Below are 72,089 nucleotides of genomic sequence, written 5' to 3'. Positions count from 1 at the left end.
GTTTGAATTGTGAAATAACTCCTTGAATGATAATTAAATGTTGATACCAACGACCGGACCAAGCATTATCGTAAAAAAGGGGGTTTGGTGATACAGCTCTTTATGAAATCCCTGTTCTTCGACCTTTACATTTAAAACAAAATAATCTTAAATGAACAGCTGATCATTTCAAGCATTAATAGTATGAAATTTAGCCTCAGCATCAAAATAATCGGGGAGAGAGCTCAGCGGGGGTATTTTATCAGAGGGGGTGGACAGGGGGTCCCTGATTCCCACTTCCCTATCCCCCACTTCCTTCTTCAGACTCCCACTTCCCTCCCTTTACTCCAAAATGAAAATCTGTCTAGACTTTTCCCAGAATTATCCCGAATTTACTGCCCCTTTTGCCAGGGTCCCGTCTCTGACTCCTGCTTTCCTTACTCCCACTTCCCGTCCCTCCTTGCAAGCTGAATCTAAATATCATTTTACAATATTTAAGAACTTAACAAATGCATATAACACCGTCCCCTTTTCTACTCGGGATGTATTGATATATACATGTATAACCCAGTCATAGTGCCCAGTTGAAATTAGAGACATATATATATGTCCCAATGTTGCATTTTAAATCTTGGATAACAATATGCCAATGATAATGTTGAAATTCAAATGTCTAATCATCCAAAACAAACACTTCTATCTGAAAAATAAAAGTATCATCCTCCTCCTCATTGATAAATTAAATATCTACATGTATTATAAATAGTTTGACACACTAATTGACATATTATTTGAAATGTATACATGAGTATAGCAAGTTTTCTGATATTTCAAAAGCACTGTGCCTTTCAACTTCAGAGTAATTAAATCATTGATTTTGGACCAAACTTTTAATGAATAAAAGTAGATGTATATCATGTAGTGTACATATAAATGAGATATCAACTAAATGAGAAAAATAACCAACAGGGCAACCTCAAACTTCAACAACTGACAGATCTTTATACAAACAGATCTATATATACATGTATGTTGTAAATGAAATTATTGGCAATCATACCACATCATCTCATTTCTGTAAAGGTGTGTTTTAAACACAAAAAACTCAAAATAACAAGATTTGATATATTACTATGTGTAGCGAGGTTCCTACCTTTGGACAGGTACATTAACATGCGTCTTGGATTTAGAGTTATGTCATTGGCACTCATACCACATCTTCTTATATCTATCTATTTTGTAGATCTAAACCTTTTTAATCTAGTAAGTAGATTAACAAAACATGCATAACAGAAAATATAAAAAAGACCAATAAAGGAACAGCACTTTACTCTTGTCTGTTTAAGGTTTGGCTACAAAGCATTTTTTTTTTGCCAAAAATATCCTGTCCTACACCATTTTGTGCACACTTTACTGTTGTTAATCATAATTGCCCGCAAATAGACATCTATATTAAAATTACCATCCCAAAGGAGAATACAAAGAACAATTTTTAAATTCAGGGAAATTGCCTTTCTACCTAGTACCCTATATATAAACAAAATAACATTAAACATACTTGTTTTGGGTTTTAATTTTTGCCTAGAATTACATTTTATTTTTTTGTAAATGAAACTACTGTAACAACTTACAATTGCTGTGTTATCTTCAATGTTAGCCTATATAGCAAAACTATATATATATAATGCTTTGCATGACCTTGTGTACCTATTTTGCTGTTTAATCTTTATGAAATAGTTGTTGTCAATACACAGCTTTCTAGATTTGCGTGGGAAAACGACCCACAATGTTACAAAGAAGAAGAAAAGGCTATATAGTCTATTGAAGAATTATGGGTCCCGCCTAATTCCTTATATGTTCTTGAAATTTATGAATATCCTTTGTATTTTACATCATTCTATTGACTACACAGTAAATCATCTCTCATAATCTACATGTTTTCATCTGGGTCTTTTAAAGTATTCTGAACTTTATAGTAGGTTTTGTTATACTTTGTTGAAGGCTGTATGCATGGTGACCTTTAGTTACTGTCATCAAAGTCATTAAGCATGTTTAGTCTCTGCATATAAATTTATCGTCTCTGGAGGCTTAAGATAGTCTCATTGGAGATCATACCACACTCTTTATTTTTATATAGTGCACCCATGATCAATTAAATTATGATTCATTACATACATTAAGGTACATGTACAAAATGTATATGGATTGATGTCATTTTGGCATATTACATGTACCCATGTACTTTCTATTTGATATGGGACTATGTGAAGAATAAACATCATTCCCTAAATGAGTTATTAACACCAAAAAATGAACATGAAGTCTACAAATATTAAGAACTACTAATATACCATTACACCAACCTGTATGAGGGTGTGGATGAGTTTTACAAAATAGAGAATAACGGGCAAAAAAAAAATAAAGAAAAGAGAATAATGGGCAAAAAAAAATAAAGAATAGAGAATAATGGGCAAGAAAAAAAAGAAAGAATAGAGTAATGGGGTGCTAAACTATAAAGAATAAGAAAAATTACAGAATAGCCATTATTTGTTAAAGATAAAGAAAAATGAGCGAAAAAGATAAAGAATACAGAAATGAAGGACCCACATCAATACCCTCCTGCATTACACCCCAGTTTTTGGTGGGGTTCTTGTTGCTCAGTCTTTAGTTTCTATGTTGTGTTTTGTGTACTGTTGTTTGTCGGTTTCTCTTCTTCTTTTTTAACTATGGCGTTGTTAGTTTATTTTCGACTTATGAGTTTGAATGTCCCTCTGGTATCTTTCGCCTCTCTTTTAGTGAAAAAAATAAGAAACTGGAATTTATATTTTATATTTACCTTATTACAATTGCATTATGGTAGCCTTAGAACTGTCAAATTGACTCTCAGAAATTCTCATATTTTTCTCTCTCTCCCGAACCTTCATTTGAAGAAAACTGCAATTTTTAAGATTTGAAAAAACCCACAGTTCAACCAATTGTGATTTTATAATTTTTTTTAACAAGACAACCCCTGTATTTCAATAATGTGTGTTGTTTCATTGCTGTCATATTTGTTCTTCCTAAATTGTATTATTGATTTATAGGCCATTATTTTTCCCATTTACAAAATGTAGGTTGTTTTAAATTTTTCATATCAGGAATGTTTTAGTTGACTACAATGTATACATTTGATATGGTGTTTTTCATTGTTGAAGGTCAATAAAATATTTTTATACAATAATACAGGTACAAAATATATAATATATTTACTGAATATGAATTAATGACCATGAAACTTGAAATTAGAATATGTAATAATCAGGGTGTCAACATTGCATTTGTAATAATCAAAAATTAGAATGTACATACTAGAGGTAATAAACAGATGTCAACAGAACAGGGATGAATTTCTAACTGTCATGGGTATTGCAGATGACTTCAATGATTTTCACAAATGTATAACTGCTCCCTTGTTTTTAACATGTTCAAATGATTTTTGGGGGTATTTAAAACGATTTAAAAAGGAAGAAATATGAAGCAACATGATGTACTTTTATTCTGGTATTTGTAAAAAGAAATTTATTTTTATACAGATTTTTGGGGTATTTATTTGTACACCTAAACATTGGTAATAATTGCAAAGCATTATAATTAATACAATTGTAATGAGGAAGAAGATCAAACACAAATGTAAAAAGAAACTCAGGGTTTACTGCCAAATTTTACAAGGAAATGATAGCTATTTTAGTTGGTTGACTTGAGGCAAAGTTTTCCTATAACCAGAGGGGGATTTAGGGGGGTGGGTAGGGCATAGTGTGCACACACCCTTTATGGAGCTACATTTATGGTTGATAGCGACTTTTTACCGGTTCCTGTTATACATTAATCTGCATCTTATAATAAGTATGAGGACAGAGATATAACACAGTGTGGTATAGTAGTCTCAGATAAGGACAAATGATTATAAATTTAATTTAGAATATGTCCGCTGAGGGTAGTCCAAAGCAGAAGAACAAGGAATTTTCTGTAATTTATTTACTTAACCATTAGACAAAAGGTTAATTTAAAGATGTTAATTAAAAACGAAATATCTGATGGAAGATGGTCTAGATGTAGTTTACAGAAAGAGAATGGGTAAAATGCACAGAATAAAATGCAAAAAAAAAAGAATATGCAAAAAATGGGGTGCTGAAATATAAAAAAAAAATAGAATAAAGTAAAATCATTAATGATCTAAAAATTTAAGAACACAAAAATGAAAGACCCCTATCCAGACCCTCTCCAAATGAATCAATAAAAAAAGAAATGGTGTAAGCCTCAATTAGAGAGTAACATTAGAGTAATAGTACTCAGTCAGGGGTAAACATAAGCACTGGCCCGTTGGCTAGTAGAATTTCGATAGCGCCAACTTATATATGAAGACTACTGGCCCCATTGGCCATTACATTTGACTATATTTTCACTTAGATAGTTTTATTACGGCAAATTTTATTTGAGATAGGCCAGTAAAATTACGCTCTAACTGGCCCTTTTGGCCATACTTTTAAAGTTTATTAAGTCGACCTCTAACACACTTAAGAAAACATGAATGTACAGAGAAAGGCACAATCTTTTAAGGCAACTTTAAAAAGAAGGACATTTGATCACAGGGAGGGTATGAATTTTTATTATTTTCCTCGTCCAAATTTTATGAAACTCATACACATTGCTAAGAACCAACGCTCACAGACAGAATTCAAATTGGGGTAACGAGTCATTTATCGTTCAAGAGTTATGCCCCTTGTTGACTTGGAAAATTGCAAAACTTGAGCGGGGGCATCTGTGTCCTCAGATACATTCTTCTTTTATTTGGGTTTATATGTGCATTGCAAAACACTTTTTTCTCCTCAGTAGTGCTAAAGCAAAATAAAGCTAAAAATTAATGTTTTATTCTTGTTGCTACATGTATTGATCAAATTATGAATGCAAGTTTTCTCAATATATAATATACATACACAATAAACTAAAGTAACAAGTTCATTTGCAATATATATAGTTATTTTTTTGGGCAGTTAAGATTTGCCTTTGTCTCAAAGAATACTGAAATAGGTGCCATTGTTGTTTTCTAGCAGGCTAATAGGTAATTTATAACTAATTGGACACTTTTTTCATACTTTTAATTCTAAAATAAAATAAAACATATGACCAGACCTTGTAAAATAATGTTGCTGCTATTTATAATTGATTAGAACCGGAAATCGACGTTGATTGGTCGATATATTTCAAGACGGTCTGACTAATTAGCGACAAGAATAATTGTAGAGACAAGAAGCGACAATAAGAAAAACGTTAGCGACAAGAAGACACATTTAGCGACAAGAAAGTTTATATACTATTGAAACAATACATTCATAGAAGAGTCAATTAATTACAGCTGATTATTTTCTGTTTTATAAAGTTTAAAATAATATTATATTTAGTAGCACTACGTACATCCTGGTGCTTCTTGTCGCTTCATAACGCTTCTTGTCTCTAATTAGTGAGACCCTTTCAAGATTTCAAACTTGCCGAGAATGAAAGTATACAGTGATATGGATTTTAGATTCAGAAAGATCGTTCATCATAGTAAGGCACACGCAAATGTAGAAAAACTGTTTATATATTACTGTATATAGGTACGGATGTCTGACAATGTATAAAATAAGCGAAAATCAATAAAAAGCAAATGTGAATTTGGAAATATATGCGGACAGAAGAATTCGGTCTACATCATCATGATCATGACATGAAGCCAGTGTCCGACTCTCAGGCACTTGTTTCTATCCATCGGAAGATCCAGTATCAATGTATATTTAGGAGCTCAAAATATACGTTGATAGTGGATCTTCCCATGCATAGAAACAAGTGCCTGTGGTCGGTATCGGGTCCGTTCGCCCTAATGACATGTTCGCCCTTGGTCCGTTCGCCCTGAGTCCGTTCGCCCATAGAGTCTGTTCGACCTGGGTCCATTCGCTCTAATTTTTATAAAAAAAATAATATTAATGGTTTAATTTAAAGTTTTGTAATCTTATTCAGATATTTAAATTGTAAATATTAAAAATGTTTATCTCCAAATTCATGAATAAACATTGAAATTAAGAAATAAAAGGTTTTTGTTTTGGAGCATTAATCAGGCTAGTTGGCTTCATTGTTACATTTGTTTTTATTCAGAATTACTTTTAATGACTGTTGATTGTAAATAAACTCAACATAGATACCAAGATTGAAACTTTGTACGCCAGACACACGTTTCGTCTACAAAAGACTCATCAGTGACACTCGAATCAAAAAAGTTTTGCCAAATACAGCTAAGGTAATATATATCTGAGGTGGAAAAGCATTAGTAATTTTGTAATTTAGAATGCTGATTAGATATGAAAACGATGTCGTCTCTGTGGTCCGACTTTGACATTTCAATGTTTATGATATTCAATTTTCCTAAACCAGAACTTTTTTTGTTTCTGGGCCTTTAAATTAACTAAAGACAGGTCAATCAGACCTCACCCTTGATCCTTGTAATAGTAAAACTTTGTCTGATTTGTGTCTCATAACCTTTGTACTGTAGAACTTAAAGTGACCAAACTCAGTGTTCTCCCCCAGGAAAGCAAGTCAACTCATACTACTGCAAACTCATACTTTGTCAACTCGTACCACTAAAAGTCAACTCATACCAATATTGACTTCTAAATTTTGGAATCCACAATATAATTCTATCTGATAGACCTATCAGAGACCATGTGTCAACTTACAACAGGGGCAAACTAGAACATAATAAATTAAATGACATGTATGTTTTAAATTGAATAAAAGAAATAAAATTTAACATAATTTTATCTCTCAAACTGCACATCTTTTTGTCAAAAATCAAACTTTGATCTGACACTTAAAAAAAGTATATCCCATGACGTTTTCTTTTCAATTTCATGGACAAAACTTGTGTAAATATATTTTATCATGATTGTATGTCTAAATAAACAATATAAATATTATGAGTAAACTTATACTAAAAATCTGTACTACCCCTCCCTTCCCTATGGGTCTTCCCCAGAATTCAATTTTCCCGCTACCATGTGTACTTATACTGGTAACATTCCTAAGCTATTTCTCGGTGAGATAAAATATAGAGATCATATCTTGGAACCAGTACGTAAACAAGACAATGCATTTGTTTTTATTTTCAGCTAGATTCCAATTCTTGGCTTTAATATCCTAGAAGTGACAAGATTCTATCTAGTAGCTGCATTGACTAGTCATCAAAAAAATTCCATGACAGCTATGAAAGTTCAAATTCGAGACCATTATGATGTTTTGAATATATTTAATGTATATCTACAGATATGATCAAAGTACATGTGCTATGAAGTGTTTTACAAGGTCTTATCATATGACGACTAGTTAGACAAATGTAACAGTCCAGCTATTTTTAGAGGCTGTCTAATAATACTTTCAGAACTATGATATGTCTGTGTAACTGTTACTACAAAGAGGGAGATAATTTGTATTATTGAACACTATTAATATATATATAAGAAGTACACCCAGTTATCATTTATATAGCGATAGTTTGAATTCATAATGATGATACATTGTGCAGATACATGAATAGATATAAGAAGATGTGGTATGAGTGCCAATGAGACAACTTTCCATCCAAGTCAAAATTTATAAAAGTCAACCATTATAGGTCAAAGTACGGTCTTCAACACGGAGCTTTGGCTCACATCGAACAGCAAGCTATTAAGGGCCCCAAAAATTACTAGTGTAAAACCATTCAAACGGGAAAACCAACGGTCTAATCTATATAAAAAACGAGAAACGAGAAACACTTTGAACCACATCAACAAATGACAACTACTGAACATCAGATTCCTGAAATATGTTTATAAAGTATGTAAGAAATGAAGAATATAGAAATATTAAAAAAAGACAGACAAAATATTGTATAAAATTTGATGTAAATTTAATAGATTGTACACTTCGAAGTACAATAATGTAAAAGAAAATTAAAAGATAAATATGTTGCATCATTGCTAGGCCAACAACATAAGCATTTTGTGTAATATTATCCATGCATGATAAACAATTAAATTACACCACCTCAGATTGTTCCCAGTATTATTAAATCAGTTTGTGTACTGAGTGACACCTGCTGATCTAACTAAAAATGCTAATGTGGCATATGAAAACTCTTAGTACATAGTGGAATTAAACTATACACCACTGTGGAACACCGTAATTCCGATGACATTGTTCCTGCGTAAGTTAAATTCACTCACCAGTGTATTGAGAAGTTGAATAGAAGTAAGCGTCTCTATGTCACTGGACGGCCTGCAACAATGAGCAAAACCCATACCGCATAGTAAGCTTTAAAAGGCCTTGAAATGACAAATATAAAACAATTCCAACAAGAAAACCAGCGACCTCATTTATGTACAAATAAATAATGAAAAACAAATATGATATACAGCAACAAATGACAACCACTGAATGACTTTGGACAGGCACACACATAATCTGGCAGGGTTAAACATTTTTAATGGCGCCAAACCTTCCCCTAACCTGGGACAGTGTACATACTTCTTCTCACACATTCAATCATCGAAAAGATACATATTTTAAAGTAATTTAAAAATGAATGATAAACGTTTGAAAACAAATGGTATATTGTTAGAGAAAAGTGTGTAGGATATTGGAAATCAGTGCAGCACATTTACAAAAAAAAACTGATACATGAGATAACACAAGCTGTGATAAACTTTATAAGATGCGCAATTACTTCGTGATTAATATTGGCTACATTTATATCACAAGTGAACGATGCATTTAAAGTTTCATGTGGACCCTTTGGCTAAAATTGTTGCATTTTCACCTCAAAATTTACTCGGAGTACAGACAAACATGTGTATCTGGAAAAAATTTTAAGGCATAACATGCCCTAGATAAATAAAGTTCAAATATATTTTATGTTTTAGAAAATTAAAAATTTAACAGGATTTTGCAGTGCACTTTTTTTTTCATTCCCCAAGAAGGTGCCGAAATAATCTAGTTTGGAGAGTGGTTTGAGAACTTCCCCACATGTAATAATTGAAGTGAACTGTAGATAAACAATAGATACCTGACAATAATTGGCGATTTAAACTGTGTACCTGAGTAGACCATATCAAGTGAAACTCAACTGTTTGTTAATTATACGACCGCTTTAAAGAAGTGGGGTATACTGTTTTACTTCTGTCCGTCCGTCCGTCCGTCTGTCAGTCAGTCGGTTTCAGGGTTAATATATGTCAACTATACCGTGTGATGCGTTTTCAGATTCATCACTCAACAACTTCCTGTTTACCAAACACTTACACTATTCTACACATGACATCAGAGTTGAAAATTTTCATCACATTTTTCTCAGGAACTACATTACAAGGATTTCTGAAGTTTTGTTTCAGGATTTATACGAGTCAGCTATGCCGTTTGATGCGTTTTCAGATTCATCACACAACAACTTCCAACTGCCAGTTACCGAAACATTTTGGCGGGGGTATCATCAGTGAGCAATAGCTCGCAGTTTCACTTGTTTTATATATCTTTTGCAGTGACGAAAAAAAAAAGTTTAAAACAAATACAATGCATTTGAATTTTATTTATCTAGGACATGATATGCCTTACAACTTTTCCAGATTATACAAGTTTGTCTGTGCTCGGAGTAAATTGTAAGGTGAAAACGCATCAATTTTAGCCAAAGGGTCCACATGAACCTTAGGCCTCGGTAGTAAAAGCATGTACCCTAATACTACCCTTCCAGTCTGAGTAAATCGTAAAAGTTTAAGTAGCCTGACATTCTGGCCAAACCTCCTCTTCCCGTCAGTACGAAATAAATCGCTCTGTCGATGGATTTTATTCGAGATATTAAAAGTTTCCAAAAATAAGGTAAATAAAGGCAACAGTAGTATACCGCTGTTCGAAAACTCATAAATCGATAGAGATAAAAACAAATCCGGGTTACAAACTTAAACTGAGGGAAACGCATCAAATATAAAAGGAGAACAACGACACAACAAAAACAAAACATTCAAATGTAACACATACAGAAACGAACTATAATATAACAACGGCCATTTTCATGACTAAGTACAGGACATTTTAAGACAAAAATGATGGGTTGAACCTGATTTTGTGGCTCGCCAAACCTCCCGCTTTTATGGCAATGTTAAATATAACATTAAAATGACAACATTTCATGACAGGACTACAATACAAATAAATGGGAGAACATATAGGACAGAGAAACATACGAATAATAGCTAACAAAAGGTACCAGGTTTAAAATTTAATACGCAAGACGCGCGTTTCGTCCACCAGACTAACCAGTGACGCTCAGATCAAAAAAGTACGAAAGCCAAAACAAGAACAAAGTTGAAGAGCATTGAGGACCAAAAGTTCTAAAAAGTTGTGCCAAAAACGGCTAAGGTTATATGTCTTGGATAAGAAATCCTTAGTATTTAGAATAATTCATACTTTTGCAAACAGTAAATTTATAAAAATGACTATATAATAGATATACATGATAACACCGAAGTGGTGACTAACTACAGAATAAAAACGGATACATAACACAACATAAACCAGCACATAAACAATCAAAGCCGAGTTAGCCAAAGTGATCAACGCAAAAAAAAGGTGACGTCACATTTGAATTTCTGAAATTTCCCCAAAATAGGATAGAATTAGGATAGAATTCAAGATTTGGTATTTAATACTCATATAACATTTATTAATAACAATGAAAATTATAATACTAATTAATATAAAATGTGGTAGTAATTAGATAATTAATAGTATTATCTAGCTATATCGGTGTTTCTTCTAAATCAAACTGTAAACCAAATATATCGTATACATTTAGTTGACCCAAACTAAAATCTAATTAATGAACTGGATGATTAATTATCTTTACCATAACACACGAATACAACAGAAAAAAAATAAGATTTACAACTATAAATGATAAGACATTTGACAAAATCCGATGAGAATAACAAATTTAACATCAAAACTAAATACAAGAAGATTGCAAATGTTATAGCCTTATTTAAAAAGGGGGGTACTTCATTACCTTCCAATTATAGACCTATATCACTCATAAGTTGCATAGGCAAAGTCATGAAACGTGTTATATATAAACATGTTTACAACCACTTACAAAGAAATAAGTTAATTTATGAGTATCAATCGGGTTTTCTTCCTAAATGTTCAACGGTTCACCAACTGTTAGAAATATATAATTGCATATTGAACTCACTTGAAAAGAAAGAGATAAGTTGTTTTGTTTTTTGCGATTTCTCCAAAGCCTTTGATAAAGTTTGGCATGATGGTTTATTACATAAAATGAAGGCTTATGGTATAAATGGAAATCTGTTAAAATGGTTTAGAAGCTACCTAAGTGATAGAAAACAAAGAGTGGTTATCAAACAATCTGCTTCAAAACTTTGCAGTATTTCAGCTTGAGTCCCTCAAGGGTCGGTCCTTGGACCATTACTTTTTATAATATATATTAATGATATTGCAGAAAGACTTATTTCTCTGTGCAGACTCTTTGCAGATGACACGTCGTTCAGCTGTGCGGATCGTGATGCATTGCAGATAGAAACTGTGATAAACCATGATCTGGAAAAGCTGAACGAATGGTCCAAAAAATGGTTAATGTCTTTTAATCCAGATAAAACAGAAATAATATTATTTTCTAATGTTGAAATCCCAGAAATGAACTTTATATTCAATGATAAAAATATACGTATTACAAATATTCATAAACATTTAGGGGTTACATTTAGCAATGATGCTAAATGGAATGTCCACGTTGATAATATTATCTTAAGTACATCTAAACATATAAATATGCTAAGGAAGTTGAAATATAAACTGAGCAGAAATAATTTAGAAAAACTCTATAGAAAAAGCTGCTGGAATAGTTATGGGGTTACCTATTTTCACAAGCTCAAGGGTTATTTATGAAGAACTTGGATGGGAAACATTTGCTGAAAGAAGAGAGAGAAGAAAAATTCAAATGTTTTATAATATTCAAAAAAATAATATTCCAGAATATTTGACAAATTTAATTCCCCCAAAAATCCAAAGTATGAAGGTCTATCCTCTACGCAATGGAAATGACATCATTATTCAATTCTGCAGACTAGCATTGACTAATGATTCATTTATTCCATCAACCATACGTCTTTAGAATAATCTTGATGATTCAACTCGTGATGCGGAATCAATAAACAAATTTAAAACTGAAGTAAAAAATCTCTACCCTCAGAGTAACATATTTGTACCGAAGCAATATGAGTTTGGAATTCGAAAACTGAATATTATTCTAACCCAACTTCGATGTTTTGCATCATTCTTAAACTATGATCTATATAGGGTCAATATTATTTCTGACTCTTCTTGCGCTGTGGTGTTAATCGTGAAGATTCCTATCATTTCTTTTTTTAAATGTATATTATATTCAGACATACGAAATAAAATGTTTGAAAGTCTGCGCTGGCTTCCAAAAGATTGTAAAATTAACATAGAACTACTAACCTCGGGTAGTTATCTTCTTTCTCTAGAGCAAAACCAAACCATTTACAAAAATGTCTTGAAAATTATTAAAAGTTCGGAAAGATTTCTAATTGTCTAAATAGCAAACCATGATCGCACACACATCATCATCTAAGTAAAAGTCTTCTTTTATTTTTGTATTTTTGTTTATTTAATTTGTATTTTATTTTTTGTTTCTGTTTTCTAACTATTCATTTATTTATTTTTATATATTTATTTTTTCTGTATTATTGTTTTCTTTCTGTCTTCACTTTTTTGTCTTTTGACATAAATCCATATATAAATATATTAAATAGATATACCATTCTATACATGCATGCTCATACATATATTTTGTATTATATTGCTCTAAATGTTAAATGGAAAAGACTTCTTAAGTCTGTTTGACTTGTGTCTTATCCAATTTGTACTTGAATAAATAAAATATGTTTAAACTAAAAAACTAAATACATGGATTTTGGATAGAAAAATACCGTGACACGTCTTATAGCAATGGGAATTCACACTCAGTAAATCAGTCACAATCGGGAATAAGTCACGTTCGGTAATTAAAAGATAAGACGACCTAATGTCAAACCACAATCTAACACGTGGTAAAAATGTCCTTAGTTAGTTTGGACAAAGACACATCGTATGGATCGACCAATTTGTGATGGTGTCCGTAAATAAAGGCAACAGTAGTATACCGCTGTTCGAAAACTCATAAATCGATAGAGATAAAAACAAATCCGGGTTACAAACTTAAACTGAGGGAAACGCATCAAATATAAAAGGAGAACAACGACACAACAAAAACAAAACATTAAAATGTAACACACACAGAAACGAACTATAATATAACAACGGCCATTTTCATGACTAAGTACAGGACATTTTAAGAACAAAATGGTGGGTTGAACCTTGTTTTGTGGCATGCCAAACCTCCCTCTTTTATGGCAACGTCAAACACAACACCAAAACGACAACATCACATGACAGGACCACAATACAAATAAATGGAAGAAATATAGGACAAAGAAACACACGAGTAATAGCTAACAAAGGGTACTAGGCTTAAAATTCAATACGCCAGACGTGCGTCTCGTCCACACAAGACCAACCAGTGACGCTCAGATGAAAAAAGTTTGAAAGCCAAAACAAGTACAAAGCTGAAGAGCACCGAGGAAGAAAACTTCCAAAAAGTTGGCCCTAACACGGCCAGGGTTTTATGCCTGGGACAAGAACATCCTTATCATTTAGAATAATTTATAATTTTGCAAACAGTTAATTTTATAAAATGACTATATAATAGATATACATGATAAAACCAAAGTGGGGACTAACTACAGAATAAAAACGGATACATTACATAAAACAACTTAATTCAACACATAACAAAAATACACAGCCGAGTTAGCCAAAGCCTCAATGCACAAAGTGACGTCACATTTGAAATTCTAAAAAAACACACAAAGTGAGGTCACATTTGAATTTGTAAAAATATTTCCCAAAAATAAGATAGGATAAGAATTGATTAAAGATTAGATTTGTAATACTGACATTACATTTATTAATAAAAATGAAAATTACAATACTTATTAATATCAAATGGTAGTTATAAGAATTGTATTATCTAGCTATGTCGGTGTTTCTTCTGAATCAAACTGTAAACCAAATATATCCTATAAACTTCGTTGAACCAAACTAAAATCTAATAAATGAAGGGGGTGATTAATTATCTTTACCATTAAATTTACGGAGTGTCATTTTTAATCTGTCCTCCTCATATCTTTGTTGGAGCAGTTTCAGCGTTAGGAGCACTCCTGTATATGAAAGCCGTATAGTGTGAACATGCACGAGCATAACGTATCACTGAGATATGTAAACACCATACGAAGGGGCAGAGGGAATGTTACTGGTAAAAAATGGGAAATTGATAATTGGGAAGTTGAAATTGTCCCGTTAATCATAGATTTTCGTGTGAAGTCGTCCATCTGTGTCAATATTGAGGAAAAGTTCAAGGTATGAAGCAGTCCTTCTAGTATCAGTAATATCCTTAATTTCAAGTTCACTTGGAAATATGAGATGCAAGTATTGGCTGAAATATGGGTTATTCAATAAATCAAACTGGGACACACATATGCCTTACCAAGTAACATCAAGGGGGGACACGTATGCTTGTCCAAGTAACATCAAGTAGGGACAATCATGAGTCATTCGTTCGCTGTGTAGGATCTATAAAGGCAACAGTAGTATACCGCTGTTCGAAATTCATAAATCGATTGAGAAAAAACAAATCAGGGTTACAAACTAAAACTGAGGGAAACACATTAAATGTAAGAGGGGAACTACGACACAACAGAAACACAACATTAAAATGTAACACACACAGAAACGAACTATAATATAACAATGGCCATTTTCCTGACTTGATTTTCACAAATTGTTTTGTTATAAATTTCCTGTTCAACATCTCTGTGGGTAATACATCGGTATGAGAGCAACCGAACGACAAAACACAACCAACAGACATCTTGGAGGAAGCATGTCAGTATTCAACAAAAGACCTGAGTCTATAGAATATTACAAGCTCTAAAGCATCCAAAGTCTATACAATTGTGAATAAGTTAGTTAAACAGAAAGCATCTAAAGATCTTATCTCCTTGTCTGAGACGGTGGTAAGTTTCTTTTTTTTAAACTGGTTTACTTGCATCAAAATCACCGACAAGAGTTATTGTGTCGGACATATATAGTTGTATCCAGTATTGCAGGGTATATAAAACTAAGGAGATGTGCATGGAATGATTGCCAATGAGAAAACTATCCACCTAAAGTCTAATGAAGTGGATGTAAGCAAGTATAGGCAACCATACGGCCTTCTAAAGTGAAAAAAAAAGAAAAAAACATACAGTTTAATCTTCTTTAAAAGACCCCGACAAGAACAATATGAAACAATTCAACTGAGAAATCTAACGGCCTAATTTATAACAAACCAATTTGCGAAAAACAAATATAACGGACATGAATCAACGACAACCACTAAATTATAGGCACATAAGAAATGTGGCGGGGTAAAACATGCCTGGGACAGTGGTGTACCAGTGCAATGTAAGAACAAACTATAAGGGCTTAACTCGTCAGATCGATACAATGCAGTAAACCAACAAAATCACAGACCGGACGTTGCAGGGTATTATTACATCCCTCACAACAAAAGAAACACAAGTTACGAATCGCAGTTACTGACAGCTTGTTCAAAACCAACAGCAACTAATAAAACGTCATGTATCTAAGACTAAAATGTTCACTTGTGTTAAAACCTTGACAAATTAATTAATTCATAACAAATTACTTTTTTTTATCTGTGTGTGTAAAAAAATGGATTACTTTACATGATACACTAGATTTTTTATCAACAGGATAAAATGACCTCAGACGTTAAACCTGGTGTACAGGTCGGCTTAAGACGGTGCTTGGACACACAAACAAACATTTGCAAGAACCTTTATTGATCTGTTGCAAGCCACTCATTATTCCACAGTATACATTGATGGTTGACGGTTAAAATATTCGCTCTTCATCCCGGTCGACTTACTTTGCAAAACCTCATTATTTTTTTTGTTCTTGTCCACTGAAATATTTGCCACTGGACATTTTAAAAACCACAATAATTGATTTGACAATATGAATTGGTTCCAGCAGAGACATATGATGCAATGCATTATATGTCTCTTGTTCTAGTGAAAACTAGAAACTGATTTAAAAAAAAAATATTACGGATGGTAAAAAGTTAAATATACCGATTGAAGAAAAATAGTAGACACAAAGGTATTAACAAAGAATTCAAATTATTAAGCATTACTAACCGAACCCCAGATGATTGTACAGAAAAGTGACGTGACATAAAATCGACATTGCAGGTAATATCCCTTTGTTACAATATCCGCTACATGTAGATAAACATTTCTGTTTTTTTTTTCGTACCACGCTTACATCAAATCATTTTTTTTTTTGTCGCGAAACCTTTTTTATGAACTAAAAATTTAATTTAATGGCATATACTTTAAATCTGCCAATACCGCCCCCCCCCCCCCCTTCTTCCTTATTAAAATCTTGTTTTTTTTTTAGAAAAAGAAAAAAACATAACCCCCTTAAATGGTCAATTCCTATCACCAAAATAACGTGAAGACCTATCTGGCCAAAAAGGGACCTGAGATAGCCAAATTAATATTTAAATGATTACATATGTTAAAGATTTTTTTAGATGTATCTTAAGATTAATAAAGTTAGATAAGAAATTAGAAACCTAAAATTCAAATGTATATTGACCATTAAAATACAATATATTGTATAATAAGAAAATATTTTAAATGATCTATATCGATTAAACAATCTTATAGTTGCCGAAAAAGGTTGATTCCATGACCAGGTGATCAGTGTTCGGTGACCCATATCTGCTCACTCTATACACGTATCGGACAAATTTACAAAAAAGCTAATTGCCAATCCAATCAAGGATGACCACCTTAAAAAAAGAAATCATGCAGATGTACACGCTTTATATGTTTGCACATTTTTATTCTGATTTCGACAGATTATTCTCGAATGTACTTTTAAGGATTAAGATACAATGTATCTAAAAAAAAAGAGGGGTGAGGGGTAAAAATAGACAGTTTTAAAACGTGCTATAGTGTTACTATCAATTAACTTTACATTAAAACATTTCATAACTCAGTCGCAGTTTTCTGCGATACAGGAGATGCAATACATATGAGCACACGATGTAATGGCTAACAGAAATACATTAACAATATAAATATAAATAGTATACAATGAAAGTTCGTTATTTACAAATTGATACACATTGAATGAACAATTGACATTTAAGTGACCATCCAAAGACCTGTCTCACAAAGCACGTGCAATTTAAAACCCACATGTGTACACGTGGTTATCAAGACTGATCCCTTAGTGTATTATGTAGTGACATCGATGAGAGAATAATCAAATTTCAATGCATTAGGATAGTGATGACATTTTTAAGATGAATACAGCTAGCTTATTTAAAAGCGAAATATTACAGTGCGATAATAAACCATACACTTTATAATTTGATGGAAAATCAGTAAATTATATATACGGCGGTATGAATTTTTAACGAACGTGTGCAACTAAAGAATGATTACAAATGCATAAAATTAATAATGGAATTCGTCTCTAATTAAGCGATCTTGGATTAAAGTGCAGACTATCTCATCGTGTGGTAAGATCAGATAAGATATTTTATTGGTTTAAAATCCAAAACTATAGGATATGATACGCTACCTTCCGTATATAATTTCGGACTTGAACTTGACAGTTTCGACAGATATGGCACTGACCGAAATTCCGTTTTTAAAGGAATAATAAATGTTTCTGGGGTGAACTCGTAATATCGATGTTCGGACAATTCAAGCATCAATTTGTAAGGCATGTTTGATAATTAATTCTCGCATTGCTGAAGTCTACACCAGAAAGAAATTATTTTTGTTTTTATTTGACAATCTAGAGGCACCCGCCCAAGTTCACCGTATGCCATATAACCTGGAGTGCTGGTTCTAACAAGCAGGACATGTAACACTCTTTTACAAAACTAGAGAAAACTTTTTTTTAATAACACTTGTATTTTCAAATCCCCATATTTTGGAACCATACAGCAATACAGGAGATATAAATGCATCAAATAATTTTATTTGTAGATCTACAGGTATATGTATGTTTCTAATTTTTTCTATATAACACAAGTGATGTTAAGCTTTTTATGCTTGATTTACCAACTATTTGTCAAAAATACACAATGCAAGAAATACTCATAAGTTTCAGACAGAGGATTTTCGTAAAGATTATATAAAATGAGATCATAATAACTTGTATGTAAACCTTCATTTAAGGAAGATTTGCATTTACGTTCACAGTAATGACTTAATGACTGCATTCTCCATAGACAGCTGATCTCATAGTTTTTTGCCAAATTGAAATTATCCCAGCCACCCCGAAGTTACACTTTTTTAGACACTCATTTCTTAACTGAATTCACATAAACACAGCCAATGATGAGCGAACATGTTGGACTGGAGTTAGAGATTCCTAATAAGCGTTTTCTTTTCAAATATTTTTCAATGGAAATTTAATCAATTTTTTAAAAAATCTTTTACTCTTAAAAAAATTACAGTATCACAGCTTCAATATATGAATATGTATTTACTTTGAGCTTCAAAACATAATGTCATTTCATTAAAATGATCGATTGATAATTGCTAAACGTCCAGTGACAAATACTACATGCATGTTCAATACGAATTTTTGTGAAAAAAAGAAATGGGTGTTGATGGCAGATCTTTGATTGTTTCTGTTTAAATAATTCTCAATTGTTATACATTCTATGGGTACACCTGTCTACTGTTATAGACTTATGTTGGTCTCAAGATGTCTTCTTAATATTGTTGTTGTAGGGTTGCTGTCGTATTGATGTACACCCAATATATTCTTACATTCATAATTGTCGGGTTGGTTATGCAGTGACTGTCGGGATAAAAAGCATTATTTAAGATGAAGTTTAATTGCTGAATAAAAAAAATAAATACTTGACATTCGTTCATTTATTTGAACAAAATAACTTCCAAGTAAATCCTCAAAATATTAAATTTTCACTTAAAAGAACAAATCAAACACAATACAAGGAGAAAATAAACAGAAAGCCTGAAACAAAAGTGTACAGTATAAACTACGGACACGAAATTTTGTACGAAATTGTGTATTTTAAAAAAATACTCATGTGCAAAATGTCGTCCTCCTCTTTAAATTATAATGTTATATATAGAAGTTGATACACAAATGTCTTAAATAGTTCTAATATTTTATATATATATATTTTTTTTACATGGCATAGGAAGATTTTTGCAAAGAGTCATATTGGGTCAAAATCTAAATCAAGTTGAGGTTTTTATGATGTATTTGCAATATTTATAATGGGACTGATTTAATGTGTCACATTTGACAGGTTAATATATTTAATGATTATGTATTCGAATAAACACAAAACAAATATAAATTGCAAGGTTAATGAATGTACTTTATTCTAATAAATCTACGTGTCATAGTCAAGGAGAAAATTGGTATTTACGATAACAAAATAAATTTTGACATTTGCGATTTATTCAGCAAAATAAATAAAGTCATTAAATTGTAGAACCCGAATTTTACTGAAAGCGGGGATTGACAGTTTAAATGTTTGCATTTTGTTAATAGCCGTTTCCGTCGTTAAAGCTAGGTAACAATATGTACGCAAATCCGAAAACAGATTCCATATTCATTGTAATTTATAATCATTTAACTTTCAAACATATTTCATTTTGGACAAGTGAACAAAGCAGAAGTATTTTTCACGGAAAGAAATCAGTATCATTGAGAAATCGATCAATGTACTGAAAATTATAGTCCAAGCTCGAATAAAGGGAGACAAGCCTTATAAATCTGCACAAACTATTTTATGTCATAATTGATAGATTTACCTGGCACTGAACACTACTGAAAATTCCCAAACAACTATTTTATCGATGTACTGATTTGTACGTAAACGTTCTTGACGCTACTCAATCAAATGCAAGGCGTTTTCTCGTAATTACCTGAACCAGTACTGTATTGTACTGAATCTACTGCGCAGGTAAGGGTACTGAACACGTACTGAATAACTGAAAAAGATCTTCACATTTTTCCTTGCGGTAAATTCAGGCATTTAAGAGTTATTCAGTTTAAAATGACCGTTTCAGTAGTGAAGTCAGTTACTAGTGTAGGGGTACAGCAGTCAACATTGTGTTATAATCTTCATCACTATAAAACAAACAAATATGTCAACAAAGAAAAGCAAAATGTCATATAATGTCAAAGAGATATTTTTTAACAAACGACCTAACTCAAAGTGGTATTTTGTTTTATTGAGGTGGTCATATTATCAAAAAATGTTTTATACAAAATAAACTTTACGGTATTTGTTTTGATCATTGTCGAATGCCGTACGCCACCGGGATACGCTGACCTTATATTGCATATCCACGTCATTTCAACTCTGGTGTATAGATATATCATTGGCAATCATACAACATCTCCATACTTTTATATAGTATTGCATTTCGATTTTTTAAAGATTACATTGACTTAATATGGTGTTTCTCCTACCATTTAAGCGCACATTCAACTGCAATAAAACTACAACGCTGCAAAATGAATCAGTAAAGACAAATGTACGAAGACCGATAACAGTAAAAAATAGTAATCAAAGCATGCTACAATGATATCTGCAGAAACTATAGTAAAGACCAATACGGTTAGAAATATCTTCTTTTTTTTTCTTTTTTAGATTTACGCACTAGCTAACATTTTCCTGCTTGGTCGCTCAATGCACTGACCAAGCTTTTTCTAATTTAATTTTAAGCATACTTTATTCATTATCACCTGTAACATAAACCATAAGTTGTCAAAAGAAGCACATAAGGGGACCCCGCATTATTACAGTCTCATTTGTCGGGGAAAATGGAAATGAGAAAAACAAAAAAAATCCCATTATAGATAATCACGCCATATATAATCATTGGAACAAAATATTCGTGTTATCTGTATATTTTGCCTCGTAAGATTTACCTATATATTAAATAGTTTTAATTCATTTTGTTCCTTTATTATGCTCATTTCTATTACATTCTGGCCGAATGATCTTTTTCCACGTAATCTTGTTAAAATTTATTTGAACGAAAATGTGTATATCATTTGTAGGTTTTATGATTTTTTTAAAGAAGTCATTTCAGAGATATGGTGAGTAAATATTTGTTTTCAATATGTACCTCTTGATGCAATTTATCTTTGTTATAAGCATACATCGTTTATATACACAATAGAAAAGGAATAGTACACCGGGAGTGTTGATTACAATGTAAGTGATAATTTATACAATATTGAAGTGGTCATTACACTAACCTGACCAAACAAAAACATAAAGAAATCTTCAAAAAGTCTCACACATAATAGGGAATGCTTCGTTGTTCTTATTTTGTGTAGATATTTTAGCAAAACTTCCAATTCATGTTTTATCATATTCAAAATCTTCAATTTTGTTATCCCTTCCTTTTGATATTTTGCGATGTTTCCAGTTTCCAAATAACCCATTTCGTGATAAGAAAGACCATATCTAGAGTTTAGAATTGAGTTATATCTGCATTTATGATACTATAAATGATACTCATCTCTGATTTTTGTAAATTTCTGATTCCTAATTTTGAACAAAATTCCCGTATTTTCTCAAAAAGTTCCCGCCAAACTTCTTCCACCAGTTTACAGTATATAAAAAGATGAAATAGTGATTCTTTTTCATTACAATCATTCCAAACCCCCTTTTTCTTTCGGTAAACAACATACTTTCCTTGCGATTTGATTTGTTTTCCCGTCCAATATAAAGGACAATATGATATTATTTATTTGTTTTTCGTATATATCTGCTATACCTCCCATTTCAATATCGTATCCAATCATAGGCAGCACAAATGATTTAATAATTAAATTGTGTTTCCGTAAATGTATGATCTTAGCCGCTTAGACTGTATATTTTTTGTAAATTTTGATTTTTTATTGCGTTAATGAAAAGCATGTTTACCCACTTCTAAATTTTTCCCCAAAACAAAATTTTAATAAACAAAAATCTATTTATTCCCACTCCACCCTATTGATAGTTTTTTGTTGCCCCAAGAATACGATCGCACCCTCCTCATTTTCTATTTCGAAAAAATCTATTATATCTTGCCGTAATCTATTGCTTTTTTCCCATTTCTAACGCCTTATACAGGATGAGGGGAAAAGTAAGCACCGGAAACAAAATACTAACTATACCCACGTGCTAGATAAAATCATATATCTATACATTTACGTAACATCCGACAGAAAATAGTACATGTATATTCCAGACAAAAACAATTAAATAATTCACAACTTCGGTACGCTCTGAAATCAAAGAGAATTTAATACAAATGCCAGCAAAAGAAGGGATATGTTTAACATGTTTAATATAGGAAAGAAATGTTCAATAAAATAAATAATAGGTCAAAAATGGACCTCGAGTGATATTATTGGTTATATTTTAAATAGCCAACATGAAGATCTCTTAACACATATTTGTTTAAAAAAAAAACATTTGTTAGTATCTCGCACATCTTAATGTAACATGATACGATTTTTAGTACTGTAAACGCTAATTGCAAGTAACACATCGTAGTGGAAGATCAGATATGGACATATAAACGGCAATAATTACCCAATAAAGCATACTTGGTCTTTTGAAGATGAACACCAATCTGGTGTACACAGTTATAAGCCTGGTATCTTTGATGAGAGTTGGTATCTTATTTATAAAAGTAACATTAATTTCCTGCGTTTTACTTTGTTTATTTTACTTAAGGATTCACCAGTCAAAAAATAGAATTTTATAAACAAAAGTATCTATTTAATGTTTCCATATTGAGCAAAATTAATGTTTCTATAGTTTCTGCAAATATTAGAAAATATGACATACATAAGCATAAAATGTGACAGTCAACACAAATACTGACAATGTTTATTTTACGAGAATGATATTGTTTAACTGTTACTACCAAAATACCTTAAGAAACCACTAGAATAAAGACAGCTTCACATCCTATCTATAAAGTATTAATCTTAATAGTTTTAAGTAACGTTTCAAGTATCATTACACTAATTGAACTTTCGTTTCTTCATAACTCTGTAAACTAGTAGGATAAATAATTCGAATCTTAGACATTATTTCCATCTAGAGGAATAATACTAATTTCGTCATTTTACCTTTGATATTATCTATTTTACATTTAAAACAGGAATGTTTTCGAACGAAGTCCAAGGAGGGTGGGCTGGGTAATCAAATATGACACCTATGACTTTCACTTCTGAAGTAACAGAACATGCTTCACTTAAACATTGTTAACAGATAAAATGTAAACAGAATTGTGAACCAAACGTGCTTTGCGTCTTTTTTGTTGTCAAGGATGTATATATGCCCTGAAACGTCCGGTTTTCATCGTTTGTTCTTATGTTGTGCTGTGACACCACTGTCCTATGTATTTGGAAAGGTTGCGTGCTCACAAACATTTTTATCCTCGCCACATTCCGTATGTGCCTGTCCCAAATTAGTACTTTGTAGTTCAATTGTTGTCATTGGTTATTGTTTGTCATATTAGTTTTTAGTAAAAATTTTTATATATATTAGGCCGTTAGTTTTCTCAATTGTATTTTTTCATATTTGTCCTGGCCTTTTATAGCCGACTGTATAGTAGGGTTTTCTCATTGTTGAAGGTAGTACGGTTACCTATAATTGTTTATATTTACTCCAATTTGAACTTTGGTGGATAGTTGTCTCAGTGGCAATCATACCATATCTCCTTATTTTTATGTAGTGTAGTTCGAACTAATCGTTTATATTCAGAGGCCGTTTCTTGCAATGTTTTATGTAACCCCATTAACCGTCCGTTTTTTTTTATTGAGAAGAAAGCACAACTTCAATCTCTGTTCCTTTTCTACTAGTCGACTGTGTTTGTACTCAAATAAAGCAGAAATCATACAAAACATTTTCCAAAAAAAAAGACAAAAGCAGAAAAAAAGGGTTTTGCCAAGTTTTTTTATTTCTCACTCAGAATTATTAATGGTTTTCTGTCACTTAATTACCAATATTTCAGTCTGTGTTTGCATCTCGTATAGCCAAGTGAATTTGAATGTAAGGTTACTACCGACATGACTAGGTCTGTTTCATATCTTTATCCCGTTTTTTTATAGTGGCACATTCAGACGAAATTGGACACATTATATGTATATACTTAACATGGCTCTGTTCCAAACGGCTGAAATCGTCAATGTTACGTTCAACGTCACAAAATATTTAACCAAACGATGTGTCTGTGTCTCAACTCTTTATCGTTAGTTTTTGTTGGTCTTAGAACCTTTTTTACAAGACGAGTCGTCTGATTTGTAAATTTACCGATTATGTCATCTTTCTTTACTGTGACATTTTGACAGAATGATGACCAATAACATTTTATAAATTTTGTTCGCCTAACGAGCTTTTCTGTCATCAGGAACGCTTAAAACTACATATTTAAACACCAGAAATGTATAAATGTGTAGACATGTAGACTGAGTGTGTAATAAAAAATGCAGATGAAGCATGAACAGAAGAAGATGCGTTTCCCTGTCACTGCATCCAATTTCTTGAAAAAGAGGATCTTTGAAGTATTTAATTTAGATATATAAGTTGTTTTTTCTCAATTGCATTAATACAGATATCTTTGACCATTCCTACAAATTCTTCTAACACATTTTCTCAAATACATGAAAACTGTATACAGTTATTGCCCTAAAGACGCCATTGGTGCTCCTAGTTACAGATTGGTATTTTGGGGTCTATCAAAATATCCATTTCCTTAAACATCTTGAAGCTATGCATATATGAAATAATAGAAACCCGTAATATAATTGAGACTTGAAGTGATTTATAATTTGTTACCCAAAACATTTACATATGTTTCTTGTATAAAGTAAAATCACAAAAATACCAAACTCCGAGGAAAATTCAAAAAGGTATAATTGTGATTCTTTATTACTCTAAAGATGAATGAAATAGCTTATAGAATTAATATTTTTTTATCATCCTTAAAGTTAATTTTATCTGAATTTTAATCAATTTTTAATTTTATGTAATAACACCATGTAAAAATTCATAAAACATACAGTCCATGCTGCTTTTTAAAATTTAAAATAACTTTTTAAGAGTGACTCATGTTAAAAAATTACTTTTTAGGTAATATTTTTTTTAAGTAACGCCTCTGACTGTTAAGAATTATTAAGAATTAACGAAGATAGAAAAAATCAACAACTGGCTGCATTAATGAAGATAGAGTATCAGGAATAGTCTTATATCAGTGTTGATCTTGTAGTTATATTTTTTTTTTCTGGGGAAATTGGTGTTAAAGGGAGATCTTTTATAATCTCTATCAAATTGTGTGACATCATATAAAGATTTGTGTGATTTACAGGTTATAATATTATATGTTATATATCTTTTGTTGACAGTAATACAGACAAACATGTATTCCTTAAAGCATTTTCGAATAACTAATACTATAAAATTTGTATTTGGAACAACAAATGAAATACATTTTGTCATCTGGAATAACAAATGTAATGAATACTTTAGATCTAAATGCTGGTTATCGCTGTTCAAATTCATACATTCGGTGTACTGTTTATGTTTGTTTTGGCAGGAATCAGTTGTTGATGGATCATAAGACCAAATATACTGTTTATGTATGTTTTGAGAGGATTCAGTTGTTGATGGAAAAAAGGACTGGTGTACTGTTTATGTGTGTTTTGGATGAAGTCAGTTGTTGAAGGATCATTGGACTGGTGAACTGTTTATGAATGTTTTGGGAGGATTCAGTTGTTGATGGAATATAGGACTGGTGTACTGTTTATGTATGTTTTGGGAGGAGTCAGTTGTTGATGGAAAATATGACTGGTGTACTGTTTATATGTGTTTTTGAAGGAGTCAGTTGTTGATGGATTATAAGACCAAATATACTGTTTATGAATGTTTTGGGAGGAGTCAGTTGTTGATGGAATATAGGACTGGTGTACTGTTTATGTGTGTTTTGGATGAAGTCAGTTGTTGAAGGATCATTGGACTGGTGAACTGTTTATGAATGTTTTGGGAGGAGTCAGTTGTTGATGGAATATGGGACTGGTGTACTGTTTATGTGTGTTTAAGGAGGAGTCAGTTGTTGAAGGATCATTGGACTGGTGTACTGTTTATAAATGTTTTGGGAGGAGTCAGTTGTTGATGGAATATAGGACTGGTGTACTGTTTATGTTTGTTTTGGGAGGTGTCAGTTGTTGATGGATCATAGGACTGGTGTTCTGTTTACGTATGTTTTGGAAGGAGTCAGTTGATGAAGGATCATAGGACTGGTGTGCTGTTTATGTATGTTTTGGGAGCAATCATTTGTTGATGGCTCATATGACTTGTGTACTGTCCAGTTTTTTTAATATAGTTTTATAGAATCTATCACCTTTTGTGAAGTTCATGTCGAACTTCTTAGTTTCATATATCCGTAGATTCATTTGAGATCACATAGCAAAACAATGCTAACGCAAATGCAATCTATTAATTTGGTTTTCAGTATTAAAGATGTAATTATAATATTGAAATGATGTTGCAAGTTGCAAACGTTTTTTGAAAAGTGAGAAGACATGTATACAATTTAGTGTCAAACTTTAAATGGAAATTCATTCGAAAAAAACCCAATAAAAACTAATTAATTCAATCATCATGTTAGCTAGTGCTGTTTTGGAGTATGAGTCCACAGATAGTGATACCAACGCACCGGTCACAATTTCCTCAGTGTTTTGTTTTTAACACAGTCGTCTTTATCGATTTTAGAGATTTGAACATCGGTAAATAAACTCATCATAGATACCAGGATTAAAAGTTTTTATTTGCGCCAGACGCGCGTTTCGTCTACAAAAGACTCATCAGTGACGCTCGAATAAAAAAAGGTTAAAAAGGCAAAAAAAAGTACGAAGTTGAAGAGCAATGAGGACCAAAAATACCTTAAAGTTTTGCCAAATACAGCTAACTAAAGGTAATCTATTCCTGAGGTAGAAAAGCCTTAGTATATAAAAAATGTAAAGTTTTGTAAACAGTTAATTTATATTTACGACCATATCAATGATAATTCATGTCAATACAGAAGTGCTGACTACTGAGCTGGTGATACTATCGGGGAATAAAAACTCCACCAGCAGTGGCATCGACACAGTGGTTGTAAATAAACTCATCATAGTAACCAGGATTAGAAATTACTGTTGCCTATATTAATCTAGTTATGAAGGATAGAACTGCTCTACTGGATACAAAAAAACAACTTTGCTTTATATAGATTCAACGAGGAGTTGCGGAAACGAAAAATTGGATACACCCAATGGTCCTATCCGGTTATGTCCTATTGAGATAGAAGGGATACATAGTGCATACTTTAATTGCATATTTCAACAATAAATTGAAGTAGACAGGTACATTTGTACATACAACTTTATTAAATATTTAGAAAAACAATGTTTAAAATAATCTAATCCTAAACAATAAACATTACACTATTAATGTTTCTAATGTTGGGTTTCTGCTGAATTGGTGTACATCTCACCCTTTCTATATACAAAACTGTGGGTACTAATTTTCGTGGATTGAGTAAAAATAGTAATTTCGTGGTTAAGCCAAAGTGTACAAAGAAGCCTTTAGAAAATGTGTTCTTCGTTGAGGATTTAAATTGTGCTTCACCTTTATCCACGAAGTCCAAGAAAATTAGTATCCCGTGAATAATAATGAATCTACTATATACTGATTCGCAATTTAGCTTAGTAGACTTCTAATTGTTAAATATTTCCTTAATGCCTATATATTTATTTTATTGATTTGAATTGTTGACAAAGTTGCAACTCAACATACTCATCTTACTTGTGTTATCCCAAATACGGGGACCTTTTATAAAAGTACACATTAAATTATAGATCATTTTGATTAAGTCAAGAGTGAAAACCTGGACATTTCTTTATCAATCAAGATATTACGCAGTTATTTTTCCAATATTGTACAATTCGTACATCTTGTTATTGCAATGTTTCCAAATCGACGCCGCGGCCTAACATTGTTTAAAACAATTTTATAATCTATGCAATCCATGACAGTGGTTTAGTATGTCTCTTCTTTTACGGACTAACTTTTTAGAAGCGAAAATAATAAAATAATGTTGTTACTCTGTTGTCAATATAATGTCAATGTCAAATTGTATTGGGTTAATAAAAAACAGTAAATGTACATCGTTCAATTTCACATAAATGATGGGAAATAAGAGATATTGGAATCATTATAATGTTGATTGCTGTGATGACGAGGTACATCGATGTGCTGATAATGTTTGCTGTTCCTTAGACGACCTACAAACCAATTCCTTTAAACTATTTCTGAACTGCTTTGACATTCCAATATATACCCATATATTTAACAAAAAGGAAACAACAAGTATGATATTTCCAAACTGTATCCCATCTCCCGTTGAAAACCAATTGGTTGCCGTAGGGACAAAGGAATCAAGAAAAATACCCAGTGTGGTCGGTAACTCTCCTAAGACAAATATAAGCATTATTAGGACAAGCATTACCGTTGTTCGCTTCTTGCTTCGCTGGTCAGATGACCTTCCGGAAACCATCTTTCGTCTGTTAACCGTAACCACACATGCGATCATGCAAAAAATTACAAGCAATGCTGGAATAAGATGAAGAGTAAACAACCTAATTAACCAGATTATGTTTGATATTTCATACATGTTATCTTTGTTGATGATGTAATTCTTCTTACAATACATAGACGAGGTGTTGTCGTCCGACATTTGCATAACGCCTTCAATTTTACGGACTAACATCTCGGGAATCTGCATGCTTATGATTAATACAAATGATAGAACAGAAAATATGACTGTTGTTTTTGATCCGCAAACACGTGGTCCGGAGAACGGAAATAGACAAATCACGCATCTTTGACATGCAAGATAAGTTGTTGTTAGAATTGATGCAGAATGGAATATAAACGCTAGGGCAGCAGTTATGACTTTTATGTAGCAACCACTTTCCACAGAAAGATTTCCTGCAATATATGCCGTGGTACTATAAACTGTACTACAAAAGATAGTAGTCGTATCATATATTGCTATGAGAGATAAAATATTGGAAACAGATGATCTATTTTTAGGCGACAACCATACAACTACCACTACGATGTTTGTAGTCATGACTGCAATTAACAGGAGGATTTTCATTATAACAACACCAATCTTTACTGAAAGTAAAGGGAACATTTCGACTGATTTCCAAACTGAAAAAAAAATCATTTGAGAATTTGAACTCAATCAATAATGATTACAAACTTTTGCTAAGATACAGTATCACCATTAAAAAGTGTTGCCGTTGTTGCCATTCATGACATGGTACATTTAATTGTTAACTTTGTATAGGTTGTGATTGATTTTAAACCATTAGAGCTAGCTATATCGCTCGATGATATGATATGGTGTTTTCTTTGAAAGCCTCTTCAGATATATATTATCCCATTTACTGGTACGTCCTTATAAACAATTTCCTCTGAATTTACGAGATATTCAGCGATGCGTAGCGTTATTATATGTGACTAATTAGAGACAACTACAGTCTTCATTTGTTTTTTATTTCATCATCATATGTTAGGAACTAAAAGCGTTTCTAATCTTGAATCAATCCTAATCCTATCTTATTTTTGGGAAATATTTTTACAAATTCAAATGTGACGTCACTTTGTGTGTTTTTATAGAATTTCAAATATGACGTCACTTTGTGCGTTGATGCTTTGGCTAACTTGGCTGTGTATTTTTATATGTTGGATTAAGTTGTTTTATGTAATGTATCCGATTTTATTCTGTAGTTATTCCCCACTTCGGTTTTATCATGTATATCTATCATATAGTCATTTTATAAAATTTACTGTTTGCAAAATTATAAATTATTCTAAATAATAAGGATGTTCTTGTCCCAGGCAGAATACCCTGGCCGTGTTAGGCGCAACGTTTTGGAAGTTTTGGTCCTCGGTGCTCTTCGACGTTGTACTTGTTTTGGCTTTCAAGCTTTTTTCATCTGAGCGTCACTGGATGGTCTTGTGTGGACCAGACGCACGTCTGGCGTATTGAATTTTAAGCCTATTACCTTTTGTTATTCGTGTGTTTCTTTGTCCTATATGTTCTCCCATTTATTTGTATTGTGGTCCTGTCATGTGATGTTGTCGTTTTGGTGTTGTGTTTGACGTTGCCATTAAAGCGGGAGGTTTGGCATGCCACAAAACCAGGTTCAACCCATAATTTTTTTCTTAAAATGTCCTGTACCAAGTCAGGAAAATGGCCATTCTTATATTATAGTTCATTTCTGTGTGTGTTACATTTTAATGTTTTGTTTTTGTTGTGTCGTTGTTCTCCTCTTATATTTGATGCGTTTCCCTCAGTTTTAGTTTGTAACCCGGATTTGTTTTTATCTCTATCGATGTATGAGTTTCGAACAGCGGTATACTACTGTTGCCTTTATTTTTCTTGTTCAGAGTTTAAGTTATTTTTCAGATAATTCATTATTGTGAATTCAATACTGTCGAGGTTTTATTTGTAGTCATTCCTATAATGTTCAATACCTTATCAGACTATTCAGTATGTTGTTGTTTTGTACATGTAAACAGACCAAACAGATCTTGATTAACTGCAAGCACATTGTTAAAACTGTACTTAAATAACTGCAGTGGATAATTTTGAAAATTAACTGAAAGTCTGAATATCACTTCAAAATTTATTGTTCAGTCTTTCAGAGCTTTTCAGATCAAAATGACAATTTCAGTTACAAGTGAATACACACGACACTTGGTCCAAAAAGTTAAATACCAAATCTTTAGAAAGCAGAAAACAAAATTGTTTAATAGAACATATATGCTATTTATATTCAAAACAGGCGATGTGGAATAATTGCAACGAGACAACTGTCGACCAAAGCGCATGACGTGGATTTTAGCAAATGTTGATCACTGTTCTAAACAATGAGTTAAACCCAAACCGTACAGTCAGCTTTAAATGACCCGACATGACTAGTCCAATTAAAAGGGTTGGTATAACAAATGTGTTATTCCTACGCAACTAAAAATAATGATTCAATATGTATACAATAACTGAAATTAATGGGTTTTTTTCAAATTCAATAATTAAATTAGCTAGGTCTGTAAATGCACTATTTTCAACATAAAATAGCTAAGTAACAAATCTTACCTCTTTCAATGTTATATCTGACAGCAGTTTATCATGTAAGAAAACAGTCTTTGCTTCAGGTTTTTTATATCTCTGTCCTTACATAAATCGCATTTGATCTCTAATTATAATTATCTTATGAAGAATCAACAAAGACCTTAATTTAAAGCAGCTGATATATCAAATCGGTACAAGGTGTTTAATACATTTTAATAACGAAATATAGTTGCTAATTTCATTATATCTTTTTCAAGGTATAATAACATCAGAAGTATACAATAATGAAGTAAAAGTTATCATATTTTTCGTGCAAAGATCGTTGCCTTTGATAACAAATTATTCTTTTTTCGTTTCTATGATTCAGTTATATTCAATTAACTAGTAACTATTTTGACCCATGCGCAGTCTGTTTAGTTGTGATTTTAACCATAATAAATCACTTCAAAGCATGCATTAAGTAGACGCTTATCATTTTAATCATTTGCTTATGATTTAATCTCGCCATCAATTTACACACCTGACTGTCAAAGTAAAGATTATACATGTTTTACATTTTTCATTAATTGAATGAACATTTTTGGAAGATTTGTAAAATATCTTTTTTTACTTCTAAAAAAAAACTATTAGAAATTATTCAGAAAGTTACGTTTCAACTCAAAAAGCCAAAGTTTACCTTAGATGGTCAAGTTTTTTTTTAGAATAAATTGGGTTTTTTGCCAATTTTAATTTACAATTTTCTTATTAATATATTTGGTAAACAGAAATACATATTGTACGCAAACATCAGTATTTATTGACCCTCAATGCTCAAATGTAGGGCCTTAGTGGCCGAGTGGTCTTGTCAGTTTCTCCCCTGTGTATCTTATAATAATAGCATCTCTACATTGATGTTGTACGTTTAAACCCCGTGTGTTCGATTCCAATCTGAATTCATTAAAAGTGTCGAAGGTCGGTGGTTCTTTCCAGACAGTCCAGCTACGTTAACTAATAAAAACTGATATAGCCAGTAGTACTGAAAGTGGCATGAAAAAAACACCAACAATCAATTATATATGTGCCTGTCCCAAGTCAGCAGCATTTAATTCTGTAGCTGTCGAAGTTAACAATCCATTTGTTGACCACCACTTGCTTACATTTATTTCATTTGTACTCCTTTATTTGGGTTGTCTTATTGACAATCATGCCACTACTTCTTGTTTTATAAATTCATCAAGCCAGATGTTTCATTCAAATCATACATAATTACACTTAAGGTATCAATTTTACTGCACCAGTAGCGCATTACGACAATCAAGACTAAGGCATGAGGTGCGTGCGAATGAAGTTTTGTTTTCTTAATTTTTTTTCAAATTCCTCAACAAATCGTTGAAAAGTGATTGGCAATTTTAATTTGAAATGACATATAACAGTTAGAGGGTGTCGTTATTCCTAGTTATATTGAAATGCTATAGACAAGACAGAATGTATGTACCTATTTTGATGTAAAAATATGTCCTGGCAAAAACTATGTCCAAAATGAAATTATAAGTTTCAGTACCATAAACTCTCTTTTAAACATCGCAAATGTATCACATAGTCTGCTAAGTTACAGTTTAGTGACCATGTTTTTTTAAAGTATTTGTTTAGCTCAAGGTCATCAGGTATACTGAATTTTGGTTAAACTGAATTTAATAGAATATTGATTGACATAATTCGAATTGTCTTTATGATAATGAGAATATCCAGAGGATTGTTCTTGACCAAAAAAAAATATTATTCAGTCTCTGGCTATCAATTCGAAATTAACTATTCGGGTCACTTTAAATCCATTTTCTACTGACCATCTATCGACCATACAATTATTTGTTAATCATGTTAATGTAAACCCTTTTAAACATATAAGAAATCCTCTTTAAATATTGTTTATTACTTCAAGTTATTGGATTAACACATTAAACATGTTAAAAGGGAAATGGTGACAGCGGAATACAAATATTATCTTCTACCAAACGACAGTAAAACAATTGCCAAAGTGGACCGTCTGTTTGGCTGTTCGTGAGTATAAATACACAGTAATGTCTGGATAGAATGAGGAATTTAAATATAATGCTTCGTGTTCAAGAGAGTACAAAGCTCTCTATATAGTTATAACCATTGCAACAACTCTTCTTAAGTTCTGTAGGCGCATTGTAGCAAGGCTTAATATATGTCCCTATCCAGTATACCTTCATTTTCCAGTAGCATTCCAACTTTTCCCTATTCCATCCTGCTTGACATCCATTACAGAGCCTACCTATGTTATTTATGATTTATCTATTTTCATACCGGACACGCAGAAAATAGTTGTCTCTGGACGTGACGCAAACATTTAAAAATCAGTCAGAAAATATTTCGCCAAATCTCTGTTAATGCATATGATATATAAACTATTAAACTAGAAAAAAAAGTCACCCGTATTGATCGAAATATTTTAACTGTTTAACAAATTTTAAATTTGTATTCTAAAATTTCAGGATAAATCATTCACGCCATGTAGGCGAAGTAAAATTCCAAAAAGAACACTTAAAAAAATTCAATTCGACAATCGACATCAAAATAAAGACGAATAAAGTAAGGATCTAGTGGACAAACACCAATAAACAATGGCTGGAGAGGAATATTTCCTGGTCACTTCTATAAATGAGAACAATTAACGACTGATTTACAATGCTGCTGACCATCTTCCTATTAACGGGACACTGTTTTTTGACATTCAGGTCAGTATTATATTCAGCATTTGTGATGAAGGCAATTACAAAACCAAAACATGAAGAAATAGACAAAGAAAATGTAGCTTTTGAAATATGAAAGCAACAATTTCATGCGTCCAAAGCACTGAATTAGATTTACCATCACCAGGAACGCTTCAATGCTGAATTTTTTAAAGCCATGGATGTATATGAACTGAAACAGATGAAGACAAGTAAATAGGCGAACAGAGTATGAAATGTTGTCAAAACAACACATAGAAAAATGTAAGCGAACCCAATCAAAACATGTAGGTCAACTGATGCGGTTTGGTCAGGTATTCTCCTTTTTGTTTTTGTTTTTGTTTTTTTTATTTTTTGGCTCAAATAGTTAATCCTTGAGCGTCAACCAATTAAAAAGTCCATTTTTCATTAACTTCAAAATAAATAATTTGACATTATCGTTATGTCGTAAAAAATCCATGTTAAGCTACAGATGAAAAAAACATTTCCACTGAATTGATCAGCCAACCATAAAGTGTACATAAGAGTATTCTGTATTATTACTGATTAGAAGAATGCAAAAGTGTAGTTATCTGACCTTAAATTCATTTTTTTTCTATCTTTATTACCACATGTATCGACAGACTTGATCGCGGCGGATCGGCAGAACATTGCATTTTCTATCAAACAAAACATAAAACATATGTTTTAAAGCAAAATATAGATCAAATGATTTCAGTGCGCACTATTACGAATCACAAGTCAATAAGATGCATTTTTACAAATAAGATAATTCAAATCATTATTGTATTCAAGGTGCTAAACATATCAAAAGTATTATAAACAAAGTAAACTATACAGTATGGTTTTTATCATTGTTGAATGCCGTACACCACCGTGATACAGTGACCTACTATTGCTTTTATCGACGTCATTTCAACTGTAGTGTATAGATATATCGTTGGCAATATTACAAGATCTACCCCTTTTATAAAGTATTGCTTCCGATTTAATGTTTTCATTCACCTTATATGTTGTTTCTCTTATCATTCAAGCATACATTCAACTGCTAAAAACTACAACGTTGCAAAAGGAAACAATAAGATGCACTAACGTAGACTGAATACGAAGAAAAAAAGTAATTAACGCATGCTACAATGATATCTTCAGAAATTATAGAAAAGACCAAATACGGCTATAAATATCGTTTTCTAAATGGACATGTTGGATAATGTTAATAAAAAAAACCAACATGCTATCTTAATTTGAATTCATTTTAAGAAGATGCTTAAAATCCACATTGATCGATATTGACTTTATCGCGACAGAAAGATAGAACAAACGTAACATAAGACATAGTTTTTAAAGCATAATATGAATCAACTGATTTCAGTTCACACTATTATTAATCACCAGCCAAAGAGATATTTTTTTACAAACGACGTAAGTCAAAGTTGTCATTTTTTTATTGAAGTGGTCAAATTATTTAAACATATTTCATACAAAAAAAACTTTATGGTATTTGACTTGATTGTTAAATGTCGTACGCCGCCGGGATACGGTGCCCGTATATCGCCTATTTACGTCATTTGAACTCTGGTGTATAGATATATCGTTGGCAGCCATACAGCATCTCCATCCTATTATATAGTATTGCATTTCGATTGAAATTTTACTTTGACTTAATATGGTGTTTCTCCTACCATTTAAGCGCATATTCAACTGCAATAAAACAATAATGTACAAGAAAAAAAACCAACAAAATGATGAATTGTAATTGCATTTCGATTGAAAAGAAAGAAACGGTTTTAACTGAAGAACACGAGATGGAAAAACTGTCAATTAGGAAACATTTAAAGACCGATATCTCGATAGTCTTGAAAATAACCCATGGCATGTTTTCCCATTTTCAACACCATATACAGGATGAGATAAAATGTAGGTACAAGAAAAAAAAAATACCATCTAAAACCACTTGTCGAATACTTGTTTTTATTTTTTCATTAACGCAACGTCCGACGGAAATATTACATTACATTCAAGATCAAAACAATTAATTTATTTACCACTTCGATAAGTTCTGTAAATCAAAGAGACTTGCACATGCCATTAAAAAGGGGATGTTTTATATAGGAAGAAATTGTGCAATACAATAAAATGTTGGTCAAGAATTGACCTCTCGTGATATTACATGTAGTATTTTAAATAGAGAACATAAAGATCTCCTAACACACATTTTTGTTTAAAATATTTTTTATATCTAGCACATCTGAATGTTACATGTAAAGACTTAATTTTTTGATAACGCATAATTGTGTGTAACAAATTGTGATGGAAGGTCTGATAAGGACATATATACAGCAATGATTACCCAATAAGGCACACTTGGTCTTTTAGAAACGAAACTCGCGTCTGGCGTATACAAGTATAAGCTCTGTATCTTTGATGAGTGATGGTACCTGCTTTATAAAAGTGACCGTGCTTTCCTTCGTTTCACTTTTTTTATTTAATTTAAGGATTCAACGGTCAACAATTATAATTTTAAAAACAAAAGAACCTATTGGAACATGCAGAAGTATAACATGTGACAGTAAACACAAATATTGACAAAGTTCAGTTTACGAGAAAAATCGTTTGACTGTTGATATTAACTCTAACTTCCACATTATCTTTAGAAACAACTAACATTAAGACAACTCCTGTGCATTTTATAAGTTTTACTCTTTAATAGTTGTAAGTAATGTTGCAAGTATCATTACATTCATTTAACTTTCGTTACTACATAAGTCTGTAAACTGCTCGTATATACATTGAGCGCTTAACACATAATTCCCATCTAATGGAATAGTTACAGGTTTCATAACGAGTGAGAATTGGATATCAATGCAGTTGTTTAATTTCAATATATAACAATAAACGAGCCTTCATAAACGAACCTTCGTCGAGTTTGTTACAACTATTTAAAACAAATATCGAGAGTTGATATTAAGCGATAGCATATTCTCACGATATGTAAACATATTTCTTTTATGGTTAACGCTTTCATTGTGTGAAAAAAAAAATCGGCGAATCGTTTGTCTAGTCTTTTGCACATACCAGCATAATGTTGTATGTCCTGTTTTGGCGTCAAACTTTTACATCAGACATTTTTGTTTTTTTGTACGCTTCAGAATGTAATCAAATTGGTCAAATAAAGGATTTCTAAGTGAAAAGTGTGACTGTGTTGTATATTTTTGAAGAAATTACATAAATCCGTTGTCATGGACGAAATAATCATCGTTTTTGTACTTTTGAAAGTTATCAATGACCTAGCAAATCGCCAATGGAAATGTCGTTATATAGTCTCATAATACTGGATAAATTAATCAAATTAACACAGTTTTCGTATCACACTTCGTGCATTGTGTAACTATAAATACATCTTCATGTTCATGCAATAAGAATAACAGGCCAAAGCAATTTGAGAATATTAATTTCGTTTCATTAATCTTCGATATAAACTAAATTACATTTCAAACAATACTAGTGTCAAACAGGGGGGGGGGGGGGGGGGGTAACCAAATATGACACTTATGACTTCCACTTCTATAGCATACGTATAAACTCATAAGTGGAAAATAATTTGACAACACAATGGCTAAAGAAGAAAAAGATCAACAAACAAATAATTGTACACAAAACACAATATAGAAAAATAAAGACTGAGCAACACGAACACCATCAAATACTGGGGTAATCTCAGGTGCTCCGGAAGGGTAAGTAAATCTAGCACCTCGTGTTGCTCATGTTAGTTAAAACCCGATTATAGGTCCAATTTGGTACACAATGGTGGATTAAGCCTTGTCTTAAAGCTAGTTAAACCTCTCACTTGTATGACATTAGTGTGAACAAAATAAACAGACATGATAGGGAAAATATCAAAAATAGAGGTGCAGCAGTCAACATTGTGTTATAATCTTAATCACTATAAAAACAAACAAATATGTCAACAAAGAAAATCAAAATGGCATATAGACAAAGCACATAAGCAAAAATGAAGAACAAGAATGATCACAGCACAATAGCACAATAATACAATGGTGGGATGTATAAAAACCGAGTCACACCAAAAAAAAATTAGCAAAAATGGATTAAACAGTAGAGGATAATAATCTAAAGACGAATAAAAAAAAACACTATAACACGTTATTAAGGCGATAAACAACGCCAATACTTATGATGTATACTCGAAGACCACCATGTATTATTTGTGTAGTTGATACGGAATATTTATCAACAAGGTCTTGGCATCTTTCGATGATCTTTTTTTTAGAAAAAGGACGAGACGCTATTTGGCACAACCCTGGTTCATCAACCTTCTGCTCAGACACTTATGACATTTTGCAAAGTCTGAGTAGCAGATGCCTTTTCACTTGATAACTAAGATATGATTGTATGCTTACATCTCATATATCTAAGTGAACGTGAATATAAAGTTACTACAGACAAAAAATGTCTGTTTTATATCCTTGAATTGATATTGACGCATACGGACTAAAACGACACATTATACGTTCTTACTTGGCATGGCTCTGTTCCAATAGGAATATGAGGTAAAACTACTGATATCGATAAAACATCAACGTTACTTTCACCAAGACAAATGGGTTGTATCTGTGTCTCAACTCTTAACCGACATTATTTCTTAGTCTCTGGTCTTTATATACAAGAAAAGTCTTCAGATCTGTAAATTTATTGATTGTGTTCTCTTTCCATATTGTGACATTTTGATTGAAAGAGAAAAAAAATAACACTTTATACATTTTGTAAGTCCGAAGCACGTGTTGGTGCTTACCTTCATCAGGAACGCTCTAACGTAGATATTTAAACGTCATAAATATATAAAAACGCAGCAACGTAGACTAAGTGTGAATTCACAAGTCAAGAGGCGAAGGATACCAAAGGGATATTGAAACTCATAAGTCAAAAATAAACTGACAACGCCATGGCTAAAACAGAAAAAGACAAACAACAGTGCACAAGACAACATAGAAAACCAACGACTGAGCAACAGGTACCCCACTAAAAACTGGGGTGATCTCAGGTGCTCCGGAAGGGTAAGCGGTTCTTTCTCCACATGTCGTACCCGTCGGGTTACTCATGTGAGTACACACCGGGAGATATGTCTAATTTGGTAGGTCACATTCGGGATTGTGGTTAAGATGTCCTTCTTTGTCGCTGCATTCTTTTCTTTTCTTTTCTTTTCATTCATTTCCTCCAGGTTATGTTCAAGTGTTATTAGCCTGATTATCGTGTATGAACGTATTGAACAGCGATAAACAGGCTTAAATAAATTACTTGGTTGTTCCACAGTAAATTTTTTTAGTTACTTATATAGGTAATTTTTGTTTTTAAAAAAAATATTAAATTACTCAATAGAGTTTTTTTAAATTTCAATAAAAGCATGGACTGAGTGTTTTTTTTTATGAATTTTTTACAAGATCTGTATGATTGAACACCTATAAGAATAATATTTACAAAAGTTACTTATATGAGTAATATTTAAAATAGCCTCGTTTTCAACATTTCTTGTATGGGTAATTTTAAAAGGTACGTGCTAAATTAATGCCCCTGACTGTTCTAAACTTCGTTTAAACAGGTGTCTATGGCCATTCATAAAAAACAAATACCTTCTTAAAACATTTTCCCATACAGCTAGTCATTTTTCAATGAAGCATAACATATATTTCTTCCTTATATACTAATAGCTATCCGGACGAACTTATATTTGGTATTGATGCTTCTGGGTTACTAATAGGTCTTTTGGTTCTATTCTATTATCATTTTCCTTAGAACTGTAGAAGGTAGTTAGATACAAATGAATAGAAACCTGGAATGTAATTCAGACTTTAAGTTATTAATAATTCATAACCAAAACAGTTACATATGTTTCTTATATAATTGTAATTCTTAATTACTGTAAAGATAAAAGTATAAAATAGCTTGTAGAACAAATGTTTTTGTCAATACTTTTTGAAAAAGTAATCTTATGTTTGTCAACTCCTTTCAAATTCAATACATGCTTATATTTAGTTAGAAATTTTGCAATTGATGTTTATATTAATGTTTCTTTTATATTCTGTCCAAACTTAGCATCTGTAACCTTTATTATTTTCATTTGGACAATACGCTAGGTTTCTCAGCCTTGTTGATTGATGAGGGTCATAGGTAGCTGCTTGTATTTGGTTTGACCTTCCAATGAAATAGGACGCACGTGTTCGTATTTTAATGTTTGTCAGCTTCATTTCAATCAGTTGCTTGTAGAACAATAGTTGTGTGATATCAAACTTATATTTTTTTCATTGTTTCATAACTATTCCTACAATGCAAATATAATGCAGAAGAGTTATATACGAATTACGACAGTATATTCAATGCATTTATATCTTGCATTCGCAACATTTCAACAAGACGTATGAAGACATCAATTTCTAACTTTTGCTGAACTAAGAAATTTACTCGATATTTAACACTTTAGATTGTGCAATTTGCGAGATAACATTTACATTGGATCAATTAGTCTCACTTAGTGATTTGTTGTATTAGACGCTATGCAATTATTTAGTCATATAAAATGGATGCTAAATGTCATATAATAGTTATATATATATATATATATATATATATATAATATATATATATATAACTATAAACGTACCTCAGACTTTATTTACAAGTTTGTTATCTACGATTGAGTTTCGATCACTGCCGATTTTTTTTTCTGCTAATGACATGGAATGGATATTGGCTTTGCAGATACGATTGCATTTGTATATCTATAGTTTAAGACGTGTCTCGAGAATTTGGTATAAATTAATCTTCTAGACAGGTAAATTAATTGTAATTTGTTTTATTTTCTAGACAATTCCCGTTGTTCTAAAAAGCTGTCATTTATATCAATCTGACGAGTTAAGCCTGTTTCAACTGATTTTTATAGTTAGTTCTTACGTTGTGTTGTTACACCATTGTCGAGGGAGGATTGAGCGCTCATAAACATGCTTAACCCCACCACATAGTTTATATGCCTGTTCCAAGTCAGAGACCTGTAGTTTAGTGGTTGTCGTTGGTTCATGTCTGTCATATTTGTTTTTCGTTTATTGTTTTGTTATAAATTAGGCTGTTAGTTTGCTGAATTGCATTGTTTCATATTTTTTATGTTGAAGCCTCTTATAGCCGACTATACGGTATATGATTTCCTCATTGTTGACGGCCGTACGGTTGCCTACAATTGCTTACAACCACTTTATTTGAACTTCGGTGGATAGTTGTCTCATTGACTCATCTCCTTATTGTCATATTTAACATAGATACTAGTAGATGGTTAAAAATCGATAGACAAGTCATCTTAATTAATATTTTGGTCATACAGCAACTTAGGCGCCCAACTTAAAATTGACAACAATTTAAGCATGATAATTTGAATTTCGATGTTTGATTTGCAGAAGAGCATATATTGCGCCTAATTCAGTGTAACAAGTCACGATTATGTATATATACTTTCTACATTCTTAGAACGTACGCGTGAAGCCAAGTGACAGAAAATAAGTAGTAGTTGTATATATTTTTTTTATATATGTATATCTTTTACTTTTAAAGAGATTGTTGTGTTACACGATTCATCTTGAATGTGAATTTTTCTATTTATTATTGGTTTTATCTTAATATGTTTACGGTCTTCACCTGATTTATCATGTTCACATGGACTTCAGACTTTTTATACTACTAGATAAACCCGCGCGAGCGCGGCTTGAAGACTACTTGAAATGTTTATGGTGATTCAAAGCTTGGATTCGTATTTCTCAAACTGTTTTAATGCATTGATGCATTATGTTGATAATTTTTATTAGTGTGTCAGTTTTTCTGCCATCAAAGTCAATAGACGTTTAAATGTCCAATTAGTAGCTTCTGTCTCGGTGTTACACAGGTGCTCCTAGAACGGAGAAAATAACAAGATGAGAAGAAGACAACCTAGAACACTGATGATTAAAACATTTCACAGTGGTGATAGTTTGTAGTATTTCTATATTTTTTTCGAAAGGTGAGAGTCAAGATCTGTCTCTGTGTGATACGGGTGCTCCAAGAACGGAGGAAATAACTCAAAGAAAAAAAAAAAGACAATCTAGAACTCTCTGATGATTTAAAACCTTTCTTCAGTGGTTCGAGTTTGCAGTTTTTTTCTTCGAGTGGTGTGAGTTCTGTCTCTGTGTGACACAGGTGCTCCGAGAAAGGAGGAATTTACTAAGAAAAGAAGAAAACAATCTTATGATTAAACACGTTTCTTCGAGTTTGTTATATTTTTTTTTTTTTAGTGGTGCGAGTTTGATAAAGTGATGCAAGTTGTAATAATTAGTGAGAGTGTTTGAGTGGTGCGAGTTGGCCGTGGGCCACGCGTCGGGCAGTACGTCGACTGAGCATGCGCGAAAGCGTATAAGACACGGATCGATAACGGTCTCCGAATTTGGATATTTTCTCAAAAAATGGCGTTTTCTGTGGATAAAAAGATTGTTTCTAAGAAAAATTTAGGAAGTACAAAGCACTAAATGTATACGTCATATCACAAGCATTTCCGGTTTTGTATGGTTTCAGATAGAGGGGTTACGCTCAATGAAACCGATCTCTTCCTTTAGTAGTTGAGATGTACATATGGAACTATAATTACGGAAATGTTACAGGTTGTATTTAGTAAACTTTACACAATACTCTATATTTCATGATATATTATTTATTGATAAGTCAAATGCTATAACATAACACTCAACAAATCACGTTTTGCATAGAGGCTCTGACTTAGTTTGTAAACTATCACTATCGTCACCCCAAACGTAACGTTATTTTATTGTTTTGTTTGTTGTTTTTTATTTTATGTTACGGATCCAAAATTATTTAGTAGCTTCAGATGTACTTAATACATAATTGTCGATTTGTCGAATATACACATCTTATTCATAACTAATATGCTATTGAAACAACAGGCTTCAGACATCCCATATTGTTTTCGCTGCTCGAGAACCATGAAAATGAGAGTGAAATCATCGGACTACAACACATTTATTATATAGTATATGTTTTTGTTGGCAATACATATATAAGTCACTATTTTTTTTTTGTATGCACTTGTTTATTATTATAAACGCAATTTAACATATAAATATTTATTTACATACACACATATATATATAGATAGATATAAGAAGATGTGGTATGTGTGCCAATGAGACAATCCCATCCAAGTCAAAATTTATAAAAGTAAAACCATTATAGGTAAAAGTACGGTCTTCAACACGGAGCCTTGGCTCACACCGAACAGCAAGCTATAAAGGGCCCCAAAAATTACTAGTGTAAAACCATTCAAACGGAAAACCAACGGTCTAATCTATATAAAAAACGAGAAACGAGAAACACTTATTAACCACATCAACAAACGACAACTACTGAACATCAGATTCCTGACTTAGGACAGGGGCAAACAATTGCAGCGGGTTTAAACATTTTAATGGTACCAAACCTTCTCCCTTTTTCTGAAACAATAGTGTAACATCACAACATAGAAAGACACGCTATGAAATATCAACTGAAATAGCTTAACTCAATCAAAGGACATATTAACACCTGTGAACATACACTGAACAAATAATTTTGACCTATGATACAGTGTAAATACAAAATAAATAACCTGAGAAGAATAATAAAAGTAACATGTTATACCACTATGAAATGTTAAACAATTTAAGAATACTATATGCTCGAACAAAAATATCAGCCATTTGCAATTACTTTAAACACAGGTAAATCAAAATAATTGTGTTGTTAGGTATATGTGTACAGTTCAAATAGAGAAAGGAAATATTTTTACAAATTAAATAATTTTGATGTTCATAGTACGAAGTGAAAACTTATAGTAATACCAAACACTTATCAAAGCTGGTATATAGACCAGATATAACCCTGAATAACATTAAATAACAAAAAAGCATTACAAATAGTATTAACAGGTCAAATAAACAAGAAAGTACGATTTGAGAGTACTCGCAATTACTGACAGCTAGTTAAAAGCCAAAAACAATCAAAAAAAAAAAAATCATGCATCAGAGACTATAATCAACTAAAACACATCCCAGGGATTTAGTATTTTAACGTATTGGATAGTCAAAGAAGACATGACTTGTGCAATGCCAAAAAATATGTATCGACAGGCAGTAGAGTAGTTAGGAGTTTAACCTCTTTATAGATCAAAATGAACGTGGGTGTGTCTTTATACATCCCGTTTGAAAGGATACAAATTTAGTTATGTTTTAATTTGCTGATGACAAAATCGATATTAGTGCCAATGTAAATTATATTCAAAGATTTATTTACCGTATTGGTAAGATAACCTTTATGAATAAGTTTGTTTAAAGGTTCGATGAGTTTACACGGATCACATAGTGATTTCCGCGCTTTAAGTACAATATTACCGTTTAGTGTAGGATGTGAAATACCGTTTTTAATCAGTTTTCTACAGGTACAGCCAAATTTACAAATCAAATCTTTGTATCTATGAAAGAGTTTAGTAAAATTTTTACGTAATTTATGGTAACGAAATCCATGACTTAATGATTTACCAGTGATGCATTGATTACGTTCGTTAAAATCTATGACATCACTACACACACGGGCATAACGAACGAGTTGAGATATATAAACACCGTATGATGGCGGCAAAGGAACACTGCGTCTAAAAAAAGGAACATTAACAATAGGGAATGAAAAGTCGCCTCTTTTGTCGTAAATTTTCGTATGGAGTTTTTTTTTAGAGATTGAAATTTCTAAATCTAGAAAAGGACAACTACTGCTGTTTATGTTAGATTTAGTTATAGTAAGTTCTATTTAGGTAAATTTCGGTAGTATATTGAGAGAACTCTGGATTATTTAACGACAAAATATCATCTAGATAACGGAAGGTATTGTTGAATGTATCAACCAAATATAACAATGACGTGTCTTCACTGAGTTTGGTCATAAACTGAGATTCATAGCAATACAGGAACAAATCTGCTATTAAAGGGGCGCAGTAAGTGCCCATAGAAATACTTACTAATTGTCGATATACTTTATCGCCGAAACGTACATATGTGTTGTCCAGGAGAAAACTTAAAGCTTCAATTATATCTCCATATTTCCAGTAAGTGTAATTAGAATATTTTCCTTTTTCGTTGCAGAAAAAGGCTTTAAACGAGTTACAGCAAATACATTTGTAATGAGATTTTTCAAAAGACAATTTAATTAAATATGAAAACTTTTTCTTGATAAGATTGTGTGGAAGTATAGTATAGAGAGTAAAAAAATCATAACTGTCAACAGAATTAAAAGGACCATCAAAAGCATGTATTTTATCTAAAACCTCTAAAGAATTTTTAACACTCCAAAAATAATTAAAACCACTATTTTCATAAGTTTTATTACAAAAGTTAATAACAAGTTCTTTGATAGTAGTAAGGGAGGTAGTTAGAAGCACTGATAGATTGGTAGTAGAACACTTACTAGATGCGGAGATGAAACGGAATTTAAATGTTTTTTTGTGCAATTTAGGTAACCAGTACATAGTAGGGACTTTCAAATGTTCGGAAGAGGCTTTAAGCTGGGTAGTGGCAGTGATATGCTTGTTTACAATTTGAGTCTCTGTGGAGCGTACGGCCCTGAATGTAGAAGAATTTGTAATTTTGTTTTAGTGAACTTCCGTGTATTATATGCGTCACACCACCACAACATTATTTGCTGCTTTGACTGCTGGTACGAACACAAACTGCTTTGCGAGTACTTGGAGTTTATTTTTTATTCTAGAAATGGGAATATCATGGACCCTATTACTTATTTCAGAATTGTTTTTAAAATGAGATATACGAATATTAACAGTATTCATAATTTTATTCAAATAACTGTCTAGAGATTTTTTATCCGATTTTTTACGTTTACACCAATTTTTACAGTAGACAGACAGAGCATCTTTAATGACCTGACGACACTGTTTCCAATCTATTTTAAATTGAGGACCATATTTCAGTCCTTTCTTAGAAAAAGTTATGACCTCACGGTCTTCGACGATGTTGAGGTCTCTTGTAAGGACATGACCATAGGGAACATATCTAAAACTAGATGTTATACAATCTCAAATCGAAGGAACATTATTTTCTATATAGACGTCTGATGTAACTGACGTATAATTAAAAATCAAACTTCTGCTGGTTTTTTTTATAAGAATACGAAATAATAGGTGGTTCTATATTATCAAAATATGGAGGTATTTGTCTTTGGATGGTAGAGTCATTGAATATACTAGATAAGTTAATAAAATCAATACCTCTATTTATATATTTTAATTTAAGAAAATGCTGTTTATGATTTTTAGGTATATACTTTACTGCAATTACTAGGTTAAGCAGATACACGTCCATTCGCTATAACCATTTATACTCTACTTCCCGCATGTCAACTTTCACATTGGTTTATATTCATTTCACGAAAGCATTCAACACTTTATCATACCCATAAACAATATCATTTACCTCAAGTCCCCAAGACTATTGGGACAAATATAAGCGACATATCATAAAAAAATAAATGTACTGCATGAAATGAGAAGTGGTCGAAGTAAAAACACAGCTGCATCATCCATTACATATTACAGTTATTCAGACTGTCTGTTACAGTTCGATAACCTTCAATTACTTTCAACGACTACCTTAATAATTTACTAATAAAAGTAAATATGATTACACATGAGGAAAATGTACGAAACTAAGGTTCAATGACGCAATGATAGACAAGTCATGCAAAATTTATTCTAATGTATATATATATATATGTCCCCGGTAACGATTACATGCAATAAGCAAAGTAAGAAAGGATATGGCATATATCAATTGATAACACAATATCACAATATGCTTTTATTGCCGTCCTTCAACTCAAAGTTACACTGACACTTCAACATATTTCTAACTCCAAACTCACAAACAAGTTCATACGTTCCTTGCCATCGGTCTAAATGAATAAATCATTGTAGATGTCACGATACATGTGTATGTGTTTGTTGGTTTGTTTGATTGAAACTATTATTTTACTACTTATTAGTGTGCTCCATTTGTAAAAGTGTATAGATTTTTGTTTTGTTTTGGGTTTTTTTTCTATTTTGGTTGATTATTACAGAGTATGGTTTAGTATGTTAAATGATACCAAATATTTGTGCACATAGTTTACATTCGTTTTCTTGATTTCATATTTGGTATATGAAGGAGAAGCTTTGTGTCTGTTGTTCATGAAACCAATTGGATCAATGATACTTACAGCATATTTATGTGAAAAACTGACATCAACTGAAGTTATTGAAAAACTTCAATTTAGAAACTTTTGCTGATGATTATCTACATCACAGTTTACTTTAACATTTGACATATTGATAGTTTACTTTTTTATCGATATAAGTTTTTCAAATACATTGTATCAACTACAAGAATAGCATTTATTGTCCAACCGATGTCGAGACTGCATCGAGATATGTTGTCCTGTCACAAAGAACAAGGGATGATAAGGGCCGTTTTTGGCCCCACTACTAAATTTTATTTAATTTGTCATGTTTTAACTCTTACCACAGACCTTCTGAAAATGGTTGCATTTTGTGTCTATCTCGTATATTCTGTTGCCTAGCAACATGTATAATAGTGGCGATAAACTCTTTAAATATGCTAAATATAGAGCTTTAATCTATTTATCTTTAAGATCCAACCTGTTTAATATGCAGTAAATTATACATACATACACCGTTTAAATGTAACGCAATGTAATGCACATTTTTGGGCAAAATCGTTGTAATTTCGCCCCAGCTACAAAACTATGTCCATAGCAACGGCAAGTTGTTTTCTATTTTACAAGATTCAACTTTAATATGTTGCTTCAAAAAGATTATTTAAGGTGCACATCGTAAAAGGTACCAAACTCCAAGGAAAGAGACAGGGATAAAAATCAATGCTCAATAATACCAACAAACAAACAACTATAATTCTTCAAGAAAATGTGGTAACAAAGTGTATTTGTAGAGTACCTTTGTGGAGTATAAAAAATGTAACATTGATCTTATTGTAAAATTGCTCTTTGTCACATTTGCTTCATGAATTAATACATGTCCACCTTATATATTCTTTTCATTTTATCCAGTTTTGGTGATCTTTTAACTTATATGTATATCTTGAAACTTTACACATTCGGTTTAAAATTTGTGTTTTAGTGTCATCTTTAAGTAGCAAATTGAAATTTCGCATACCAAGTGGTGTAATAAAAAATAAATCTCATGTATCTTACGATTTATATAAATTGTAAGCAGAAAATCGTTAAAATCTTTTTTCAGTAAATTTTATTCTGTTTTCTAGATCCCCCTCTCCTTTTCCATCCAACACTTATATGTTATGTATATAGGCATAAGCTTAAACTTTGTCTGAAGAATTGGTGGCATTGTATAGTCAATTTTCTGCGTATGATTGCACTGCTTGGCTATGAAAAAAAAACTATCGCACCAACCTTGCACCAAAAAATATGAACATGTCTAAATGTTAAAATTTCAAATTGGTGCAAGCATAGTGCGGTGGTCAAAATTAAGGAAAAACACCCAATGTTTTCATTTGTGCTTATTTTCCAGATTATGACGTCGTTTACGCTCACCATCGTGACGTCATTTAATATTTTTTGTTAAATAAAAACAGTGTTTTTTTTTTAAATCATTGACTCTTGTTCTTATTACTAATGGTGAAAAATATGATCAGTTGAAATGTTTATTATTTTGTAAATCTGGTGCCAAATTTAGGCAATTATAGCCTCTACTACTTAGACGAAACCAAAACGGAAGAACGATGATTAGCTTTTTGTTGAGGAATATGGGACACTACTTACTCGATACTTTTTCAATAACAAACTTAAAAACAATACTTATGTCATAAAGATATAGCGACAACGATTATAGTAGACATTCCTTCCAATCAGGCGCGGCTACCAGTGCCAGTTTCCAAGGAACTGAGGACATTATGATGCAAAGACTTGGAAGATGATAATCGGATTGTTTTAAATGTCATATCATTACTTCTATTTGGACGTAAATCAAAGAATACTGTAACATTCGTTTGTTAATCTCTTCCGAAATTCTATAATGTGTTCTATGTTTAATGAATCATTTTTACTTTGTATCATGTCCCTCTTCCTAGCTTTGTATCTTTTTTCTTTTTGTAGTTGATCTCAATATTGTAGATAAGGATTTTACATAGGCTGTAACTTCTTGGTCAACTACCGAATTCATGCACAAGCTTAAAACACAACTTGGGCAGGCAACATTACGTTACATATTTCGTTTTGGGCTTGATAATGTATTTCGGCAAAATATTTAGGGTGCCATCCTACCTTGACAAGGAATAGCTCTCATCTTGATTTCTCACAGCAGCTCTATTTCACGTCGGACTGCTCAGGAACAGCTTGCTAAAGTACTCTGAAAATATTAAGCATGGCAGTTGTACACTTGTCATTTGTAATTACATACCACAATGGTGACGTATTTTTGCAAAAATATGCAGCAAGTCCAGGCACAATATTTTAGCGGCAAATTGTGCTTAATTATCTGAGAACACACTATCATGTTATATACTTTAACTTGTACATGCTGCGTGTGTTTCTTGTCAACTGCGGGTGGCATATGATTTTTTTTTGTTGTTCTTGATTTCAATTATGACAGAACTCAGTGAATTATATGCCACGAGCAAATATATCCTCATGCATTCACTCAGTGTGCCATGCGCACTGTTCGGATTATTAAGAATAATTATGGCGTCATTTCGTACTAATTACATGACAGCTTTTCATTCAATTATGCCAGTGAGTTTCTGTAACATAACGTGTTGCCCTTATGCCCAAATAGTTTTTACAATAAAATTATAAGTTTACATCATGTTTTGTTTCAATACAGCAGCGACTATAAGTCCTAACTATCTGTGAAATATTTACCACTGGACATTATCAACACTCATTCGATCAAGGACTTTTAATTGGTATTGTCCCTATAATTCTACTGATACATATTATCGTGGGTTATTATTAAATGATTTGCGGTCAAGACTTAATCTCTCATGCGTGTTTATTGGTGTCTAATGTTTTAAACCACACAAGAAATTATGAAACTAATAGATTATGGCTAGCATAGTGAGGTCAGAGTATTTATATTATTTTCGATCTACAATGATGGTTTTCACTTGGTTTATATTTATCCCCCGACGCTCGATTTCATTTTATCCTTTACGTATATGACACATGTTATATAAATTAATATTCAATTTTACAAACATTTGGGTAAAACTTTCCACAAATGCACAAATTCCTATCACCATTCACCCGATCCTGCAATGTTAGCCAGTAATAGTGGAGATCTATTAGTAAAATTAGTCTGCTAGTAGTACTAATAACAGTATACTTTTATACTGCACAGTATAGATGTTAGAAGTGGTAGAACTAACAACGTACAATATATACATATTACTCAGTACAAACACGGACCTTTTCCGGGATATTACGGTTGTAGTATTTCAGTTACGTTGTTACCACTAATAAGGTTAACAACGTAATTGTTATATTACCCAAAACAACGACGGAAACAACTTCCGCGGTAAGCGACTGCTTATGTCGGTTTCTGAAACAACACAAATTTAATTAGAGTAATATTACGATATCAGTAGTTATAAGCGACAGCTTTTATATATAGTTAAAAATAACCCTTATCTTTTTTTTGAACGAATGGTTGCTATTCTAAAAATAGATATAGGAAGATGTGGTATAAGTGCCAATGAGACAACTCTCCATCCAAGTAACAATTTATAAAAGTAAACCATTACAGGTCAAGGTACGGCCTTCAACACGGAGCATTGGCTTACACCGAACAGCAAGCTATAAAGGGCCCCAAAAATTACTAGTGTAAAACCATTCAAACGGGAAAACCAACGGTCTAATCTATATAAAAACGAGAAACGAGAAATACGCATGAACTACATAAACAGACGACAACTACTGTACATCAGATTCCTGACTTAGGACAGGTGCAAACATTTGCAGCGAGATTAAACGTTTTAATGGTACCAAACCTTCTCCCTTTTCTGAAACAATAGTATAACATCACAACATAGAAAGACACACTATAAAATATCAATTGGAAGGCTCAACTCAATCAAAAAACGTAAATTAACACACAATGAACGAATAAATTTGATCTGTGATACCTGAATGCAAATACATAGTTAATAAAAATTATAAGGGATAAATAATTAAGGTCAAAAGTAAATAAAGACTGTTTTTGCTTAGAATTATAAACTGAAGTTTATTTGTTTTGTAATACGGGCTTTCTTTTTGTCGGCTTTTGATATATACCTCAACCTAAAGCTAGAAATAGCTCCTACGCCAATAAACATCAGACTGACAACTGAATCTATATTAATTTTTTTTTAGGTTTTATTGGAAAATGGTTGTTGTGACGGAACAGTTAGAAACCTGCACGATGCAAAATGTATTGACATAAGCATATATTGGTTGTACATAACAGTTGGATACCTGCATGATGGATTGGATGCGAAATTTATTAAAATAAACAATTTGCCAAATATGAAATAATGCAAAGCAATTTATTAATAACAATTATTGACAATAATCTGTACGTTGCATGTGCATAATCTGTATATCAATTAGAGAGCATTTGCATGTGCCATGATATTTTGTAATATTTTGAGATCTCATAAAGAATAAATATAAAACACAATTTCTGTATTATTTTTTCTATAAAATATAGTTTTTCGTTTACATGAATTAACATACATTATATTGAAAAGGCAGTTACAAATATAAACCAGGATTTATAAATGTTTAACCTACTTATCACTAGATTTATTTTTTTAATATTCTAAATTATTTGTATTGGAATCTAGGCTAAACCTCTGTGCAACTTTTTGGTATTATGCATACCAGTGCCAATTCAAATGTTAGTACTTGTAGAACTAACAAAGTATAAAATATATTTTTCATTATCCAATCAGATTGATCTTAATAAAATCAAAATTGCAGAAAGTCTTGAAGAAAGTGCCATTTGACTCCATATTTGTTTACCAAAAAAAGATATTGTGCTCGTATTTATATTAGAAGAAGATGGTGAGTCCGTCTATATTTGCGTTTATATGCTTTACTGGCCGAATGTATTATATATACTGATATTCATACAAGAATTGAACTGAATTTTCTAGATCCCTGTCTGCGATTTGATATAAATTACAACCACGTGTGTTTACAAGCAACTATAATCTCAAAAGTTTAAATATTCTTAAATTGGTATTTTTTCATAATATTTTTCTTCTTTAAATTAGACAAAATTCTGTCTTATACCATCAACTTTAACTCGCATCTTCAAATTTTGAATTATTATAATTTTCAGAAATGTAACCTTGTAGATCTACAAACCTTCAAAATCCCAAGTACAAATCAACATCTATGAATTGAATTTGTATGTAATTTTTAAGAAGGAAAACGTTGTTATTATCATATTATATGCAATACCTGTTCATGTGCTGATCCAGGAGTTTTTTTTTAAAAAAAGGGGGAGAGGCCGTCAACAAGGCAACGTTAGGGGCTCACAAAAAGTATATGTATAATCATAAATTTACCGCTTTAACAGTGGTTGGTTGGAATTGGACATGTCCCCTCAAAATCTGCACATACCGCTATGTTATTTGATGTTATAAACGTGTTGTAAATAGACAGGTTCTATATTAATACAGGGAACCACTTAGAAGAGTTGTCTTTCTTTGTTTACACTATATAAACTGACAATGTCTTTTTTATTTCTTCCTTGATTTTGGAACATCAAACGATTTTGTTTTCTAATCTTTAACTCAATATCATTTTTCTTTAGAAATATAAACTGCTACATTTTCGCTCAGTTTCAGCTCTTTTACCTGTAATTTGATTCAAGGGAGACGGATTTATATAAGTTATTCTTGTTTCCGATTCTCAGTATTTATATTGTATAATTGTATTTTGCGCACTTTTGAAATAAAATATTGTTTAAACTAATTTGATTTAAAAAAGACATTTATAGATATATAAAAATAAAGATGTGGTATGATTGCCAATGAAACAACTCTTCACAAGACACCAAAAGACACAGAAATTAACAGCTATCGGTCAACGTACGGCCTTTAACAACGAGAAAACCCCTAACCGCATAGTCAGCTATAAATGGCATCGAAATCACAAATGTTCGATAAAACTAACGTCCTGATTAATGTACCAAAAAAAATGAACGTAAAGCAAATATGTAACACAGCAATAAACGAAAACCACTGAATAACAGATTCCGGACTTGGAACAGGCACATACACATGCAGAATGTGGTGGGTTAAACGAGATCCCAAAACTCCTTCCTTATAGGCCCTACTAGTTGAAAACGTACTAACAAATCCATGGGAATACGAAATAACGATAAAAAGTCAAAAACAAATCCGCAAAATAAACCATTAAAAACTGAAAACTTAGCAACACACACCTATGAAAACGGTCTTATAACTTAATGAAAGAGCAAAACGCAATAATCACGGCAGCCTCAACATATCTACAGAGGATACAGATTTGCGCCTTCGAAGGTTTTAAAAGCACTTCATAATGTCTTAATTTAGCATAAGCACTATTAAATTTAGGTGGGAATTTTTATATTTTAAGTACGATTATGTTAATTTTATCTATAACCCAATGAATTTCAATTTTATAACAGCCAATGAACGACGTCACGTTGCTATGAAACAAAAACAGAATTAAAGATTTGTCGTTCTTGGAAAAAGATGTTTACTGATTAAAACAGAAAACGCAACACAAAACATTCTAAAAATTGAAATAATTTATAGATATAGGAAGAATAGGTATGAGTGCCAATGAGACAACTCTCCATCCAAGTCACAATTTATAAAAGTAAACCATTATAGGTCAAGGTACGGCCTTCAACACGGAGCCTAGGCTCACATCGAACAGCAAGCTATAAAGGGCCCCAAAAATTACTGGTGTAAAACCATTCAAACCGGAAAACCAACGGTCTAATCTATATAAAAAACGAGAAATTGAAATAAGTTACATGTTAAAGGAAAGATAAACTTGTAGATACGTACATTATGAAAAGTTTAGAAAAAGTAATATGCAACCTCTGTAAATTATATTTACATGTTTTCACATAACTGGGTTCAACAAAAGCGTCTACCGTTTACACCATAGAAACTAAACACCGTGCAACACAAACCCCAGTCATATATGAATATAAAAAACTAAACAATTACATTTTTATTATCTTGCGTTATACTTTTGGGTAAAGAAAAGAACCAGATTCGATTACACAGCAGAAATGGTTGAAGTTTTGGAGGCCGCATGGATAGCTGGCATGCGGTCAGCAGGGAAGGACCAAAAAATTGTAGAAGTTGCCTTACAACTTCAATTGCAACCAGAAAAAGTAAAGGTACTATTACGAAAACTATTTGACCTTACAAGAAATAGATTTATAAATCACTCATACTTATTCATTTTGAAAAGGAAAGGATATGTGGTTTCATACATTGCATACATTCAGTACATACACTGTAAAAACATAAAATAACAAAAGCACAAGGACACAAGGACAGTTTCTAGCACCAATTTCAGCGGATTTATTGAAAAATATCCGTGATTAATTATATGCCATCAATGTGACTTGAAATGCAATGACAAAAATTAATGCCAATAAATCAAATATGGCAAATAAATAAAACGTTTACTATTTTAGTTTTAAATTGAAGCTGCATAATAATTCATTTTAAACGAAACATAAAGATATGAAGATGTGTCATGATTGTCAAAAGTACAAATACTTAAAAACAAATGGTACCGAAGCAATCATTCATAATTTACCGTGTAGCCTTAGAAATCACGACATAACACTCTTTTATAGGCATCAAATAAAATCCAATATGAAACCAACGGCCTGATTTATAAACAATTCAATTTTCGTTATAAAGATAAATAATCTACAGAAGTCACGTTTATATTGTTTGTGTATATAAAAAAGAAGATGTGGTATGATTGCCAATGAGACAACTCTCAACAAAAGACCAAATGACACAGAAATTAACAACTATAGGTCACCGTGCGGCCTTTAACAATGAGCAAAGCCCATACCGCATTGTCAGCTATAAACAAAACGATGAAAAATAATCGACAGAGCCTCGCATTCTTTTTTTTTCGTCTTTTAGTCCATTTTGATATTGTTGTCATGTCAGTCAATGCACTTATTTTCTATATAGATACCCATTCAAAACATTTGGGTTGATGTTACCAATTATCTGGATCTAGTGTTCAGGAGGAATTGAAATAAAGGTGTGTTTTTCAATATTTAAGAATGTTGTTTCTGTAAAAATTGTACCAGAGAATTACTTCACTTTTTTCTATATCTATACTACTGATTTTAGGAATGGATTGGCAATCGAAACGCTAAAGAAGCTAGAAGACAAGGTGGACAAACTGTCAAAAAGTCGAAAATATTAATAAAGGGGCCAAATTCATACTCCTTATTTGCAAGAAGTGTTGAAAGAGGTTATTTTTAACAAATTAGTATTATTTGGCGTTACACGTTATTTATTTTGAAACTATTAATTGTGCTTATTTAGCATCCAGCCTTAACATAGTTGAATCTGCACAGAAAATTTGTATACACCTATTGACTGGGTGTGAGGGTAATAGTAAGTTTGTTGTCGAGGCAAAGCCGAGGGCAATAGTTGGTATGCGAAGGGACTACAAACTTGCTATTACTCGCACATCCAGTCATTAGGTGTTTTATTATACTGAACAACAGTCATTATTCTCAATTTTATTATGTGTTTTTATATACCAAATTAACAAATTTGAGGTAGGGCCAATTTCCCCTGAAATTTTTTCACAGAAGGGCCAATTTCAAAAAGTGCCGAAAGAATAAAATTTACGATAAAAACATGAAATAAAAAAGTTTTTTGGTCAATATCTCGATTTTTATGTATTATGTTATGTCTGGAAAATAGTTAATTCAACCTCCAAAAAAGGATGAAAGTTAAATATGCGGAATTTACCGTGTTTTTATGTTGGAAAAACAGGGAATCCCCCTAGAAGGACACTTCAAACCAAAACAAAGTTATGTTTTTTGTTGTTGTTGTAATTTATACAACTTTTCCCTTCAAAAATGAAATTGGTTTAGTTTGTCCTTAATACCAAAAAAACAACCTTTTTTTAATAAAAAGTGGAACATCACTAAATTTTACCTATATAGCTGCTTAATATCGACTTTGTTTTCAAGAGTCGCCGTGGCTCCATCGGTAGCGCTTAACACTGTAAATAATTGATTGTTTTAAGTTGGGGTTCAAAGCTCACGCTACTTTTTCTCATTTTTTATGTTGAAATATTAAAATTTTATGTTTCTATCACATTTTTTCGGATGTTTGTTTAATTCAAAGAGTCACACTAAAGTAGGTGCTTGTACATAACCAAAAACACGAGAATTGATTATATAGCAATGAAGCCCAAATGTTGTGTGTGTTATACACATAACAAAAAAGGCCATAGCAGAAAAATTTCAAAACAACAAAACTATTCTTTCTAAATCTTGAACAAGAACGTTTTAGAAAATGGTATGATAAGAAACAAATGCAGACAGTAATTTTATCGCCAATCCACCAACTTTGTAGATACTAGTACTGGCATTGTTACATTGTACCACCGTCCCTACACCGGAACCTAAGTCATCAGAAAATTAAACAACACCACAGAAAAAATCAATTACACTACCAATCGTGACTGTAGGTAAAACATCAAGAAAGTGTTGAATCTGTATCACAACATAGGGTCGATCCATTTGGTACAATGCCATGCAGAAAAGACCAGATTACATGTGTTCGTTACGCAAGCCGCTCTAGTACCAACTGGTGTAAGCTGTTGTCCGGTTCATATAGACGGTAAACCTTAAAAGCTGGAACAGTGTATAGATATGGATACATCCAGATTGAGGAAAACAACATCCCAGTTAAATGAATCCGATATTTTTTGGCTGCTTGAATTAGATTAGCTGATTTATATCAGATAATTAGATTATTAAATGGTTCTTGTATTTATATTTAACCCCCTTTTTTAGGCGCCACTTAGGGGCATTCAGTTTTTCGGTCTGTGCGTCCGTTCGTTTTTTTGTTCGTCCGTCCGCCCCTTCGTTCGTCCGTCTGTCCCGTTTCAGGTTAAAATTTTTGGTCAAGGTAGTTTTTTGATGAATTGGAAGTCCAACCAACTCGAAACTTAGTACACATGATCCCTATCATATGATCTTTCTCATTTTAATGCTAAATTACAGTTTTTATCCCAATTTCATAGTTCACTGAACATAGAAAATGATAGTACGAGTGGGGCATCCGTGTACTATGGACACATTCTTGTTTAATATTTTGTTAGTTTTAAGTTAAACAAAGTTGTGAAATACATGTACGCTACAAATCACCTACCAACATTAACACGCTAACTGAAGCACTATGTTTTTTTTTCAATACAAAACTAATTTTGAATATCTATTAGTTGATAATTCATATTTTAATGCTCCTCAGGGGCATTTACAAACAAAATCAATATTGATTTTGATAAACAAAAAAAACAATAGTCTTGGCCTTGATCATTGTTGGAATACCCTGATACCTGTTCAAGATATGAAAATGGATGATGTGACGTGTTTTCATATACTATAATTAGTATCTATCGGGCTATTTAAAAACATGATTTACCTAGCTAATCAAATGAAAAAAACTCACGGGAAAATGGCCCTACCTCTTTTCTAAAAGTCTACATATATCATCTGAAAGAAAAGAAAATTGTCACATAACTTGACATGCACAAGATGAACTATACGGGGTTTTTTTAAAGTCCGTGTTGTATTTCTAAATATTTCATTATTTGCAATCAAGACTAGAAATACTTGTGTTAAACTTTCCGTGCATATGATTCTAGCTAAAGTACACCAAACGCAAATACAATTTTAGAATACGACGACAGACCCATGCTATAAATAAGGTACTATATTTTAGATCTTTAAAAAATGCGCGCAAAGATTTTCTTTCTCTTTTATAATTGCTTCTTCAATCGACACAAACATATTATACCGTTTACGATATCAGAGTTTGACGTTGCCAAGCACACAAATCCAAGCAGAATAGTTAATGACATCATTATTGTCCAATGCAAAATAAGCACGAAAAAGTACGGGAATTATGATTATAAAACTATTAACCGGTGTAATAGTCTTTGAAACTATTGACTGGCAAATAGTCTGTAAAATGAAATTTCACAACTATTTCATTATTTTTTAGATAGAAAAAACATACTGAGGTATAATAATTTTAAATATTTCATCTGAATTGTAACGTCTTAAAGGTAAATTGGTGTTAAAACTAAATCAATTTCATAGAGTAAATCACAATAACGTGAAACAGACAGATTTCACCAATTTGACAGAAATAATTTTTAAATAGAATATAGGGAGAAAAAATCTATAACGTACTCCATGTTTCACATATATTAAAATATTTGACGTAAACAGTATTGAATATATACATATTTCACGTCATATTTAACCTTCTCATTCGTAAAAATGAAATTTTTACTCCAAGGAAAATAATGGAAGTGGTGCGTTTCTCAGGTATATTTTTTTTGTCACTATCATTGGACACTTTTTCTTTTCACTTGTCATAAAGGCTTATATATATTGATTTTACACATCAACATTTTAAGCTATCAGGCAATTTCAAACATATATTATGGTCTTCCTTTTTGTGTGCGTATTTTTCCTCTGGTGTTTCGTATTTTGTGCACTATACTTTTAATACGCCCGTCAAAATTTTGACGGGACGTATTATGGTATACAAATGTCGTCTGTCCGTCTGTCCGTCTGTCCGGCGTAAACATGTCGCACCGTAACTTGAGAACGACTTATCCAAATTTCATGAAACTAAACATAGTTGTTTCTTATGATGGTCAAACGATCTGTATACTTTTTGGTGAAAATAAGATTAAAACTTTTTGAGTTACGGGACTTAGTAACTAAAACAGGTGTGTGTTTTTTTTTCACATGTCGCGCCGTATCTCAAAAACAATTTATGATTATTGCTTAAAACTTTACACACTTCTTAGTTATATTTATCTTAAGCTCTGTATACTTTTTGGTGATGATGCAAAATTTTATTTTTGAGTTATTGAGTATTTTGTAAAAAAAGGGGGAGGGGTTTTTCACATGTCGCGCCGTCTCTCAAAAACGATTTATGATTATTGCTTAATATTTTACACAATTCTTAGTTATATTAATCTTAAGCTCTGTATACTTTTTGGTTTTGATTCAAAATTTTATTTTAGAGATATTGAGTTTTTTGTAAAAAAAAAAAAGGGGGGGTTTTCGCATGTCGCGCCGTATGTCAGAAACTATTTATGATTATTGCATAAAAATTCACACACAAGACGACGGGCGTATCATGCGCTCATGGCGCAGCTGTTTATTTATTTTTGTTAAGTGGCTCATACTTTACCAATGTGAATAAAAAAATAAACATATTTTTTTGTATAAACTTTAGGATCGATGGATGGGAAGACTTATCTTCAGCATGTTGCCAAAGAGTGGAGGCAAAAAAGCACTGAGGCGAAAGAGACCTATTCTAAGCAGGCTGAGGAAATAAGGGCCGACCCATTCAAGGGACAAGACAGACAAGGGGTGATTGCCTTCAATCTGAAGGCAATACATGCAGCGGTAATTTCTTATCTTCAGTGAATTTCAACGAATACAGATTTCCAAGAAAATAAGTTTATGTACTTTTCATTCTTATTACATGAACTAATTGTAATGATATAGGCAGTAATTTTACCAATATCAGATCATTAACATTGTCATGGTTTTGCCCCAAGCATATATCAAAACTAACAGATCAGATCAAAAGGTCATCATCTTATTAATCATAATCAGATTGAAATGTTACCTATTAATAATTAGGAATAACTCAAAATTATTACATATATATTTTATGATAATCACAAAAAAAGGAACAGAGAAGACATTTTTAAACATCACATTACATACACACACAATATAAATAATGTACTGTGTTACATCTCTAGATAAAAACCTTCGAGAAAAGGAAACACCAAGCCACCGAAAGCATTTTATACAGCCTAGGTGTTCAAGTGTTCTAGAGCGCTGAACACTAGACGCTAGGCGGTGTTGCCACGATATCAAACCTCGTCAAGAGAAGAAAACAATTTGCATCCACAGATTTAACATTTTTGTGCTGATGTGCTGATATTTAGAAGAATATGTACTAGTATATAAATCAGCCTTGGTGGATGGATGGATCTATCTTAGAGTTGTCACTTAACAATAAAAAATGATCGTTTTCGAATTTATTTAATGCGGTGCAGAACCTTTGTTTTGTAAATAAACTCATCATAGATACCAGGATTAAACTCAACTTACATTATGTATAATTTTGTAATTGCAGTGTGATGTTCTGGAATCAGTGGGGTTTGAGATAGGGGGGTTAGGAGTTGACCCGACGGAGGAGGTGAATCCAGTGGTGTTTGCCTCAAGAGGAGCATTGCCGTTTTTTAACAGGAAAATGCAGGACAATTTTCAAACTTATGTGACAGGTATTTGATGTAAATGCTGAGTGTTTAATTTTTTTATATATAGCTGCTATAAGGAAATCTTTGACTCTTATTGGTGTTTTTTGTTTGGAAATGTTAATTTGTAGAAACGATTATAAATAGCAAAATTGATTGTCAAGATAAAAATTTCGAGATTTGACAATTGGTATTTGCTACTTCTCTGCTGAGTACCTGGCATACAGGAGTAGGGGAAAATACTGGTAGTTTCGGAGTCAGAATAATGCCGCCTAGGTAGAAATGATTTGTCTTCACTGTTACCTAGTGAACTAGCACGTAAAAAGTCATCATCATCATCATCATCATCATCGTCATCGTCATCGTCATCGTCATCGTCATCGTCATCATCGTCATCGTCATCGTCATCGTCATCGTCATCGTCGTCGTCATCGTCGTCGTCGTCGTCGTCGTCGTCGTCGTCGTCGTCGTCGTCGTCGTCGTCATCATCATCATCATCATCATCATCATCATCATCATCATCATCATCATCATCATCATCTTTTTTTAACAGGAAAAACACAAGTTGTCTCTCTAAATTTAGAGAAGAAAGATCTCCAACAGCTGGTGAGGAAGCAAGTCAATTCTGCATGGGGTTAGTAATGTAGAGAGAAAAATTGAAGATAAAATAAACACACATCTGATATGCTTTAAATGAAAAAATCATTACAATAAGCAACATGAGTTTACTGGAGGTTAAATTATTGATAACAGTCAACTTGATTTGCGTTATTTACAAAAACACGATAAAAATGCATCAAAAGGGGAGTATCTCTATTCATTAGATTTCCTTAATGAATCTTATAAAAATTAATGTTTTGTATGTTTTTAATGAGACATTTCATTATTTGACTCAAACTTAGACTCAGAACAGAAGGAAAATATTTAGCTTTTAGTGATAGTTGTCCTGTTGCTAAATGTTCATTACTATTCTCTTGTTTCTACAAATAATCACTATTTATATATCAAAGGATCTAATTAGTAAAGTAAATGCTTTTTTCTTTCCCTTACTTTAGTATATTGATTCCTTGCTTCAATTTTTTTTTATATTATTAAAGCAAAAACATCCACTTCAACCAAATGCCCATACAAAGATGTCAAAGATGGAAAAGTTGATGTGGAGGTTACGGGATTGCCAGACAATGTTGGACTGAAAGATCCTAGCTGGTACGGAATCAAAACCCTCAAGGCCTTGCTGCATTCAAATATAGAGTTTAAAATTCGGTAAACACTTTAGCATAATGTTGCATTTAGACACATATAAGATACAAAAACGTATTGATATAAAAGATAATATATACATTCTCTCTTTTCAATTAAGAATTGAATGCTTCTTTTCTTTTTTGGCGGGATTAAAAACCATTGCCCGAAGTGCATTTAGTATGAAGCTTAGCCGTGAAGTGCACTTGGTATGAAGCTTAGCCGTGAAGTGCATTTGGTATGAAGCTAAGCTTGTGGCGAATCACGTGGATAGATAAGCTATATTTAAAAAAGAAAAGATTTGCTTTAATTACCAAAGTTGAAATTTCAATAAAAATGTTTTACGCGGTTTTTCAACACTGTGCCAAAAGAAAATGTAAAAAAAAACATCTCTTTTATTTTTAGTTGTGTTATACAAGCATTAAGATGATGTACAAATAGTATAAGTTATATAAGTCAATTCTGCTGAAAGCCCGCCGTCGGATTAATAGAAAAGGCATCATCGGAGTTTATTAGTAACACATAATTTACAAAGTAAACGATTAATGCAACTGCACTAGAATTGTTTGTATGTTCGCTCTAAATGAGCATGAAATATTTGCAACTGGACAATATGTAATGTTAGTCATAAGTTAATTCATATGTTACAGATTAAATTTGCAATTATGATACTCATTAACAACCGGCATTGAACAAACTAATGCTTATAAATGACTACCTCATCAACTGTATCCCCAATGATAAAATTGCCGTAAACGTTATTTATTTCATTAAGGACATACATGTATTAGCGCTTAAGGACGTGAGACGTTCTGGCGTTTAGCAGTAGACACATTTTAGCGAATAACAATTATTGGACACGTATGGGGATTTTGAAATCGGACATCTTTGGGGGTTATGAAATCGGAAATGTTTGGGCAATTTTGAATTTTACGGCACGTTTTGGGCGAATGGACACGTTTGGGGGAATTATACACGTTTGGGGGGATGGACACGTTTGGGCGTGTTTCATATATATGCACACATAAAATATAAAACATAAAACATAATAAAAGTATACATTTTAAAAATATAATTGGATTATTACATGTACTATATGTTTATGGCTTCACTTAAAACCAGGATATACACTTTATTTAATTCTTTTTTATATAATTCTTTCACAGACAAAATCAACAGAACCAAGCCATAGATGAAGGTATTTTGTTCTACATTAGAAAATGATTATTTTTTTTATATGGTAAATTGAATAAAAAAAAAGAATGAGGGCTAGGTTGATCAGAGGCCTCAGTAGCAAACCTACAGAAAAATCAAATCTAAAAAAGATAATAATTGACTAAGATTGTAAGTTTTTCTTTCGAATGTGAGTGGTTTCTTCAGGGCAGTTTTGCTTCATCTTCATTGAATATTGGCTGCCACAACATGACCACAAGTTCTGATTTTGGTATCAATACAACAAAAATCAATCAATTGACAGGCTTTAAGTGGTTTACCTAAGATAGATGCGTTCACCATTCAAACCCCTGCACAATCTTGTCATCAGCTGAGAAAAACAATTTAGGTGATCGTTTGTTTACCATCCTTTTTTTTCTTCAACACATTGACACAATTAACCCAAAGTAAAACGGTTATCCAATGAACACATTTTTATCTGTGAACCATATCTGTCTATCTTTGAAAATTCGCATACTGGAATTTATTCATCTGCTTGTTAAAATGGTATTCTTAGCAATTCAAAATGTATGCAGAAAATGTTCGATAAATTAATTTTATATAATATTCAGCATAAAACCATGCAACTGCATTCCAGTTTATAGGGATAGTCACCACTTAACATTTACCAAATTAATGACGAGTAATTTGAATATTCTTCTGACAACTAAAGTAATTACCTAGCACCAATCTGACGTATTATATTATAACCCTGGTACCTTTGATAATCATCACCCTTATTTAGTGTCCACCGTCTTTTTTTCTTTGTCTTAAAACATTTTTATTTACTGATCCAAATCTCTGAAACCCATATCTGGCTATTGTTTTTAAATTCGCATACGGGAATTGACCCATCTGCTTATTTTCAAAGGGTAATTTCTTATCATATTATCAATATGCACAAATGTGCTTGTGTGTCCATAACTTAAACACATTTACTTAAGGCATTCTTAGCAATTCAAAATGTATGTAGAAAATGTTCGATAAATTAATTTTCAAGAATATTCAGCATAAAACCATGCAACTGCATTCCAGTTTATAGGGATAGTCACCACTTAACATTTACCAAATTAATGACGAGTAACTGAAATAACACGAATTAGCGTTTTAAAAAAAAAGTATATTTTCCTTTTCTTTGAAATAGTTCACAACAACACTGCCTTGGAAAAACCAGGATGTAGCACAGCTGGGAACAGTATGTTTGTGAGCACAGGTAGACAAAAAATATTTTAGGCTAATTAAACAAACATGACCATAAGAGCTAAAGTAATTACCTAGCACCAATCTGACGTATTATATTATAACCCTGGTACCTTTGATAATCATCACCTTTATCTAGTGTCCACCGTCTTTTTTCCTTTGTCTTAAAACTTTTTTATTTACTGATCCAAATCTCTGAAACCCATATCTGGCTATTGTTTTTAAATTCGCATACGGGAATTGACCCATCTACTTATTTTCAAAGGGTAATTTCTTATCATATTATCAATATGCACAAATGTGCTTGTGTGTCCATAACGTAAACACATTTACTTAAGGCATTCTTAGCAATTCAAAATGTATGTAAAAAATGTTCCATAAATTAATTTTCTAGATTATTCAGCATATAAACACAAATCTGCATGCAACTGCATTCCAGTTTATAGGGCTAGTCACCACTTTACATTTACCAAATTAATGACGAGTAAGTTGAATATTCTTCAGACAACTAAAGGTCATGATATTTTTCAGTTGTTAAAAGAACACAGGAAAGCAAAGCGAGAAATGAAGGTATAAAAAAATTGAGTTTCATTATTTATTTTGTAAATGGCTGTATTTAATTGACAGCATCTATATGATTTAGCTAAGGTAGAAGGGTTCACCATTCAAACCCCTGCAAAATGTTGTCATCAGCTGAGACAAACAATATAGGTGAGTTGGTTTACCATCCTTTTTTTTCGTCTAACACATTGACACAATTAACCCCAAGTAAAAAGGTTATTCAAAGAACACATTTTAGTCTGTGTCATTTTAACTGAACCCAGGGATGCTTATATTATTTTTTGTTTTTGTTTTTTAATGATACAATCTATAAACGGTTTTCTACGTACATATGTAAACCATAGTTTGTTGGATTTTCCATTGAAAAAGTGTGACGGTATCTACACATACCCAACATTTTTTAACTTGGTAACTATAACATGAATTAGTGTTTTAAAAAAAAAGTATATTTTCCTTTTCTTTGAAATAGTTCACAACAGCACTGCCTTGGAAAAACCAGGATGTAGCACAGCTGGGAACAGTATGTTTGTGAGCACAGGTAGACAAAAAATATTTTAGGCTAATTAAACAAACATGACCATAAGAGCTAAAGTAATTACCTAGCACCAATCTGACGTATTATATTATAACCCTGGTACCTTTGATAATCATCACCTTTATCTAGTGTCCACCGTCTTTTTTCCTTTGTCTTAAAACTTTTTTATTTACTGATCCAAATCTCTGAAACCCATATCTGGCTATTGTTTTTAAATTCGCATACGGGAATTGACCCATCTACTTATTTTCAAAGGGTAATTTCTTATCATATTATCAATATGCACAAATGTGCTTGTGTGTCCATAACGTAAACACATTTACTTAAGGCATTCTTAGCAATTCAAAATGTATGTAAAAAAATGTTCGATAAATTAATTTTCTAGAATATTCAGCATATTAACACAAATCTGCATGCAACTGCATTCCAGTTTATAGGGCTAGTCACCACTTTACATTTACCAAATTAATGACGAGTAAGTTGAATATTCTTCAGACAACTAAAGGTCATGATATTTTTCAGTTGTTAAAAGAACACAGGAAAGCAAAGCGAGAAATGAAGGTATAAAAAAATTGAGTTTCATTATTAATTTTGTAAATGGCTGTATTTAATTGACAGCATCTATATGATTTAGCTAAGGTAGAAGGGTTCACCATTCAAACCCCTGCAAAATGTTGTCATCAGCTGAGAAAAACAATATAGGTGAGTTGGTTTACCATCCTTTTTTTTCGTCCAACACATTGACACAATTAACCCCAAGTAAAAAGGTTATTCAAAGAACACATTTTAGTCTGTGTCATTTTAACTGAACCCAGGGATGCTTATATCATTTTTTGTTTTTGTTTTTTAATGATACAATCTATAAACGGTTTTCTACGTACATATGTAAACCATAGTTTGTTGGATTTTCCATTGAAAAAGTGTGACGGTATCTACACATACCCAACATTTTTTAACTTGGTAACTATAACATGAATTAGCGTTTTAAAAAAAAGTAAATTTTCCTTTTCTTTGAAATAGTTCACAACAGCACTGCCTTGGAAAAACCAGGATGTAGCACAGCTGGGAACAGTATGTTTGTGAGCACAGGTAGACAAAAAATATTTTAGGCTAATTAAACAAACATGACCATAAGAGCTAAAGTAATTACCTAGCACCAATCTGAAGTATTATATTATAACCCTGGTACCTTTGATAATCATCACCTTTATCTAGTGTCCACCGTCTTTTTTCCTTTGTCTTAAAACTTTTTTATTTACTGATCCAAATCTCTGAAACCCATATCTGGCTATTGTTTTTAAATTCGCATACGGGAATTGACCCATCTACTTATTTTCAAAGGGTAATTTCTTATCATATTATCAATATGCACAAATGTGCTTGTGTGTCCATAACGTAAACACATTTACTTAAGGCATTCTTAGCAATTCAAAATGTATGTAAAAAATGTTCCATAAATTAATTTTCTAGATTATTCAGCATATAAACAAAAAATCTTCATGCAACTGCATTCAAGTTTACAGGGCTACCACTTAACATTTTCCAAATTAATAACGAGTAATTTGAATGTTGTTCAGACAACTAAAGGTCATGATATTTTTCAGTTGTTAAAAGAACACAGCAAAGCAAAGCTAGTAATGAAGGTATTTCTTTGAAGTCATAAAGAAATTGTGTCTTATTTTGTTTTGTAAATGGCTGTATAAAATTGAGTGGCTATTCCTAACCATAATAGGAATTTGATTATAATTCGTTTCGCTGAACTAGTACATCGTATTTTTAGGTCGAATATAGCCCGCCTCCTTGTACTGGATTTCCTCTCTGCGTTAAAGAGCTGCTGTAGGCCTTAGTCTGTTTTGATATCTTTGGTCGTGTTGTTGTCTCCTTAACACATCTACTGTCCTAATATAGAGAAACTTATTCACCGTTAAAAAAGGTCTACTAGAAAAAATTTCATGTGAGTCAACATGGTTTAAATATTTATCAAAGGTACCAGGCGTATAATTTGATACGCCAGACACGCGTTTCGTCTACATAAGACTCATCAGTGACGCTCAGATCAAAATAGTTAAGAAAGCCAAAATACAAAGTTGAAGAGCATTGCTAACCCAAAATTCCAAAAAGTTGTGGCGAATACGGCTAAGGTTATAAATCTACAGTCAACAAAGTTGTTCCCCTTAAATAATGAAATAAGCCATTCGTTCTTCATTTTTGAGAAAACTTCAGGAGATAAAAACATACTATAAGATGCAAAAATGATCAGCAATATATATAAGAAATAGATAGAAAAAATTCTTTTGACAATTTATATGGGTCATTGTCCTAAGATGATTTTTTTTGTAAAGTTGATATTCTTTAATAGTCAGTTTTAAATACAAATTACCAGTCTATCGTTATTAGAATAGAAACTTACAAAAAGTTTTTATTTGTCTATTATAATACAGTATTCTGTCAACTTAGGTTATGATATTTTTCAGATGCTAACAGAAAAAAGGATACGAAAGAGTGTAATGAAGGTATAACACTAATTCATAAATATATTGTTCTAGTAATGATACCCCCGCTTTAAAAAAAAGGTAGGGTATACTGTGTTACCTCTGTCTGTCCGTCAGTCCATCCGTGCCATGAATATTTTCGTCGCATCTTTCCCAGGAACTACATTACAAAGATTAATGAAATTTGGTTTCAGGTTTTATATAAGTCAGCTGTACCGTGTGATGCGTTTTCAGTTTCATCACTCAACAACTTCCTGTTTACCGAACACTTGTATCATTTTACAGATGATAGCCAAGTTGAAAATTTTCCTCATATTTTTCTTAAAGAACTACAATACAATGATTTCTGAAATTTAGTTTCATGGTTAATATAAGTCAGCTATACTGGCATGTGATGCGTTTTCAGATTCATCACTCAACAACTTCATGTTAATCAAAATATTTGAGCGGGGTTATCATCAGTCAGCAGTAGCTCGTGGTTTTACTTGTTATTTTTGTTAATGGCTGTATTAAGTTTGAGTTAATAAAACATAACGCAAACTTATTATTATTTTTGAAAACTGAAGTATTGAATTTCGCATAACCAGTATATAGTATTTTTCGTATTGAGTGGTAGTTACTAAAACATAAAAGGACTTTGATTAGTTTTTTGAAAACTGAAGTATTTCATTTCGCTTAACTAGTATATTTGTCGGTTTCATAACAAGTGAGAATTGGATATCACTTTGGTGAGTTTCTTATTACTATTTGAATTAAATAAAGAGAGTTGATTTCAAGTGATATCAAATTTTCACAATTTCTTAACCTATATCGCTTAAAATGTTGATCTCGTCTTTTGCACATTCCAGTATGACATAATTTGTCCTTTCCAGTGACAACAGACATTTTAAGACTTTTTGTACGCTTCAGAATGTAATAAAATTTTACCAAAAAAAGTTTTCTAGTTAAATTGTGTGAGTATTTTGTATATTATTGAAGAAATCACAGAGATGTATGTTGCCATGAACGAAATGTACATCGTCTTAACCTTTGAAAGTAATCAATGATCTAACGATAGCCAATGGAAATGCCGTAATATCGTCTTGTGATACTCGATTAGTCGATCAAAATAAAGCAGATTTTCGTATCACTTTTCCGCATCAAACTCCGCGCAGGTTAACATAACAGGCCACATCCATAGGAGAAATTATCTTTCACATTAAGTGGGATTACTAACACATAAAATGAATTTGATTATTATTTTTCAGATGCTAAAAGAAAACAGGAAAATAATGAGAGTACTGAAGGTATAGCATTAAAGTCATAAAGATTGTTTTCTAGTAATTATTTTTGTTAATGGCTGTATTAATTTGAGTGGCAATTACTAAAGCATAAAATGAATTTGCAGTCTTAATTCACGCTAAACCACAAGTCCTACTGCATTGGCTTGTAAAATTTCTGTTGGGATTGAAAAATTCTTCGAGCCAACAGAATCCAACTAAAATTTTCAAAAAGTTGAGCTTCTGGCTTGTGGACTCAAAAGTCAAACGTGAAGGCTGAATTTAATTATTAGAATTATTTTCATAACAGCGTGGACAAGACTATTTCATAGTGCGCTCAGGTTATTAATTAATAAGGTCAGATTAGATTAACGTTGAACTTCGTCTGTTACGCCCACTTGCCATATCGTTCGTGTTATAGACATTTAAACTGTGGGGTCGGCAAAGGTTCTAAACGCCTAAATGAAATAATACGAATAACCAGCAGATGTCTTAACATAATGTGTGTTGGTTTAAATATTGAATACTTAAACTTTCTTTTTTTTTCTTTTCTTACATCTGCATACTTATATATACTTATAATTATTAGGTATGTATATAAAGCTATACAATTTGGCGTATAACATAAACATTTATATTGAAGTTTCATTTTCATATAGGCACAGACTTATCTTCCGAGGACATCGCTTTGCTGAGCCCACTACTATTGGATACTTCAAAACAGGAATTGTTTGACCCTACAGAAGGTTTTTATCAATAAGTTGTATAAGTACTTTACCTTCCCTGTTAAAATCAGTATTCTCTATCTGAATACAGTCCTGTTTTCTTTTATTTATTTACTGGTTGATGTTTACTCAAGCGTTAGTGACATGATAGATCACTTAAAATGGAGAGACCTCACACCCAGAAGAACAGATGCACGCCTTGTCATGTTTTACAAAATTACATACCATCTCATCGCAATCACATAAACAGATAGACTAATACAACCGCTCAGACAGTCCCGGAACATGCACACACTCTCATACCCACTCTCATACCAGATTCCATCCTGCAGAACACATATACAAGATGTCCGACTTTATGCCTCACCTACGATAGAAAGTGTGTTATGATATTTCCTCTGTGTTTCCGTTCTCCTTTAATTTGTCTGCTGGTTCCAACATATACGAAAAATTGCTGAATCAGTTATTTTTTCGTTCTATAACTTAAGTTTGCCTTGATTAAATGTAAGGAAACTTATACACAATGCTTATAACTACACAACAAAGATCAAGATCGAATGCGGGTGGTGTCACTTTCACCGTTTCCAAGTTATATCTTTTTCTAATGAATACATATATGCAAGCGGAGGCATCATCTGTGTGCCATGGACACGTTATTTCCCTATTCAAATCCTGTATTGCCTTGAAATTATTGTTTGTCTGTACTAATTTCTTTATTTTTTTATTCTTAGATGAACTTTATACCATTGAAAAGATAATCAGAGAAAGGAAGAAGAAAAACAATAAGACAGAAGTACTAGTGAAATGGGAAGGCTACTCAAAACCATCATGGGTTGATAAAACAGAAATAAAAAGCATCAAGGAATAGATTAAGATTTATGTACAAAGCTATATCTATGTAAACAACAATAAATCAAAGTACTGAAGTACTGAACATCGGATGACCGCAGGTTCTTGTGGATGGTCAAAAGCACATGTCACAGAAATAGATCACATCTCTATACCTGAAACTGAGGTTAATTTACAGAGATATATTTTTTTCTGATACAAGTTCGTGCATGGATGGTGAATAAATGACAGGAAGTTCAACTGCACCGTAATAACTATCATATTGTAGTGATACAAATCAGTATACCTGGGACTATTATACTAATATAATAATAGTCCCAGAGTATACACTGGTTTGTTGTTATATATTATATTAATATTACGGTTGCATGTATATATAGTTTTCATCTATTTGTATATCATTCTATTATACTATTCTAATTATAGTGCAGTGCAAGTGCATGGTGGACACTCTTCTGTAAAAAAATCGATTTTTCTAAAAGATTGGATATGAGAAGCCATTCATATTTTCCCGCAAAACAATAATAGAGTTATCGGTCCTTGCCGGGAATGTCGCAAAACGTTCTTGAGATATTCTTCCGTAAGCTTTAACACAATTTTTCGGTACGTGTGCATAGATATCATCAATGATTTTTTACTTTTATGTATATAACTAACGACAACACATTTTCATATAATTAATTTGTGTTTTAATAAAAATATTTATAGGAGTATCCATTGAAAAAATGAATTTGAAACAAGCGATAAGTAATGTTATTTTGCACTAGATAATGACCGCGGATCTATAATTTTTATGGATCGGTTGAAAACCCAAAACTAATTTGCATAATGGAAATTTAGGCGATAGCAATACATCGAAATGACCTCACGGTCATCGCGATGTAAAAATGGGCCAACAGTAACACAACAAACACTGCAATCCTGACATGGGACAGACACAATAAAATTAAGCTGCGCAACAGTTACACACATTACTCTTTACCTACCTGGGAAACTGGTATAACATCACAACGTTTACATCAAAATGCCTTGAGTGTGTAGGTGAAGGTAATATCC

At 32.1% G+C, this 72,089-nt stretch overlaps 1 long non-coding RNA gene across 1 annotated transcript; it reads left to right on the top strand.

Moving 5' to 3' along the window:
• The first annotated feature begins 50,644 nt into the window (after positions 1-50,644).
• Positions 50,645-52,052, top strand: LOC127719049 (uncharacterized). The gene is made up of 2 exons (XR_007990137.1): positions 50,645-50,912; positions 51,746-52,052. It is a non-coding gene; the product is annotated as an uncharacterized LOC127719049 (long non-coding RNA).
• Positions 52,053-72,089: the final 20,037 nt, after the last annotated feature.

The sequence above is a fragment of the Mytilus californianus genome, unplaced genomic scaffold, assembly GCF_021869535.1.
Source record: "Mytilus californianus isolate M0D057914Y unplaced genomic scaffold, xbMytCali1.0.p SCAF_10, whole genome shotgun sequence".
Lineage (NCBI taxonomy): Eukaryota > Metazoa > Mollusca > Bivalvia > Mytilida > Mytilidae > Mytilus > Mytilus californianus.
The sequence above is the reverse complement of the archived record's forward strand: the minus strand, read 5'-3'. Positions and strand labels throughout refer to the sequence as shown.